This window comes from Gymnogyps californianus, chromosome 5, assembly GCF_018139145.2.
Source record: "Gymnogyps californianus isolate 813 chromosome 5, ASM1813914v2, whole genome shotgun sequence".
Lineage (NCBI taxonomy): Eukaryota > Metazoa > Chordata > Aves > Accipitriformes > Cathartidae > Gymnogyps > Gymnogyps californianus.
Window position 1 is genome coordinate 868,406 of NC_059475.1, and position 61,793 is coordinate 930,198.

At 47.7% G+C, this 61,793-nt stretch overlaps 3 protein-coding genes across 4 annotated transcripts; all 3 read right to left on the minus strand.

The window, feature by feature from the left end:
* Positions 1-7,892: 7,892 nt before the first annotated feature.
* On the minus strand, positions 7,893-25,373 carry IVD (isovaleryl-CoA dehydrogenase). Of its 2 annotated transcripts, XM_050896850.1 has the most exons (12): positions 25,170-25,373; positions 22,877-22,966; positions 20,845-20,896; positions 17,858-18,027; positions 15,774-15,867; positions 14,571-14,707; positions 13,447-13,543; positions 10,763-10,856; positions 9,474-9,555; positions 8,971-9,075; positions 8,222-8,294; positions 7,893-8,090 (listed from the first exon to the last, which is right to left on the minus strand). In XM_050896850.1, the coding sequence occupies exons 1-12, from the start codon at positions 25,320-25,322 to the stop codon at positions 7,957-7,959; spliced, it is 1,281 nt and encodes a 426-aa protein (XP_050752807.1). In that variant the 5' UTR covers positions 25,323-25,373; the 3' UTR covers positions 7,893-7,956. The 2 variants fall into 2 exon arrangements, with proteins under 2 accessions (XP_050752807.1, XP_050752808.1); XM_050896851.1 differs by lacking the exon at positions 22,877-22,966.
* Positions 25,374-25,486: 113 nt separating this feature from the next.
* Positions 25,487-31,156, minus strand: KNSTRN (kinetochore localized astrin (SPAG5) binding protein). Its single transcript, XM_050896858.1, has 8 exons — positions 31,093-31,156; positions 29,846-29,978; positions 29,639-29,695; positions 29,311-29,410; positions 27,498-27,612; positions 27,108-27,169; positions 26,885-26,959; positions 25,487-25,961 (listed from the first exon to the last, which is right to left on the minus strand). The coding sequence occupies exons 1-8, from the start codon at positions 31,154-31,156 to the stop codon at positions 25,830-25,832; spliced, it is 738 nt and encodes a 245-aa protein (XP_050752815.1). The 3' UTR covers positions 25,487-25,829.
* A 1,944-nt stretch (positions 31,157-33,100) lies between these two features.
* DISP2 (dispatched RND transporter family member 2) lies at positions 33,101-53,038 on the minus strand. The gene is given in 9 exon segments (XM_050896840.1): positions 33,101-34,017; positions 34,020-36,516; positions 37,144-37,241; positions 38,186-38,304; positions 38,767-38,882; positions 39,858-39,981; positions 42,116-42,145; positions 44,554-45,000; positions 52,959-53,038. Coding segments are annotated over 9 exon segments (4,428 nt in total).
* Positions 53,039-61,793: the final 8,755 nt, after the last annotated feature.

Consider the following 61,793-nt stretch of genomic DNA (forward strand, 5'->3'; position numbering starts at 1 on the left):
CGGCTCCTCTGCAAGGCTCAGCGGCTCCTGCGCTGCCCCGGCCCCGGGGGATTTCGGCTCTGCCTGGAGGGCCGGGGGTTGATAACCGCGGCCGTGGGGCTGTGCCCCCTCCTTAAGCCCCCTCTCAGCGCCAGCCCCGGGCGTTTTAGCAAGCTGCACTTGCAAGAGTCGGGGCTGTTTGATGAAGGAAAAGGCCGTTTCTCTCCTCTCCCGCCCAGGCAGCGTGGCACGGGGATGGCTGCGTGGGAGCGAGCTCCCATTTTCCCCTCTCCTGACGGGCGCCGGTGGCATCCTCCCCTCCGAGGCTCTCGGAGGCTGCTTGCCAGGTTGGCAGCTGGTTGGGGGACACGTGGGGTTTGGGTTTGACACCCCCCCCCCAATCTGCAAAGCTGCAGAACCCCCTCATCCCCTTTGCACGTATCGACCGTCATCTCCCCATCCCGAGAGACCTCCCTGGGTACGGCTAGGACCGTCCAAAGCTGACGGGGCAACCTCTGCACGTCCCCAAGCCTGGCGCAGGCTGATGGTGGCTGCTGTGGGCAGCTGCATAAAGCAGAGCAGCCTCGGGGCTGCTCCGCTTTCTGCCTGTTGCAAACAGCCAGCCCAAAGCTGTTTCGCAAGCCAGGGTTTGCCGGAGCCCGGCAAGCTGCCCTGCGCCCTGGCTGCACGGAGCCGGCAGGGCAGGATCCGACCCCACGGGCCGTATTTCTTGCGGGTTTGCAAGCTCAGCTGGCAGTTTCGCAAGCCCTCGCCGGTCCCACCGGGCAGCTCTCTGCGAAGCCACGTTGGAAACGGCGACTCTTGGGAAAATTAGCCCCGGGTGAGCGTGTTCAGTCGGCAGCGTGATGCCAGCACCTCGGCGAAGCAGGGCCCAGGGGAGCTGCATGAAGGCTGTTCCTGCAGCGCTGGCAAGAGCTGCCTCGTCACCCATGCAGCCATTAAGGACAGAAATACCACTGGGTCAGCCGGACAGACAGCCCACACTAGAAACAGCCTCCCGAGGCTCGGCAGCCTAAGCCCAGAGCCCAGCACGGCATAGAGAGGAGCAGCTGCCCGGTTAGGTTTGTCCCAGGTAGGTTTTTGGTTTTAAACCTCCCCAGCCAATGCTGCAAGCTTCAGCTGTGCCCAAGGAAGGGATGCAGCAAAAGAAATCATCCCCGCAGGTTTCCCGAGCGGGTGCTGTCGGCAGGGTCGGGGGCAGGCCAGCCCCTTGGCACAGCCACCTCTCCTTGCACCGGTGTGAGCACCCGGGTGCTAAATCACACCAGGGACCCCCACTGGGCTGAAAAAAATAACCATTTGCTTTTCTTCTCTAGGTTAAACTCACCAGCCAGCTGCTGCTTTTTCCTTTCCCGAGGGTCTCGAGCTTCTTAAGACCAACGATGGGCTTGTTCTTGCTCCAGAGAAGCTCTGTGCTCTGTGGCGAGGAGGACAGGGGCCGTGTGTTTCCTAATGCCCCAGCACAGCCGCTACAGGGGATGGTTGGCTCACGGGGAGAGCATCGATCCAGTACAATCCCCTTCGCCCTGCAGACACCCGGGGCACGCGAGCTATTTTCATCCCTTCAACAGCTGCAGGAAGACACCCTCGCTCCCTTCTCTGTCAAGGGAGGCAGCTGCAGCCAGCGCTGTGGAGGGCTGGAAAGTCTCCTGGCCAGGCTGTCCCAGCTCTGACACCAGACATCCCTGCGCATGAGGAGGCTGTGCTTGTGCAGAGCCCATCAGTCCACTGAAACACCCTCCAGAAACTCCATATTCCCTCTCCGCCCTGCTCTGTGTGAGATTTGCTCAGACAAAGGCGATGCTCCGACGGGGTACGTGCTGAGCGGGGTGTCTCAGTGCTCGTCCTACAGCCCAGAGAGATCCCAGCTCGCACCAAGGCACCTCAGCACTTCTGGGTGACAATGCTGAGTGATGCAAGTGCCACTCTCTGGTCCTCATGCTGCAGGGCACATCTGTCCAACCATCCCCGTCCCCACCAGAGAGGGCTGACAGGCCACGTGTGACCGGGAACAGCAGGATCCTCCTGCCCAGGAGGCAGCAGTGGCGAAGGGCAGGGTGTCCTGCAGCAGCACTGCCTCAAAGGCTTGGTTTGGGGGGGGCACACGTTGCACCCAGGCTGCTCACCATGGCAGCTCGGGGCTGGAGCCAGCAGGATGGCTTGGGGAGAGCTTGTGCTCCTCAGGGGTTCAGGATTGCCTTGTTTCTCCTGAATCCCTTTGAAATGACGAATCCTCAGCCAGACCCGCACCTCCGCAGCTACCCAGACCTCCATGTTCCACGGGGGAGCCGGCTCCTCTCCCCTCGCTGCCAGCGCTCCCTCCTCCAGCCCGGCGGATGGGATGCCTGCCATTTCCTTTGGCGAGTGTACCGATCAGAGGCTTTTTTTCCCCCCATTCAGGCTGACAACTGGGCCTCAGCATCAGCTGCTTGTTGCTCAGCATCAGCCTTTCAGCAAACAGCAGGTGCAAGCGGTGCGACCCTGGGCTCCGCTACAGTAATCCCCGCTCCCCCCTCGCACAATATTGTCCCCTCGGCTCAAGAATGTTTTTGTCTCCCCTTCGCAGTTGTGAATTCTTTTATATATTGAAAAGAAATCTCTTTCTAATCTTCCTGCCCGGCCGTGGCTCGGGAAGAGCGGGTGCCTCACTGCAAGGGGGAGCGTGGCCCGGCACAGCTGTGCAGGAGGATCTGCTCCCTCCTTGGCAGCTGCCTGCAACGGCCCCCGGCCGAGCTGCTGCCAGCACAGGCAGGGCGTAGGGGATCGTGTCCTCTCTGCCTGCATCCGTGGCAGCAAGAGCTCACGGCTGCACGGGCTCTCACCCCTGCCCTGGCAAAGAAACCAGCTCACCCACATGTGGGAAACATGGAGGTGACACAGCAGCAGGTCTCTGCTCCGTCACCGACGTTTAACCGCAGCGAGCTCTGCCAGGAGCCCCGGGGAAGGCCGAAAGGCAAGTGAGAGCCCAAACAAGCAGAGGTTTTGAATACTGCATCGCACAGGGCTGCACGAGGGAGGCAGGAGCAGAAGGGATGCTCGCAAGCAGGGATGGAGCAACGAGCTGCATGGGCATCATCGCAGGGCTTGGCCTCAGCACATCTCCTCTCGTACAGTGAAAACAAGACTCAGTGACACTTTCGTTATGTGTCACCTTGTACTGAAATTGCACAGCAAAGCCTGGCACAGGAGGGAAACATCATCCTCCCCACAGGTTACCAAAGCCTCCCTTCCCCTCATGGACCAGCCCCACGGGCAAGAAACCGCATCCTCTGCCACACGCATGCACAGACAGGAGCACACGAGCTCCCCGCTGCCGCTGAAGCGGGGGTGATGGTTCCTGCCTTCCCCTGGGGCAGGCAGTGGGGATGGAGCGGGGGGCACCGGGGCTCTGCAGGGAGCCGCTGAGAGCGAGCGGGTGGTCCAACAGCAACGCGGCAGACTGGAAATCCCATCTGGCAGCCCCAGCCGGCGCCTGCGGGACTCGGGAGGTGTTTTTTGGGGGGGGGGGAAACCAACCCACACAGGTCCCTACCGAGAAGTGGGGACAACCACTGCCCTGCCCGGGATGCTGCTCAAAAACGGGTCCCTGTCCCGCATCCTGAACGGCTTGGCGTGGTTTGACCTCGCCAGACTGGATGAGATTTGCTTTACCTGCAAGTGCAGCCCCACGCCATAGCCATAGCTCCCTTTGCAAAGGGTCTTCGATAGAAAGCACAGCTGGTCTCGCTGCAGCCAAACCCCTCCACAGCAGTTTTGACCTTGCAGACATATTTTAAAAACAAATGTCCTTGGCGTGTTTATAAAGCAAACACTACCCTGACGCTGTGGGCATCCCCGCAAACACGGGCCTCTGTTTATGCTCCAGTTTTGGACACGGCTTGGAGGAGCCGTGGTCCCAGCTGCCCGAGAAGCACAAGGCAGGACACCGGAGATGTTACAGCCTGTCTTCTCTGCTACATCTTCCACTTTCCTTTTGACATGAATTTCTGCATCAAATACGTTTCAGTACCTGTTCTGGCAGCGTCGTAGCTCAGTACAAGCCCAGCTTTTCCACGACAAGCTGGCTTTCCCAGCAAACAGCTCCAGAGAGGACTCACGCAGCAAAGGGGCATTGAATAAGGACACAGAACAAGTTTCCTCGTGCAAATGCTGTCAGTATTTATCACAGCTCGGTTGTACAGCTGAGGAGCTTGAAGAGAGCAGAGCTGCAGCACCCGTGGCAGGAACAGTGGGCAGGAGGGCGCGACCCAGACCTTCCTGCCCTTCCAGTGCTCAAAACAGGTCAAGAACCTGCTCTCTGTTGTGAAAGCCTTGGCCTTGCACACCTACCCTGCTGCGCTGCGGCCGACTGAGATCCCGAGATTAGCACATCCTCAGGTCCAAGCATAGCTGTTTCTCCACAGAATGCCTTCAGCTGCAAAATTCACCTGTAAGAGATCAAACCGAGCCAGAGCTTTGCTCCCTTCAGCACATTATGCTCAGACTGTTCTTCCATCAGGTGTTCAACCATAGGGAACAAGCTGCAGAGCAGCTCTGATCACACGCAGCGAGAAATAAATCACCTGAGCTGGATGCCCCAGGAGCCAGCAGCTTCAGTATGGGAACCCAGTGTGGTTTTTCTTCTTTCAAGAAATCAATAAGCTGCTAACCTGCGAAACCTCCCCAGCTGCTACAGGACGGATGCTTTACACATACAAACCAGCTGTGGGACTACCTCAAAACTCACGCAGCTGGCAGGTACTGCCGGGTGCAGGTTCTCAGCCCTGCCTTTCCCAGGACAGGCAGCATTTGTGGATTCCCAATAAGCTATGAGACTCTTCCTTATGAACCTGCCTCATTCAAAATCCCCACGTTTTATACACGCTGCTAAAATAAACTCTGCGTTTACCCTCATGAATAATTCCCTCCGCTCTCCATGCTTTCTCTGCTTAGTAGCCAGCCAGCTGCAAAGAGGGCAAGTATCTTGAAAACCAGGAAAGGTGCAGCACATCTCACCCTGCCCTGCCGTCAGCCAAAGCCTCATCAGGCTGGGACAATTCCCATTACAAATTCAGAGCAGACACCGTTAAGATCATGTCCAGAGGCACAGCGCCCTTGCATGTTTTCCCTATTAGCTCTGCTGCTCTCCAGAGGAGGCCTGAGGCACAGCCCAGATGTATCACTATATATTTTTTTTTTTAAAAATGAGAGTTAGGTGAAAAAAGCTGTGGTTGGTAAGAACGAGGGAGAGACAATAAGGGAAAACAACGCTGTACCCATCGCCGCTGCCAGCCCGGGTGCGCTGCAGCGGGTACCAGACCAGGTCTGCACCTGCCCTCTGCAGGGAAACGCTCCCCAGGAGCACAGGCCACCCTGCAAAAGCTGATTTCATTAGTATCGTATAAAGATTAAAACCCTTATCCCCTGAAGAGTCCTCCCCAGCCCTTCTTTTTATACCACAGCGAAACCTGCTCAGCGCAAGGAAAGCCGGCCCTTTCCCAAGGCAGCCCATGCAGTGCTGCAGTGGAAGTGAGCGAGAGGTGATTAACACAACCCTGGCTTAAGACTTATGAATCTCTCCCTCCACCCTGTCCCGTGATGCGTTAGACATTGATTCATTTTACCTTCAACCCCAAGGTGCTGATCAGCCTAGAAAGCGAAGGCATTATTTATTATGTGTATTAAAAATTAGACCTCTCTACTGTTAGAGGACAGGTTTAAAAATCTGCAGGTCCCTTCCACCTCAGAAAACCTATTTTTAACAATCTGAAGCTCACAACATCCTGACGTGGCTCTAACACTCGTTAGAGAAGCTCCTCCGGCCAGAGACAGATCATAAACACAGTGATTCAGTTCCTATGTTCTTTTGAGAGTCTTCAAGGAAAATTGCAGTGATTCATTCCTGTATTAAAGAGCTGAAGAACATACAGGTAAAACACGAGTTTCCGACACGTGTGGGAGACGCTGCGCCTGTGCTCCTTACCGCCCCTGCAAGCGCTCCCACCGCCGCTCCAGTTAGATCTGCCGTTTTACTGGGACACAGAAACCGCAGCTCCTGTAGGGAGCGGGTGAGCTCTGCAGCACACCCTGCGGCACCAGTTGCTGGATACCTGCCCTGGCCACAGCCTGCTGGAAAACACACGGGTAGCCCGCAGCGCTGGAAGGGACGAGGACTCAGGGGTTTAGGGCTGCCCTTCCTCGTCACAGCAGGAATCTGCTACCCAAATCGCTTGGGCAAACCTGAAAGCTCCTGCCCTCGGGCTTTCACGGGACACTGGATTGGGGTGCAGCGGTTTTGTGACTTGCACATACAGGAGAAGACGACATCTGTAATCATTCTGTGATAAAATATGTGTGGTCACATAAATAAGTTTTTACATTAATGTACGGTAACACACTTAGTGTTTCACATGTGACATGCACTTCACTTGTGCTGCAAGGCTCATGTCCAAAGCATTTTCAGGTGCAGCTCAACAAGACATTCTTCACAGGCCACCTCTGTCCACTCTCTGCTACCATCCAGAGATTAAGGTTGAAAATTAAACCCTGGGACACTTCCAGAGTGACAGCCATCCACCATAGCTGAATAAACACGAAGTTTAGGAAGAAGGCACTGCCACCATGACTTTAGAAGCTGTTTCTATCTCTGGATAAAGTGAAGTTTTATAACTTTTATAAACACTTGGTGACCTACCTGGCAATTCAGGAAGGTGAATTTTTCTTGAATCTCTGGCATTTTAAAATTCTATATTAGTCTACCGTCACCTAGTATAGATGGATGTCAACCACAACCAAAAATAAAAAAAAAGCTTAAACCTTTGTGTATTTTTAAGTACTGGAAGGTTGCCTACATGGCAACTGTTTAATTAATTGTTCTGTCATATTTACAACATCCAATTTTTCTTTGTGATTCACTCTAAGGCTGGCAGTATACTATGCCATTTTCTTTAATAAGGCTAGGTAAACTTCCATTTGCTGTATATAATATGCACTGAAAACACCCACAAATACTGCTGTGCTCGCTCTGACTTCTCCAGCCAACCGAAGGTGGAGTGTGAGTACATGCTTTTGTCAAAAGAACAACCTTCAGAAAAAAACCCAAATAACCCCAACCCAAAAAGTCAACCTCCTCCTGCCTGCTTCATTCATGGATGTCACAATACAGGTCTGACGTTTTAACTGTTCCCAGAATGATGGATGGTGACACCTCTGAATGAATAACACAGCGGGAGGCAGTCAGAGGAGCAAAGACTTGGGGCTGCACTGAAATATCTTGAGAAGCAGCAGGAAAGGAAGTATGCAAAGAAACAGATGTGGTATTTTAACGAGGTTTTAGGAATCATTGCCTAAAACGCTGCTTGTGCGTCAATGATGCTTGAGTGTTCATGACAGCCAGCCCCGTGATGTGGCTGGCGTCGAGCTCCCAAAATGGAAGTTATTAATCCCATTGGAAGGTCACAATGGGAAATTTCACCTTCTAGTGGTAATATGCTAAAATGCTAGCTATTTAATGGCACTCAGGTTTGTTTGGTTTTTTTTTTAAAGAACAAAATTATTCCCTCAGTGTCCATTTTCTTCTTTTTAGGTTGACTTTCTGTGCTCAGCAGTGGCTGCCTCTTGTTTCAGGCATACTGCTCACCAGCCTGCTTCGATGGCGATATGTCCTCTGGATGAACCTCAACCCTGTAACGCTGAGAATCAGGATCGCTTACGAACAGGATGAATCAGGATGATCACGAGAAGAGAAAAAAACCCAAACACTTTTCCTTCCATGCTACCATCTGATTCATTTTGTCAAAGCCCACTCCAGCAGCATCTGTTCACAGAGCAGGCAGAAGAGAGTCCACAAGTGATGATCCCAGAATCACAAGCAGGAAGGAAAAAAAAACAGAAAAAAAAAAAAAGGAGTCGTGTGCTCCAGCCTCTATGGAGAAAGGCCTCGTGGTGGTCAGGGTGCTGCTGCTCCACCGGTGGACGTTACTTAAAAGTCGCATTAAACGCCCTGCCAATGATCAGTCTGCGCACTTCACTGGTGCCTGCCCCTATCTCATAGAGCTTGGCATCACGCAGGAAACGTCCCATCGGATAGTCGTTGATGTAACCGTTCCCGCCTGCAATCAAAAAGAAGTCAAAAGTCAGTTCTTCTCTCTGGTTTCAGGCGCTGAGGGTGGGACGGGAGAGCGCACTGCTCTTAGCTCTCTCCAGCAATCACTCAGAGATACAAACACCGCCCGTGACTTACCCAGACACTGAATCCCATCCAGAGCCACCTGGGTAGCACACTCTGCTGAATACAGGATCACCCCAGCACAGTCCTAAAGGAGAGTCACAATGACGACAGTCAGGAAAGGTGTCACCTGCCCGTCTCCGGTCTCCGTGTTGCTCCGACCTTTCCATTACTCTACAGCCATCTGCTAACAAGCCTGAACTACTCGATCACAAAGGCACAGGATTCATTCCCCAGCGAGCAAGAAGCTGCAGTGGTCTGTCTGCCACTACAGAACACGTGTGTCAGGTCTGTAAAAGGCCACATGAAGACAGAAAAAGGGGAAGAAAAAAAAAAAAAAAAAGAGTGCAGCAGGGGAGCTGCTCTCACAAATGCACATCATACCCCCAGGAGACCAATGTGATTTGATTTGGGATGCAGGGCTCTGTGCTCCAACTGTTAAACACTCGGTCCCCTCCTTTGATAGAGGTGTGGTGACAGTGCCGGTTGTGGAGATGACAACACCTTGGAATCACTGCTACAGCCCCTTACAATAGCCAGGATATTGTGTTTGGGCTTCCAATAAACACCTACTGATGCTGCTAAATCTGTTGCCTTGTTGAACAAAGCTTTCTTTTTCTTTGGAGGGGAAAAACAAAAAAAGCATTTAGGGCTGTGAGCGAGTCATTTTAACCCCAGTACAGAACCTCCACCCTGCTCACGATCTGGGACCAAAGGGAAAGGAATTCCCCCAGGAGACACGGTCCAGGTGGAAGCGAGCTCACCTTCGCATTGAAGTGGCCCTGGTCACAGGCCTTTGCCACGTTGTAGACGTACTGCCGACACGCCATCAGCCGTGTGTACATATCAGCCATTTTGCCCTGCATGAGCTGCATGTCACAGAAGACAAGAGAGACCTTACCATGAGTGAGGGGAAGATTATTTTCTGCATGAGCACGGGGGATCACCCATTCCCCAAACTATCTCAGAGAAACTAGACAGATGAGAAGACGTGGATTCAGCAGACGTATATGTGGGAGCTGGAGGTTCTGTCAGTTCATGAACTCCCAGACGTCAGCCGCAGTCCCTCACCCACAAACAGTGGCCTCAGGTAAACAGGCTCAGAGATCCTTTCACCTTCCCACCACATCACTACATCATGCAGCCCCAGCACAAACTCCAGCCAACCCTCTCCATGCAAAGCCCTCCCACGACAGAGCTCTTTGCCTTCTCATTTTTAAAGAGAAAAGCAAGACGACAAAAATTTCTAATTCCTTTTCTGCCTCACCTGGAAGTGGCCAATTTTCTGTCCAAACGCTTCTCTTACATGTAGGTATGGAATTGCATGGTCAAGAACAGCTTGCATGAGCCTAAGAAAAGCACAGATATGCAGGAAAAGGAAAACAACAGAACTATTTAATTAATAATAATTAAGCCTTGGAAGCACAATCTAAGGCAAAAAGGTTCTCATACCTAAAATGATATGCTGCTGTCTTCCTACAGCTCCACTCAAACAGTGCCAAGAATAAAATCCAAAGGTCCCATTTTTCTCCCTAATGCTCTACATGTTGCTCATTTGGGACATCCTGTGGTAAGGTCTTACCTTCTTAATTCAGGGGACAGACAAAGAGTTGAAGAGCTTTCTTACAACTGTAGCCAGGACAGCTTGTGCTGCCTTGCATCTCCAGAGACCACCAACTCAAGGAGTACTAGCCAATACCATAAAAAAGTGTAGGCAAGAACAAGAAGGGTGAAAAATCCTCCTTCTGCTTTGTGGACGATGGTCTTTCCACGTGGGGATTAGTACAGAGAGACCACTTGGGAGGACAAAAGGACTGTAGGGTAAAAATAATTACTGGGGAGGTTAACGACTGAATAAAAGAACAAACCCTTTACCCAGTCCAGTGGTCCTTCTGTGTGACAGTCTGGATAGTGTTTTAGATTAAGGAATCAGTAACGCAAATGAGCTGGTTACTCCCAGAGTAATATACACTGTAGGGATACACAGGCAAGCAGTCGGGGACCAAGGCAGATTTACCATCTCTGGAAATGTTTATGTCAGGACTAATATTTTCAAAGCATGCTCTGGAGGGCCTGTGCTACACTGGAAGGCAGAGATTTGCAAACTTTCTTTCCGGCATTGCTTCTTCTATCCCTTGCCCCTCAGAGGGTGTTCCACATAGATGCTTTCAAACTGAAAAAAAACTGCATGGAGGAGTGGAGAGGTGAGGTGAGCGAAAGGAAAAGGCGGAGCACAGGCAGAGCAAGCCGTGGCTGCCTGGGAGCGCCGAGCCGAGTCCCCTCCAGCAGGAGTCCGTTAGAGCAGCGAGCAGCTACGACACAGCTAGAGTACCCAGCAGCTACAGGATCTCCCTGCTCCTGCCTCCTTCCCACAACTCTGACCCAGCCACCTCCTCCCAGCCTTTCCTCTTCTCTCTGAAGCTGCCCTGGTATCTCAGTTCTCCATCCATGATGCATCCTACTGAGAGCTGCAACCCCAGCTGGAAACCCACTGGGCTAGGTGATCGTGAAGGATCCTTCTGGCCTTACACTCCATAAAAGATGGCAAACCCTTACCCCAGTGGCCCACCAGACAGCACGAGTCTCTCCAGGTCCAATCCACTCATCAGAACGTAGACTCCTTTGCCTAGCGTCCCCAAGACATTTTCAGCTGCAATCGGCAAAGGAAAGTGATTTACTTGTGTGCAAAACTAAGATAAGCTGTTGTCTGAGGGCTTGTGTTCGCTGGGGAGAGGATTCAAACTTTCAGTCCTGTTCACCTTGCTTTTTGGCTTGAGACACAAACATTCAGGATGAGCCAGAGAGGCGCTGAGGTTTGATACATATCCTCCCTACCACTGAAATGTCTTTTCAATCCCACCAAAGCCAAAAAGGAAAAGGCAGTAAAGTGTTACAAAGTGCATCTACAATCGCTGCTATTCTCTTGCCTATTTTCTAAAGAGCAAGGTGCTCTCCAGAGATCTTCCAGCTCAGCATTTGTACCAACAAGAACAGGAGACTTAATAGCCTTGGAGGACAAATTGGGAGCCCCCTTCACCATCCCATTAGTTTGTATCTAACCCAAACTGACAGCATTACCATCTGATGTCTACTGAGTGCGTATTTGAAATGAATGCACATCCTGGTCTGATATGCTTGGGTCACCTCTCTCAGCATTCCCAATACAGGAACCAAAGCTTACACAGGCAAGCAGTCAAAGCTCACCACATATCACACGTCAGAGTGATATATATTAGTCTTCTGAGATTAGAGAATATGAACAGCCATTATCCCCCCTTCTGTGAGGGGGGCTGAACAGAACATTGCAGTTGTTATAAATAAATGTTTTCGAAAGACAAGTAGTATTTCTGTGACTATGGAACAGGAAAACAGCCACGTTAGATAATGGGCTGAGAAAAAAACCTCAAGAAACCATTTCACTTTGGGACAGCGTAAAGCACGCGCTGATGTTAACAAGTATAAAAAGAGAAGCAAGAACAAAAGGCTCATCTCAGCAAGGCTGTACTCTCACAATCAGGAGAGAACTTAAAGCCTAACAACTGTGCTTTGTAGGTGGACAGAGACTATCCACTGATCACACCATATAGGAGAACTGACATATACTTCAGGCTTTGATCACAAGAGATCCAAGAGGCATGATATGCAAAGTGAAAATGAGAGAGGACTTGGACACATGCAGATAGTCTCCTGAAATAAATAATCTGTTTTTCAGTGGCAGAAGCTCATGGACTGCATTGTCTCCTGCTTATTGAAAAGCATGTTGATGTAGCATACGGAGAAGCGCAGCCTCTGCAGGGCCGCCATCATGATATTGGAGCTAGAAAGAGGAAGAAGAATGAAGCTTGGCTTTCAGAGAAAAAGCTCGAAAGCCCCACAGACAAGAAAGAAAAATACTAATAGCAAACATTACTTTGAAGAACAGAACACAAACGCCAGCATCAGTAATAATGAAGTGACAAAGCTGTTCATGAGTAATGACATCTCACAGCTAAAAAAGGACTGAATAGCCTGAACACTTTCCTGTATGTCCAGGGAAAAGGGATGGATAGGTACGTGGTGAGCTGAAGGACATGCACGCTGACTGCACAAGGCGGGCAGACCTGCTGGCTGCGTATCACAGCAAAAAAAAAAGTTGGGGCTCTGAACCAATGTTTACCAATGCAACATGACCAAATGAATCCACGGACAACACTTACTATGAGAAAAACACCAGCCACTCAGCGGAGCATGGCTGGCAGTGAAACCCACATATTTTAAAGTGGGTAGAATTGCAGTGCTAGAGGACATCTTGATCTGAGAGAAAGATCCTGCAGACATATGAAATGGCATCAAACTGGTTCAGCTTCCAAGGCAGAAGATCAGAAGCAGCATTAATGGCCAGAGTGCAATTTGTGTTAACTTTCAACGCTGCAATGATGTGCTTCTCTGAGTTATGAGAAAATGGAAATCCCGTTACCATGAGAACATGCTGTTCTGTACGGATGATTACCTAGGAGATGATCTGAAGACTGGGGCACTGGCCTTTCTGATTTCAGAGTGGAGGGATCCAATAAAGTTAGAAATGTCAGATTTCAGCTGAAACTCTTCCACTTACTGCAAAGCAGCTTTTGGTGGTGTATGGGGAGCAGGAGAGTTACTTGCTCTGCAGATATGCAATTAGGATTTTCATGAGTTCAGATAAGGCATCTCCACCACTTGCTGTATAGAGGCTGTAATTTTTCTATCAACAAAAATAGCCACTGGAGTAACAAAACCAGCCACTACAGTGGCCCCTGCTGTACTAACTAATGGGGGAAAGGATGTCCATTTTCAGGCCCTGACCCCAAAAGAACTCAGAAATGTTACAGGCAAACCAAAAGTCTGTTGGATAGTCTCCAGTGATTTTGGAGAGAAAAAACACTTCAAGGCAAATAAGCTCTCCTATATACAAGATGGGGAGCTCTAAAAACAAGTTTCTTTGGAAGCCTCACCTAGGCTTTGCAGAAGCAGTGGTTAAGAGTTAGGTCCGTGAGGGTGAAAGAGGAGTGACCTAACAAGGGATGTGCTCATTCACTGCAATCCAGCAGATTGCACTTTTCCAGTTTCACCAGCTCTCTTGCGAGGCTGCCAAAGAGCAGATAACCATCTGCAAAGCCCTCTAGGTCACAGTCTGAACATGCATGTGATTAGCGATCCAATTTATCTGATCAAGAAGACAGGAAACCACCACGTGCATACTGCCTGACTTGAACCCAACTCACCAGGGATCTTGCAGTCTTCAAAGATCAATTCACAGGTATTAGACCCTCTCATTCCCAGCTTATCGAGCTTCTGGGCTGTGCTGAAACCGGGCATTCCCTGCAAAGTCAAGACAGCCAAAATACATTTCAAATCTCAACTCTGACAGACTCAACAGCAATCACTAGATGTCTGTGAAATTCCCCTGACCACATGAACATGCCTAGGGTACCAGAAGGGAGTGCAAAGTGAACTGCCCACTCTGGGAACAAGGACAGGCATAAGTGCAAGGCAGAGGAAGCAAATGAGCAGAGAAACATGCACATATGAACTGAGTGCATCCATTTTCTAATGCACATAAATGTTAATAATTATTTGGACAGCTGCCAGCACCGACTCTCCCAGAGTAAGGGTTGCAAGCTTTGCCAGTGACTGAACTATTCTAATCACTAAGTCAGGTTAGTCCATCAGAAGGTTTACTGATCTCTGAGATTTTTTATTTCCAGTACCATTTATTTTATCACAGCTTCCTGCTTTCCTTGGGTGACAGAGACGTGTACAGCATAGCCTCAAATAATTAAAAGGGAAGAAAAAACCCAATAGATCCCCGTTTTCCAAGGGCTCCCCATTGAACAGCCCATTTCTGCTCCCTTTGGCCTGCTCTGCTTTGCATGCATGTTTGGGTCTTTTCAGGATTCCAAAGGGGCAGTGCAAGAAAATGGGGGGAAGAAGTGAATAGAGCTATTTTAATGTCTTGGCTTAAAAAAAAAAGCCACACAAAATTAGATAGTGGGATAGTAGGACACATTTACAAGGCCTCCAATATCTCTGACAATTTTTGGCAACAAGCAAGCCCTTTTGTATTAGGAACTTGTCCGTTCTCTCTACATTTCTAGCCCTAAAGACTGGTTACGTGCTTGGATACCAAAATCCAGGAGTGCCCAGCTGACAGTGCAGTATGCCATGTCACTGGGGCAGAGGACTAATCTCATGGGTTTATAAAATTCAGGCAGAAAGTAGTTTGTCTTTGAGCAAGGGGCTGACAGCTACAGAAAAAACTAGTTGACTTCTAAATGAGCCAGCTAGGGTGAAAGAGTTAGCTTTAAAAACCACACTACAATAAGCTTGTGAGAATTATTAAACCTACCCTCTCCACAATGAACGCAGTTATACCTTGGGAGGCTGGAACAGCATTAACATCAGTTTTAGCATAAACGATGAGAACGTCTGCATCTGGCCCATTGGTGATCCAAAATTTGTTCCCGTTCAAAACAAAGTAGTCTCCTGGAAGCAAAGAGCTGCAATCTGTTAGCTCACAACAGACACAGAGCAACACCTATATCCTCACTCAATTTATTTCAAAACAGGCTTCCAAGGATGCTCTTTAAGACCCCCTGTGCTGGTTTTGGCTGGGATAGAGTTAATTTTCTTCACAGTAGCTAGTATGGGGCTATGTTTTGGATTTGTGCTGAAAACAGTGTTGATAATTCAGGGATGTTTTCGTTATTGCTGAGCAGGGCTTGCACAGAGTCAGGGCCTTTTCTGCTCCTCACCCCACCAGCGAGCAGGCTGGGGGTGCACAAGGAGTCGGGAGGGGACACAGCCAGGACAGCTGACCCCGACTGCCCAAAGGGATATTCCAGACCATAGGACACCATGCTCAGCATAGAAAGCTGGGGGAAGAAAAAGGAAGGGGGGGACGTTCAGAGTGATGGCGTTTGTCTGCCCAAGTGACAGTTACGGGTGACAGAGCCCTGCTGTCCCGGAGATGGCTGAACGCCTGCCTGCCGACGGAAGTGGTGAATGAATTCCTGGTTTTGCTTTGCTTGCACGCGTGGCTTTTGCTTTACCTATTAAGTTGTCTTTATCTCAACCCACAAGTTTTCTCACTTTTACCCTTCTGATTCTGTCCCCCATCCCAGCGGGGGGCAGTGAGCGGCTGGGTGGGGCTTAGTTGCCAGCCAGGGTTAAACCGCAACATCCCCACAAACTGCACGCACAAATCCTTCCCAAGTTCAAGAAAACGCACTTCCTTAATTTCTGGAGTCCAAAGACAATTTAACAAATGCCTGACAAACTAAGGCACCTACCACTGGTTCCATCATACCACCAACCTCCACCACCACAATCAGAAGCCCACTTTCAGACCTTCAACCATCCACCTTGTGCCTTCACTACCTGACTTTTTCACACATTGAACCTCCTGGGAGGCAGCACAAGCCTGCAAACATGGCGTGGTATACCCAAGACTAAGCACCGTATCTCAGTGGTGTTGGGGAGGTTAGTCCAAATTTACAGGAGACATTATTTACGTCGGCTATCTATCCAGGCAGCACATGACAGGCTTTACCTTTCTTATCTGCTTTCAGCTTCATGGACACAACATCAGATCCAGCATTGGGTTCACTCATTGCTAAGGCTCCAACGTGCTCCCCACTGATTAGCTGGAAGAAAAGACAAGTATCAGAAAGGGAGGAAGAATAGCAGCATTGTTTCTGTTCCCTCTTTAGCCTGCCTTCCATTTTTTTTTCTGCACTGAATCTCCACAGTAGCTGTTCTATGCAAGAACTGCAAACGAGAGCCGTTGTTCCTGGTCGAGTCCTAGCAGGGAGCTCCCTTGTGCTGCTGTGCTGAGGGAACAGAACCAAATCACAGCGGGATGAGAAGGATGACTCAACTCATGTCTGAGCTAGGCGAGTACAGCCCTGCTTATAAAACACCATCTCCAGGAAGGTGCCAAAAGAACCATGCAGGCAGCCATATGCCTTTCACAAATCCCTTGTTCTGCGCTTTATGACTGCCCTTTTACATAAACAAGAGTTGTTAAACACAAAAGGCCAATGAGGGGGATGAAAAGAGATTGCAAAGTTCTCAGCAATGTTCTCATAGCCCGGTTCCCCCACACTCACACTACAATAGCAGATGGACACCCTCCTTCTGTGCCTGCTCATACCAGGCTCTGGCATAGCTGTTGCTTCCTCTTCACTGTTCCTTTCATCCCGCCCTTTTCTCCTTGCCTTTTTTTTCCTCCCTGTGTACTTTTACCCGTCTTCTCCTCCTTTTGATCTCTTTGTTTTTTAAAAAACAGACTCAATGCTTAAGATACATGTTCAACCAGTGCAATCCATCAGCGCATTTCTACAGAAGTCTTTGTGATATGCTCAAAACTAGTTAAGTACCATTGTCATGAACCAAGACAAGTAAGAACTAAAGTGATCGCACATCTCATTGAAAGGCAGTGAATGAGGGCATTAAAATACACCTGAGCAGCAATGAGGACAATTCAGGGTTACATATTAGCAGGCTGCATAATGCTTTGAGGAAGCGACACTGTACTTTGCATGTGGTTTAAATCACGTTTCTTGTGCTGATAGTTTCGCTGATAACTTCAGTAGCTGGGATTCAATGTACTAGTTAAGTTTTTCCATGCATTTAAATACCGAAATCTGTTTAACATGCTTTTGAGTCACAAACATCAATGCCCCAAATGATGAAGAAGTTTCACGTGTAGTTAACTAGCATAGGCAAACCAAGCATTTGGGCAGTGAGAAAGGGAGACTATCAGATAGGAAAGCAGTGACCTTCATTCAGAAATCTCAAAACAATTTGGGAATTTGGAAGAATATCATCCAGTGTCACCTCAAAGCCTCATGCAGTAACACAGCTCCAGAGAGCTGGACTGTGCTGCCTACAGACACAGACCTCGGCACAGGCCAAGGTCAATATGGATTAATAGGACAAAAATTAACAAGCTAGCGAAGGACAAGTTTGGCAAGTACAATATTTCCTAAGGTTGGGTGACTGAAATCGGCTAGTGCTTAAAATGCTACACACCGTGAAAGACACTCATGCTTGCACGCAGCCAAAACCCAAATACTTTCCAGTTTCCCCCTGTATTGAGTTTGTGTGGCAAGGTTTTGTTAGCGGGTGGGGGAAGGACTCCCATTGGAGAGGCTCATGGAGGACTGTCTCCCGTGGGAGGGACCCCACGCTGGAGCAGGGAAGCGGGTGAGGAGTCTTCCCCCCGAGGAGAAAGGAGCAGCAGAAATAACGTGTGATGAACTGACCGCAACCCCCATTCCCGTCCACCTGCGCTGCTGGGAGGGGAGGAGGTAGAGAATTTGGGAGTAAAGTTAAGCCCGGGAAGAAGGGAGGGGTGGGGGGAAGGTGTTTTTAAGCTTTAGTTTTATTTCTTATTATCCTACTCTGATTTGACTAGTAATAAATTAAATTAACTTTTTCCCCAAGTTGAGTCTGTTTTGCCCGTAACGGTAACTGCTGAGTGATCTCCCTGTCCTTATCTCGACCCAGGAGCCTTTCGTTATATTTTCTCTCCCCTGTCCAGTTGAGGAGGGGAGTGATAGAGTGGCTTTGGTGGGCACCGGGCGTCCAGCCAGGGTCAACCCACCACACCCCCCTCTTCCAGCCACATACCTTGGGCAAGTACTTGTTTTTCTGGGCCTCGTTGCCATTACGCACTAGCTGGTTGATACAAAGGTTTGAGTGGGCACCGTAACTAAGCCCCACAGCTGCTGATGCACGAGAAATTTCCTCCATCACCAGCACGTGGTCCAGATACCCCAAAGCAGATCCACCATATTGCACTGAAAGGAGAAGAGAAACCTCACATTAACCACCATGGAGTATATCACACATCCACAAGATCCCAGGGTTGGGCTCAGTCTTGGATGAGATCCGAGACACTTACAAGAGGGCTTCTGTTTTTGACTGACACTGTCCCTGAGCTCAGCACCTCTGGCTTTCCCCATCCTCTCTGAATTTCAGTTTTCTTATCTTAAAGGCACGGTGATACTACTTCTTCAGCATTATCAATAATTTACTTGTACAGAATAGTTTTATACACATAACATGCATAAGGATACATCTAAAACATGCTACTGACACTTGCACAATAGCGAGTCCTTCTTGGCAACCATCCTTAAGTGCAACCTGAATATTACCACGAAGATTAAATCAAAGTGGCCACCCGTATTAGATGAGAGGACAAAGGAACACAGGCAAAGTTTGTACAGTCCATGCATGTCTGTCTTAACAAGGACCCCTAAACAAGTGAGGAATCCTCAAACTGCTCAAAAAGTGGGGCACTAGGGACTTTTCTAAGCCCACAAATGTGCAGGAGATCAGCATTTTGATGGGTGGCCAATTCAGAATGAGAATGATCCATAAATGTAAGTGCTATAGTTCACCAGTGGCAAGAATGTGGATTTCAAGAGAAGACGAAGTGAGACAGAGCAACACGATCATCGTAACCAGGAATCTAGCAAGGCACACTGAGCTGAGTCTAAAACCAGTGATAAAGGCGCACAGTGGAGCAGAGAGAGAGAGAAGGCAGGAAAAAAAGAGACGGTTGAGAAATGCCTAATGGCCTTGAGCAGCTGACAGCCTACATAAATATATACACATACATACCTACACACACATTTATATACACACAAATACAGTCACTTCCCAATGTAAAAGCTTTGTTCTGCAGGCAAGAAGCAAGTGATTGTACTGCTAAGAGAAGAACTGAAACAGGAGGACACAAACACTGCGAAGTAGTCAAGGAGATAATCTGGGAGCACTTACTCGTCATCAACATGTGTGCTGTAAGCAAGCAGCAACAACAGTAAGAGCAAATACGTTTGTATGCTCAGAGTGACCAAAGAGCTGAGTGCCTAACCTGGGCTCAGAGGGCTACTGCCCCCAACTCGTCAAATTAACACAATAGCCACTGGCATTATACGCAGCCTTTCCTCCCATGTCACTCATTCTGACTCCTGTCTTTATCTGCAGGGCTCTTTATCCTCTGAAATCACGTCTCTACTACAAACCAGAGTCTGGGGTTTTACTATCAATATCCTAAAAGATGGGTTGAACAATTTCTCATATATGCCAAAACAAGAGAGTTTTCTATTCATTCCTATAGAATGGATGGGTTTGGTGCTATTACCTCGAGAAAGGAAAGGTAACTGCCTGCTGTAAGCAGTACTGGCCCATGATTGCTTTGTACTGCAAGAGGTACGAGAAAATAATCCTGCCAGACAACTTCTCATATAAAACAAACCATAGTGTGATTTAGAATGCTGCTGCCCTTTCAAAATTACTCTTTATATATGACATACCTGTACTATCGTTCCACAGTAGCTACCTATTTGCATTTCTTAACTTAGCTCTTCATAAAATAAATGGACAGTTACATCAAACCAACATAGCTTTCTTAGTTCTAAAAAGAAAACAAAAAGCTCTGTTATTTAAAATGCTCCCTTAAAAGACTTGATACACTGGTGCCCAAAATATGCCATTTAATTGAGCATACACCCTCATAAGATTTCACATTATCTTCACATTCTAAATCCCAGTCTCCACCTCCTACATCCCAGTCTCCACCTCCTACAACAAAACCAATGCCAATAAAGAAACTGCACATAGCTATACAATCAAAAATAAGGCAAAAAACCCTGGGCATCGGAGGGTTTTAGAGATAAATCTTTGAGGAAATCAAAAAGGACAGGACTCATGAGGGGACGGCTTATTTATAGTGTGGGAAACTGCTGTAAGCCTCAGGCACAACATCAAAGAAGAAAGAAGGTAAGAGTGAGAAAAAACAGGAGCAGCAGTAAATTGGGAAGAGTAAAGAGAAAGAAAGCAGAAATACAGACTCTTTCAAGCAGACTCAGTGCCACTGAAAGAAATGCAGAGGCATTATTTCAACGCATTGCTATTCAGCTTGCTTCTGCAGAAGCCTTTGCAGACGCACATCTAGAAACACAGACTTCACGATGGGGAAATAAAGGCCCCATTGGCTGCTTTTCTCCACTAAGGGCTTCTCCTCATTACACTGCGTTAGTGCATTCAGCATGACCACAGCAGCCTCAGTAATCTATAACATTAATCAAAACACTTTTCAACTAACCTGGACAAGGCTGAATAAGATTTACCCTGATTTTTTCTGACTGGTTGGATGCGGTCAGCTCTCCGTTAGTTATCACAGCTTTTCACAGCATTGTTTTATACTCTCTAACTTTTCCTATTAGAGATGGATGTTTGTTCTAGGATACTTTTATCTATAGCTCTCGTTCTTCAAAACTTGCAGCAAACGTTTCGTATTGGAGAAGCAGAAACACATTTGAGTTGCATATGTTATACCTGGAGAAACCATTTCTGAACCATACTTTCAAGTTGTAAAAGGCATTTTGTAATCATTCAGAAGTCTAACAAGGAAAAAGGATTTTGATTCAGTGAAGAATAAAAAAGTTGCCAAAGAGAGTCTTTAAAAAACATGAAGATAGGAGCTTCTGGACAAAATGGATGTTACATCACAGATAAGGCTGTTATGAACTGGAAAGAGTGAGTTTAAGTAGTCTCTCTCTTGTTTGAAGAATCACCCACCAGAAGGTAAAAGGTGGGAACAGACTTACCAGGAGCTGTGATGCCCAGAACTCCCAGTTCCCCAAGTTTCTTCCAAAACTCCTACAAATACAGAACAAGCAATCAGTCCAGACTCACAGCCAGGGCATCAGCATAAGAAGTTTTCCCAGATAGCTCACCAGACACATCAATTTATCTTATTCTTGTGATATCTCAGAGATAAATACATCGATACCAATTCCTCCTGCAGCAGCGGCTCCATCCTTTGGACTAAGAACCCAGACAGACTTAAGGACGTTAGTTATGCTACACATGGGAGTAATCTGAATTCAGTGAAAATTCACAACATAAATTTAATTCTGGAAGGACAGGTCCTAAGATTTAATTCATTGCCCAGTTTAAGGAGAATTTTGATGAACTAAAACCTCCTGTTAATTTAAAAAACTGCACTTCCAGGCTTTCATATACTATCTCTTGCTAAAGATTGTTTAGGATGTTATGACTTAAATTTATGCTTGTCTTTTACCTCACACATCCTTGTCACTGTGCTTTGGCAGCACTGTGTAGGCCTATCAGCCTGTGGTTGCCGCAAATAGCGGTTAGCATAAGCGATCCATGACTGAAACCCTGGAAATATGTAGAAGAGTTGCTATTAACTGGCACTTTAAAACTGTTCTAGTAAAACAGAAGCTGATACGTAAAGCCAAGGAAGCCTCCATGGGAGAGATTAAAAAAAAGGGAATGTTACAGCTGGGGCAGACAGAGGTGCTGCCCACCTCACAGGCGGTACGAGAAAAGTTATAAAAGGTGACCACAACAGAAAACTTGTGAACACTTTGGACTTGTGAAGCTAAAGGAGCCGAATCCACAAGGGCCGCTCAGGCATATAACCTGTAGGTTTTCAAGACTGCCAGGACAGTAGACACACATGGGGACTAGATAGCATTAATGAGTTTTGCATAGTTGAACACGTATGCTACAAAGTTCATCTGCTAGAGGACAAGCCGTCCTCCTTGACCGCTGACTCCTCCATTTGCCTATTACCCAGATTTATCACTCTGGCAACATCAGCACTCAAGTGACAGCTACATGATCGAAGGCACAGAGCTGCCGGCTGCCTCGAGACATACATGAGCTGCCTCGAGACATACATGAGCTGCCTCGAGACATACATGAGCTGCCTCTGGCACACGGCATCACAGAGTAAGAGGGAAGCCATGACATAATACAGTAGCAAAGGATGTCACCAGTGAGGACCACACGTGTGCTGGAGGGGCCATCTCTCTGCTGCTGCTTCAGACTGCAGCCTCTCCTCCACTACATGATGGACGCACAGGTGAATGCTTGTCACACGGCCTCAGTGTCCAGCGATAAGAGAGTTATCAGTGAATAGTCTCCAGAGACTTCAAAAAGTATTATTCAATAGCTCTGGATGACATCTGGTGCGCCAGACTAAATTTATATAATTAACTTCAAAGCCGCGCATATATCCCTGAAAATGTCAACATCAGAGCTCTGGGAAATCCTAGCAGATGTTCTGAGCTTTTTAAGTCTTGTGGAGCTTATGAAAACCAATAGTTAGATCTCTCATTTTCATCAATCAAACCATCCCGTTGCACAGAATTTGCTGGTTTTATTAGGAAGGCAAGTTTCAGCTCGACAGTCAAACAACTCTACATTTCAGCATTTGCACACAATATTTTCACAACAAATTTGAGAGGAAACTCAGATGTGCAAGAAAGGGTCCTAGCTAACAGAATACAAAGCACATATTAGAGAAGGAGTCTGAACAGAGTCAAGCAGAAATACCACAATAAGAATCCAAACAAGACCATTATCAATCTTTTTTTTTTTTTTTTAATTGCATGCTGGCTGGGTTCTGCCCCAGGTTGCTGAAAGTTGTTAACAAAAGATAAAACAGGAAATCAAAAAAGTGTTTTCTCTATGGCTTTCAAGTTTGAAAAGTTAATGCATATGTTCCTGTGGTGTGGACTGGGATTCTTTGTCTGGACTAATGCACAGATCAAAGTACAGACAGGCTTTCACTACCATCTATTTTAAATGCACACATGAAATACTTGCCCGCATGCCTTTGAATTCATTTTCCTGGTCAATCTGTTGGGCCTTCGGAGCCAAATGCTCTTGACAGAACTTTGTCATGGTCTGTCTAAGCTGGGAAAAGAGATGAGGAGAAACACATATGTTACATCTCATCAATATGTTGTCGTCTTCTTCCCTAGGATACAGTCAACACTCCCCTGCCAGGCGACTCTAGGATCCTAAACCCAGAAGCACAAGACCATAAGGAAATTGATGTTGCAGGTTACTGAAAGACCATATGAAAGGCCCTTAGCCTTTTAAAGAGAAGCTACTGATGTACTTAAGTTCCTCTCAGCATTTAACCTTAACAGTCTTACCCCAACATGAGAGAACGCTACTTAACTACTGCCTGCACTAGGGCTTTAGGGGATGTTTTTGGTCAGGAAACTTTGAAAGCTGATGAACAGAGCTTATGATATATTATCCCCATCCAGTAGCTGCTTATGGTTTCATTTAATTATATGCAGATGCCTGTAATAAGCATGCACACTAATTAAAATGTGTTAGTGTATCAAACTGGAACTACATTAGCTATCCTACTATTTTCTACAGAGGGAAAATTTGATAAAGTCAGGTACGCTCGTTGATCCAAGTGTTAAAAATCTCAAAATATTTTTCTAAATTTTAAAATCTGCTTACATATGTGTATTCTGCAGAAGTCTATATGCATACTAAGAAAATATATACAATATCTTAAGTGTTTTTAACATAAAGATTTAAAAATTTTGTCTAGATATTACAGTAGAGGTTAATAAACCCATTTTTCCTTTTGGTCCTTTATTTACACAAATTAATGCTGGTGAAGGAACAGTCTCAGAAACTGAAAGCCTCTGCTGTTTAACCAGAACCTGTAGAAGGGGCAGAAGCAACAAACCAGAACATGCCCACTCTTCTCTGCCTTTCTCTCAACACCACAACCAAAGTATCCTCTGTTTTACAATTAAGATACATTAGTTTCCATGGCCACCCAGACCTTGGATTCCAGTACCACCGAACAAGCTTTCTCCCTGTTGATAGATTTAAAAAACTTAAAAAAAAAACCCCAAAACACATTAGATATGTTTCCATTGTTACAAAGTTGACAGCAGGAAACTTGAGCATAAAGCTTAAAAGAAAAAAAAAAGAGCTTAAAACAATAATAAAAAAAATCTTAATCAATTAAGAGACTGAGGGATAGACTCAGACACACATCCCTGATACTCTACACCAGTTTATAAGTTAGTGCTGTTAATTCACAGCTTCATTAGCATTACTGAAGATTTCTTTCTGATTTTTTTCAGCTTTCCCACCAGATAGATATGAACTACAAGAATATTTTCCTCCTTTTACACCTGCTGAATGTAGAAGCACAAAGAAACGTCAAGTTAATTCAAGCTGATAAGGCTATAAACCATGAACACAAACCTGGCAGAGAATAATTCTGTAGTAAGAAAGAAGGGAGAATGAGTAAGTTTATTTTGTACATCAATATGCTTGCACTGTCATAATTATATAGTAAGTGAGGCTATAGCTCCAGACCCGAGAAGCACCAAGGAAAATAGTTTCATTGGCAGAAGCCTGTCTGGACCAACCCTTTGAAGACACTACCTTCCCCTCCATGCCCTGGGGCAGCAGGGAATAAGCGCTATGACAGCTAACACTAGGCTGCTGCTGAACACAGGAGGAAACAGTAAAGCTAAGAACTACTATCCTAAATCTTTAGGTCCCCCCTTGGGCAAGAGAACAAGCTAGGAGAGCTGCAACACTTCTTTTGAGAGGATTTGACGAGACCCAATTAATTTGTTTCTCTGCTGATCATATTTCTGATCAAACAGGCCCAACGTGAATGCAGTAGGGGTTTTTTTGTTGGTGTTTTTTTTTTTTTTTTTTTTTTTTTTTTTTTTTTTTTTTTACACACACGCAGTGCTTCGTTGTGCGGTGTTTCATCGCGAAGAGGCGCCTTCCCCCGCTGAGGAAAGGCCAGCGCCGGCTGGGACTGCCTTTTGCCTGGGGCCCGGGCGATCGCTCCCCGCCGCTCCCGGGGAAGGCTCCCGCCGGACACGTGTCCGGGGCGCGCCCTCTCCGCCGGGGGCCGCGCCGCGCCCCCTCTGCGCACCCTCGGATAGGCCGGTTCCCCACAGCCGCGGCCAATCACCGCCCGCCCGCCCCGACACACCCCCTCGGCGGGGAGGCGCTCCGCCAAGGGCCGGGGCCGCCCTCTCCGCCGCCCCAACATGGCGGCCGCCACCGGCAGCGCCCGACCGCGGGCAGGCCGGAGAACCGGGCAGGCCCTTACCTGTCGCTGCTCCTCGCTCAGCCCGTTGACCGTGTCGTCCACCGCCAGCCCCGCGCAGCCCCGCCGCAACAGCCCCAGCGTTTGGCGTCTCCGCGCTCCGCGCAATCCCGCGCCACCCGCCGTCCGGCCGATCGCCACCGCCGCCGCCGCCATGGCTGCCCAGGGCCGGTACCGGCGCGCAGGCGCGGCCCGGCCCCGGGGGAGCGCCCCGCCCCACCGCCCGCCTCTCCGGTGGGGCCCGGGAAGAGGAAGGAGGCAGGGATGCGGGGAGCTGGGTCAGCAGCCCTGCTTCGGGGACGTAACAGCGCCTGTCCACATCCTTCCAGTGCATTTAATGGGTTAAAACCAGTAACGGTTACAAGGCGCCGACAGATTGAAGCAGACGAGCCGTGCACCAGCAAGGCGTGCGGTAAAGAAAGTCCAGGCAGATGTGGGAAGAGCTGGGAGAGCTTGACAACATGGGTAGCCAGCCGTTGCGGCTCTCCCCATCCATCCGTCCTGTTCCTACCCCCGGGAGGTGCTAACCCGCCAGAGAGAGCGGCAACCTGCTCCTCGGGTTAGGCCACCACACGAAAGAACTAGGTCTGCAAAGGACTGACCGCTGAACTAGGAGTAAAACATCAAAAAAAAAAAAAAGACAGTACAGTCCATCCTCGTGCCTCACATAGCCAGGAGCAGCTCCAACTCATCGAGTATTGCTGAACATTCCTTAATTTCTGCTTGAAAGGAGGAATGCTTCTCCAGGGACTGGTGTCTCTCTTCTTCTGCCAGTTTCCACTTAGCCATCGCTGTCTGCGTAGAGAAGTCAGCATACACAACGTTTTACTAACACCAAACTGAATAGCAAAGAACAAAGCAAACAACACTACTGAATAGCAAAGCCAAGTTCTAAAGCAGCTCCAACTAAAGCATTTGAACTCTTCAGCAGGGTCTTACCTGCTAAACTAAGATTAGTCTACCTTGACTGGGAGGTCTTTTACCTTGGTTCCTCAAGGAAAACGGCAATTTATCTGTGACCAAAATTTAGGAAGTCTTATATAACAGCGATTTCATCAATTAGCTCTTAAGCTTCTTACCAAGGATTGTAGAACTGTAATTTAATGACTCTTTTGGTCAGCGTATAGACAATGTTATTGAAGCTGCTTGTGCTTGCATACTTCTTAGTTCCCAGAGAGACTACCTCAGGTCACTGGTCTGCAACAGCTTCCAAGTTAGATCAAATCTTCTGAATTCCAGTGTAACAGCCAGACTGGTGGATTAGTGTTCTGCCAGTGGTGCTTACAACCACCTGCAACACAGTCTCTCTTGAGAGGAGCTGGTCTAAGCAGACAGAGCTCCATTTCCAGTACTGACATCCATCTTTACTTCGCAGCTGATTCAGTCTGACTTGAAAGCTATCAGTCATTAATATCACTTTCACCTTCTACCTTGTTTCAAGTTCAACCGTATACAATTCAACTTGAAATGACTGAGATGAGAATTAACATTGCCCCACCATAAAATTTGCTTTAAGCCCTCTATTTAGAAGGGGAGTAACACATGCAGTTTCCTTAATGCATGTATATTTATAACAAAAGATGAATGCTGCAGGCTTTCACTGTCTAGTTCATTTGGAGAACAGAGCAGCACTGGGAGGAGCAAAATAACCTTCAGAATCTCACTCAGCACCAAGTGCTCATTACCTGGTCGAGTCTGAAACAAAGTCACAGTCTTACCTGAAGCACCTCCTTTTCTTTTGCAGCTGTTTGATTAAATAGCCTCAGTTCTTCTATGAGCTTCTCAGTTAACAGCTGAAGAGCCAAAAGGAAAACAGTTTAATATAATGCAAGTAACTGCAAGTCTCAGCAGCTGTTTCCCCGACATCAGTCAAAAAGGGCAGTAGCACACAGACTTCTCAAAGCCCATTTAACTCCTATCGCTATTTCAAAATTTTCTTACCCTTGTCTGCTTCTGGCATTCTTGTGTCTTCTCTTCCTCCTCCAAAATGTTGCTGCCTGTAACTAATTTATGAGATGCATTAGTGAACCTCTAATATACAGATAACTTTGCTTGTAAGAACTAACAGCTTTTCAAAGTGACTTTCTACAGCAAGACAGACTAAATTATTTTCAAAGTTTATCCAGGACAGGGCCTACTACAGGAAGCAGGTTTTTCTCTTAAGCTAGGGGGAAAAAAAAAAAAAATCCCCTGGAGTAATAGCAGCGTTTCCTTAATGAGGAAGCAGAGTCCAAACGTCTTGTGAACAGTCACAACAGGAGGAAAAAAAAAAAAAAAGACGTGTTCTGAAGAATGAGTACCAGACTGGTATGTGAAGTGCACAGTCCTTACCAGGATCAATGTTTCTGCTTTCTAAGATCACCATGCAAGTCTCCTGAAATTTCTTGAGCTTCTCAACTTCTTGTACCAGGCCTTCATTCTCCTCCTTTAACTCCTTTATAGTACCCTGTCATTAACACAGGTAGTGAGTGAATCAAGTTTCCAAGGAGATTTTCTTCTCATTAGTCAGTAATACTGAGTGTGATGCTAATGGCTTAACAAATGCTCCGCTAGCACCAAGAATCAGATCTTGCCCTTCTGTCTCTACCACGACAGCAAATTAGCCTGTTGCAGACCCTTACTCCTGCTTCTTGACAGGATTAATACATTTATGACATCCACATGACATAGCAGTAACTAGAAAAATTTGATCCTAGAGATAAATTCCTTCCAGGCAATCCTAGCATATCTTTTCTTGTGCTCCCTCTCATATATATAATTCAAGCGTTTGACACATTGAAGAGCATATAAACATTGGGAAGAAAAGGGCATCTTAGAATCTTTAAGCCACAGCATTATTCCCTACACAGTTCAGATATTACCAGGCAATCGGATAAGCTGATCAACCTCACAAGTTGAACGCAATTCTCCAAGAGAATCAATAAGTATGTGGATTAGGGTGATCCAGCTGATAGTGTCAGAAGCTTTTTGAACATTTCATAGGAGGTCTCAAAGGCTCTTAAAGAAATCAAGCTGTCAGATAAGAGGAATGATCATCTCACAGATTAGTAACTGGCTGAGAACTAGGAAATACAGTGAGCTTTTACAACTGAAGGTTACCAGTAAGGCCTCTTGCACAGACAGAAAGCGTGTCCTAGAGTGATCTGTAAGAGGTGGTGAATAATGAGGTGCCAATTCTGAATCCAAACTCGATTCAAGAAAGTGAAATCTGGTTGAAACAGAATCCACTGAACAGTCCCAGCTTTCTCAGCCTTTCCTCCAGTCCCTTAATCATCTTAGTGGCCCTTTGCTGGACTCTCTCCAGTATGTCCATGTCTCTCTTGTACCAGGAGCCTAGAACCGGACACAATACTCCAAGTTTGGCCTCACCAGTGCTGAGCAGACGGGAAAAACTTGCAGAAGAGTACAAAGACACTAAAAGATTAGGCAACAATATGACACAATAGTGCATGAAGAAACATAAGCTTATATAAACTGAGCTCTGCGTTAAATACTCAGAAGAGAATGAGGTCACTGTCCCTCAAACTTAGTGCACAGTAGTGACCAAAATCCAAGTAGAACGTTCTTCGTTACTATAACGAGACCATACACATTCCTGAACCTACATCTTCAATCCTGTATGCACTTTCACACCACACCATGTGATAGGTTAACAGAGCTAGGAGAGATTGGGTAAAAGGAACAAGGAAATTGAATAGCTTATCTACCATATGTTAGGAGCTACAGAAGAAAGAGAATTAATAGACCTCATACCATCAGTGGCAAGTGATTATTTACAGTTTCTCTTGATGTAGCTAGGAAGCATCTGGCAATATCGAGGTTGTTTTAATAAAATTTCATGCGAGTGTATAGTTGTGAACTTGAAATACTCTCCCACAATGAGTTTAAAATGGAATTAGAGCTCTGATGACTATTTAACAGTGATCTGGATGCATTATCCATCCAAATACATCTGCAGCTCTGCTGATTTCCAGGTTCTAGCAGATATGACAGGAGTCAGAGGAGAAAACCCAGCCCACCCAATCTCTACTGACTTCTGATGGAGACAGGAAAATGAGCAAGACAATCCCCTGATCTGACCCTGTAGGGATCAGAATATAAGAATTACTCAATGATTTATTTATTTCCCCTCCCCTTTCCTTACCTGTGCTCCTGTTAGTCTGGAGTGTAGCTGTTGTTTGGCTGTTTCTAACAGCTGATTCTTGGTCTTCAGCTCTGCTTCTAGTTTGTATCTGTTGAGAGGTCTGTAGAGTCAAACATCAAAGATTTAGGGGCAAAAATATCAGTATTACACACCTTCTCTTTTACTTCCACAAACGTGCCCTTTTTTGAAGCACTTGCTCTTGTTTCTGACCAAGAGCTTTACTCAGCAAACTTGGCAAGAAAGCTGTACATGGGTGAGAGCTCATCATAATCCTCCAAGAGGGAACATTACTGCATGAGGGCAACTAATAGAAACTTCAGAAACATACCCTCTTGTAGCCGTCTTCTTTGAAAGCGGTTCCACTTTCTTGGCAGATTTAGGCAACCTGAAAAGATGGGTAAAATACAATTACCAGAAGACCGCTGCATTCTTGCAGATTACCAAGTCTGTTAGTTTGACAAAATCTGCAAAATGCTAAGCCATCTTTAGGACATTTGCCAAGTAATAAATCCATCAATATTTTATTTTCATTTACCCTTGGTTTGTAGCTTTGAAGACACCATCTGCTGGAATGTTTGAGCTAAAGTTAAAGTTGGGATCTTTGCTGAACTCTAGATCTGCTGTTTTGCTGATGCATTGTTTCTTTGAAGGAAAGGCCATTTGCATTTCTGCAAGAAAAAGACAACAATGAAAACACTACAATCTACAAACGATCACCATAATATGCAGAACTACCGGATCTCTTAAGTCTTCAATTCGAGGTAAATCACCATTATATCTGGCTAGAATGGAGACTTTAAGGCAGCGACAACTAAGGGCAGCCTTCAAATTTTACCCAGGATTAAGGGTCCAGAACAAGCCACAGATAGCTCAGATGGTAGACAGCATTAAAACAGTTACCAGGCTAGCACTAATGAGAGAAATTGATAATACAGGTATGATAACAAAGGAGGCCTCAACATCAAGCAGACAGCATGCCACAGGGTTCCAAGCAAAGTTGTTCAGTACTGGAAGCAAAACAAACACAGCCCACTTGAAACATGAAGCTCTCTTAACTGAGAGTTTCAATTCACTATGAGTACATACACTTCTAAAATAACACTAATGACAATTAGCTTTCTATGTAAAGTTCATTTGGCTTTAAACCACAGCTGCTTGAGTATATAAAGCTTTGTTCATATAGTGAGTTTAGGAAGCTTCCCCCCCCCGCAAGTTAAGTATTTTTCAAATGACATACCCATAAGAACATTTATATGAGAGCAACATGGGAGTTTGCACTGATACAGACTAGCTCCCATGTTTTTAACGTTAAGCCTTGGCGCCTCACATTTCTAAAGCGCTGTAAGTAGTGTCAAAAGACTTACAGAAGTAAGAGCCCCTGAAGGAAAATATCTTTAACCTCAGCGGGCCGCTGCGTTCGGTAAGCAGGAGATACAGCCTCCTCGGGCCCAGCACTGGAGCCCGCCTCAACGGGCTGAGCTGCGATGCAGCGAGCAACCGCCCGCCCTGCTCAGAGGCGCGCGTTTAGCAACAAAAGCGTTAACCGAAGCCTCAAATAGAGACAAAGCAGCTGAATAAAGCCTGTAATGAGGCTTCCCAACGGCCACCACAGACCGAGGCAGTCTTGGAGCTCCCTAACAGACGCCGCTCCCCCCCCCCCCCCGGCGCGCGTCGGCCTCACTCGGACACCGGCCCTCCGCACCCGCGACCTCGGTACCCCACGGCGGAGCGGAGCGGAGCGGAGCGGAGCTCTCCCTCCCTCACTCCGGAGAGGGTACGCACCTGCGGGCGGGCCGGCGCGGTGAAGCGCGCTGTAGACGGGGATGCGGGAGGGCTCGCCCTCCATGCCGGCCGCGCTCCCCTCAGCCGCCGTTTGAATCGAACCCGCCGCCAAACGGTTGGGTGGAGGGCCCCCCCCGCGCATGCGCAGCAGCGCCCCTCCGCCTACGCGCTGGCCCCGCCCCAGCGAGCAGGGCACGCAGGCGCAGTGCGCGCGTGGAGGGATGTGGTGGCGTCGCGCGCCGTCTCTCTCTCCCTCTCTCGCCTGTTCCCTCAGAGAAGGCGCCGTGGGGATGGCGGCTTCCCCAGGCGGGTGTGACACTGTTTCCCCTCGCAGCTGCCCTCAGGGGAGCCCGGCCGCCGGCGGAGAGGGCCTTCCCTGCTTCCCGCTGCTTTGCCCTGTGGTTTGGGCACTCGAGGCCCGGAGCCCTCAAGGCTTCTGCGGCCTTCGGTGGGGCGGGGGAGACTCTTACGGGCTGTGGAGTCTCCTCCCTGCTGTGCCCTCAGGGTGCCGGTGCTGCCACTCGGCGTTTGAGGCGGTTAAAATTGCCCTCCCATACTGTAAGGGGAAAGGAAGCATCGGTATAAAATGTTTCCCGATTTTATTAGGTGTTTTCGCAGTGTTTTCCAACACAGTTTTCAAAATGGGTGAGAAGTCCCCCCAAACAGTAACGGAAGCGGCTCCCGTGTGGAGAGCGTTTCAGTCAGCGTTGGCTCACTCCTGAGGGCAGCCCACCTGAACACCCCGTATGAGAATTGCACTATGAAAATGCAAAACTGAAAGAACATCGTCTATTTCAAGCATTGTTATTAGCTTTAAAAGAGCACATTCCTAATCAACGCCAGGCAGTTGTGGCCTGTCTCCCACAGAGCAAGGGAAACTACGTGTGGGTGTCAGAAGGAGTGAATCTTTAAGATGTATACTTTCCTTTCGCTGGTTATATTGGAAAATAGGTTAGGCATTTAAAAGATGAAGAAAATGAACCACAGTGTTCTTGATGAAAATGAAGCATCACTCAGATTTAGGAAAGTTTGTCATAAGCATTTATTTCACGTCAACTTGTATAGAGAATGTTTTCTCTTTTTCAACAGATAAAGGCAAGGAAGTGTTTGTTTTCCTGTTTGTTTCTGGTAGAGAAAAAAAAAAGTAAAATTCAAGATTCACCAGATAGATACGCAAATTTTAAAAAGTTACATGTTTGTGGGGAATGCCTTGAGTGGAAACACGCTATGAAGACGACACACAAAGCACCCGAGTCACTGAGGGGACGAGGACACTTTTCTCAAAGGGGAAATCTCACACTGAAAATCTTTGGCAGTACTAGAATTTCTTCTGATAAAACAAACTGAAGTTGTTACTGAAAATAGATTTGGGCTGGATTCTGCAGCTTCCTCCATGATCAGTAAGAGATGGTATCAACTCAGAAGTCTCGATGAGATTTTTTTATAATATCTGAACTACTTTGATGAGATCTGTGAACCTGGACTTCACATAAAGCAGTTTCTGATTCAGTAGAAAATGAAAGACTTTCTTTTTTTATTAACAATACACTCTTCACTTGATATCTAGATTTTCGATAGTTGTGGGTTTGGATTTTGGAATTTTTTTTTTTTTTTTTTTTACATGAGCTCTCTTTCTCTGTTGTTAAATATCTGGGGAGATTCACCTCATTCTTTCTCTCCTATGTGACCTTGACAAGAAAACAAAATCTAATCACCTTGTAGGAAATGACAAAACAGGTTTACTTGATAAGTTTTACCGTACAGCTGTGAATATGGCACCAGACACTGGAAGGTCGAAGGGCTTGTACTCCATCAAGATTGATCTCGCATCCTCTCACTAGTATCAGATTTGCTGGTTCTCTGAAAACACAGGTATTTGCACAGCTGAAATACTAAGAAATAGTCTCAGCTCTAGGAGAGGTGGGAGGAAAAAAACTGGTATTTACAGTTCCAAGGAGATTTCGACTTCCCCTTTCCCTAGCAGTACAGTTTTGTTTTCTGCAAGGTTTCAACTGTTGTAACTGGAACTTTGTGCGCTAGATCGTTTGATCCAAACATCAGGCATGTCTGGTTGGCTGTTCGGTAACACAACCGGACCTTCGCTCCCTAATCCAAATCGATTTTTCCATGAGGAGCTGTTCTGCTGCGATCCTGCTGGAGAGATATCAAAGACAGTTTCCCTCAGGTCCAGCCGCAGGGTATCTCTCTTCCCGTTCAAGTAACCTCTCTCTGTTTGACTGTACGAATCGGACAGCTCTAAGACATCAGGACAAGAACTGGCTGATTCAGCAAGCTTTAGGCCTTGCTCAAAATCACTAATCGACGTCTCACTGGAGATGTTGAGCATGTCAAAAGAGCTGCCAAGAGAACAAAGGCATCTGTGAATTTTGTAGATGTCAGCAGCAGGGAGATGGCTGTTGTCTGAGGTATAATCCGACTGCTGCTGGGCAGTGTCACTAGAGCACTGTGATTTATTGAGCTGCCCGTCTTCTTTCATGCCAGCTGGCTGGATATGGTCCAGCCCAGACCCATCCCAAGCTTTCAGACCGTACTTTCGACATCGACAATCTCGGCAGAGTCTCTCCCTGTGAATTTCTGCTTCTGAGTTGCTGTGCTTGTAAGGAGAGGAAGTTTGCAAGGCAGGACACTGGCACAGGCCAACCTGCTGGTCTCCAAGGGTCTCCTGCAGATTCTGTCTCTCTCTTTCAAGGGAGGGGTGCATTCCTATTCTGGGGCATCTGTTGTCTTCAACTTGTGTGTCTTCGGAGAGCACTGACGGCCGGTTGGACAGCTTGCTTGTGGAAGTGCTGTTGTCAAAACTGTCGCTGAGTTTTCTGGACAAGGGCTGGAGCTCGTATTGCTCGTTTGCAGTGTTGGACTCCTGGACCTTCCGCAACCGGTTTTGCTTCTCGCTCCCCCCACAGCAAAGCTTCCGTTCAGCCCGGAGTCATCAGAATAGTCTTTCATGGTGTGGGCACAAGGCCAAAGGATCTGCCCACAGTTCTTCTCTGGGCCGAAGAAGCAGCACAGTGACTGGAAGAAGAAGCTGGCAAACCCACAGCTGATACACTTGATCATCATGAGGAATATCCCCAACTTCCTATACGCCAGGACCGTCGCAGGCAACATAATGACCCCTGCAGAGAAGAGAGCAGAAGCTGCCATGGCCGTGGCACAGCTCATCTGCTTCAGGGAAAAGGCCACTCGGCTCAGGCGGTCAGAATGGGGGCACAGATGATAGGAGATGCAGTAGTTGACGGTAAAGTCAACAGAGAGACCTACTGCAGCTGAAATGAAGAGAGACTCCACTGCATTGAGCTGCCACTCCAAGAGGACCAAAAGGCCAACGGTTACCAGGACAGTGCCCGCGATGGCAGTAACAGAGAAAACGCTAAGGAGAACGTTCCAGGTAGTGAGCAGCAGCACCACGAAGGAAATGGCTATGGAGAGCCCCATGACCACCATCATTTCTGTGCTGAGACTGTGCTGGAGGTTGTATAGCTCTAGTTTACTGGTAAACCATCCATTCTGAAGCCCCACGGGGGCAGTTTTCATTTCCTCTGTTACCCAGAGGTTAATTTCCTCATAGAATTGTTTGGCTTTGCTGTAGTTGAAGCTATAATGATAAATAGTTTGAAACTGCAGCACTAAGGCAGCGAGATTTCCCTCCCCGTCAAACCTGAGGCCCAGGTCGTACGTTTCTGCCCCTTCCCTGCCCTGTTCCAGGAGCATCATTTTGATGCAGTGTAGGAAGACTTCGCTTCCATAAGGGAAAGAGAACTGGTTACAGCAAAGGTTGAAGCTGTGGTCTCGCTGGGAGCACTGGCGACTGTCCATCCACCTGAGGAACTCCTCCATGAAGCACACAGTAGATTTCTGCTCTGCGTCAGGGTAATAGAAGGTTTTGTTCTTCACTTTCTGGCAGAATTCGAGGAGCCACTTCTGGGCATCAGGGTTTTGGATTGTGAAAGTGACGTCTGTCACTAGGGTGCCGTTGCTTTTTGGATTGAAATGGTCCCCATTATCCACAGGCAGGATGCCCCAGACTATCGTGACAGGCATACGCTGCCCTTCTCCATGCTCCAGCCTCTCAAACATGAACTGATGGCAGTACTCAGAATCGTACCTCTCAAAGGGGTGGCTCAGTCTAAACACCTGGACAGATGACGTCTCGAGAGTCGGGAGTTTGAGTTTTGGGTTAGAACAGGAAATGTAGGCACCTCCTATTGCTAAGGCAGCAAACCAGCAGATCCAGATGTACCGAAACTTGATGACCCCACAAGGCAGAAGCTTTTCAAATAGCAGCTTGGAGGTTTCAGACAGCGTGTTCTGGAGACCCCTGAGAATGTAATGGAGGGAGAGAGCGACTCTCTTATGGCCGGTGTTCCAGTAGTCTTCTGGCTTGTAAATGCAGGTTGTTGCTATGTAGCGCTCATACAGCACAGCCGAAGAAGGAAGCCAAGTCATCATGAATACCAGATTCACCAGCACGGAGGTGCCCATGTAAATAGCAAAGCAGCGGATGGCTATTATATTGCTAATGTAGCTGGCATAGAAGGCAGCACCCATTGTGAAGCAAGATGCCAGCATGAGATACGCAAAATGGTGCATGGTTTGACTCACCCACTGAGAAAGTCCAGCAGAAGGGTTCTGGCTCTTGCTGAGGTTCCAGAGGTCAAAGAAGACGAAGGTGTGGTTGGCACAAATGCTGCTGAGAATGATGACTGCTGTCAGGTTTACAAAAGGGAAATAGGTGAATCTGAAGGCCACCTTGTACAAGAAGTAGGAGATCATTAAAGAACTGGCAACAGCGAGCAGGACCATCAAGGTAATAAAGACTGAGCGTAAATAAAAAGAAATGCTTAGAAAAATAGCTAATATTGCCAGGACTGGATACTTAGTATCCAGTAAAAGATAGTGCTGGAATAGTTTCTGTTTAAGGCCCAGGTCCATTCCAGTGATAGATGTATAGTTATCAAACAGATCCCAGGACTCAAGATTGTCTAAGTAGATCCCCATCATAGATGCACCTTTCCTTGTAGGCAAAAACAGCAGGCTGTATTTGAGAGATGGCACTTGGTACTCCATCGTCTGGGGGCTAAGAAAGTCTCTGTCGACCAAGAAGTGAAGAAGCTGGTAAATGGCATTGAAGCGGGTACATTTTTCTGGGACTTGGGCACACTGAGAGTGTTTCTGTCTCACAGTCTCAGGACCTATGCAAGATGGAGTGAGGATACCTTTGTGGTAGTCTGGAGCACAGGCACGAAGGAGAGCCAGGGTATGGGAGATGTCTCCTTGGGTTATCTCCAAACACGAGGACCTGTTGTACAGGACAGCAATGTAGTTCCCCAGAGACCAGCTTGGGCAGCATTCGTTGGCTTCAGTACGTTGGCAGAGGTCTCTAAAGTGAACATGCGAGCGTATCTGAAAAACATGCGAGGCAGCATCATGTCAGACCCTCTCTGCACGCTTCATCTTGCCGCCCCATAGTGTTCCTTGATCCTTGCAGTAATCCTCCCCTCCAGGTGTATAAGCCATGGCTCGCCATCCTCCCAGTGATAAATGCAATACTAAAGCTATTGAAACATGCTAGCCTTTTGCAAAAATTAAACCCTGTCCATTATTTATATTTTATAACCTCTGATTTGAAAATTTGGATCCTATGGCAAACACAGCTAATCCAATTAAAATGCTCACTTGCAAAACTTGCTGTCACAGTCTCCAAGATGATAGCTCCATTTCGGTAATTAGGTTCTGCTGCCCAAAATGCTCAGCAGCTTCTGATGGACACCTTTGGCTTCTGGACCAAGCTCTTGTTCAGTGTCCGTTTATCCTTGTTTAATGGCAGCTGCCACTTTGCAGCTGGACTTCAGTGACAGGTGGAATCATCCGTGTATTGCTAAGTAGGTAAAATGCTTTGGAGTCCTCTAGGCTGAAACCTGTTCTGTAGCTTACGTTTTTTTTGTCTGGGTTCCTTTCAGCTAGAGATTAAAGATTACGGCAGTCAGAAAAGAGACAGCATGTATATATGTTCTTCCTGACATTACTAACCTTGTCTTGTTCAATTTGACACATGGACTGAATAGCTTGCAAGTTCCATAAGCTCCCAGCAGTTGTGGACATAAATACCAGCTGGGAATAGCTCTTTTCTGAAATAAAGAAGAAGGAAAAAAAAAAAAAAAAGAAAATGATTAGGTAATGAAGATGAATCAGCCAAGCTGTTTGGAGTAGACTCTCTGTTCATAGGAAAAAAAAAAAATATTGTTGTCTATACGACTGCTATGGAGGAGTCCCTGAAGGGAAGCAGGTCACAAAGACAGTAGCTTGTAGTGAGTGGTAGCATCTGCCTGGTGTGATCTGACCTCTGCTCCTCGCCCATCTGTCAGCAGCAGGAGAGCAGCGTTGGGGCATTTTCAAAATACGCTCTTCATGCTGTCAGTGACTGCTGGCGTCTGGTTCTGCACCCCTGTTACAAGTGAGGAGCTTGAGTTCAGCCAAAAGCTCCCAAGGACCTGCGGGTTTGGTGTTTGGTTTCAGAGGTGGAGTAGAGGCAGGGAAGACAGTAAAAATATCTGCATGCTGTTCCTCTTTCTTCTACTTACTAGTGCCCATTTTGGCAACAAATCTTGGGTGTCCTGGAGTTTTCTGCTTTTCTCTCCAGTTTTTACTGCCATTTACATTTTTCAAGAAGAAAAGAAGGAACAGAGAGGGAGTGGGAACAGAGAGGGAGTGGGGCATACGTCATTTTTTCAGAGTATTCACTTTTGATACAGGTAAACGGTGAAAACACTAGTCCTTTTACTGGTGCTTTTAAGGCATATTTCTAAAGGGGAAAAAGAAGTATGGCAAAAAGTTGAGGAGAAACAACTCTTCTCCAGAATTTCAGAACAAGCTTTTTCCAACCACTCAGTTATGAAGCACTGGAAGATCTCTATCCAAAAGGTGGCTTAGGTTTCACAGGGTGGTATTGTACACACTGCTTTCTTAGAGCACTTTCAGAACATTTCCCTGTGTCCTAAACCACCTTGACAATTCTGTATGCTGTTGAGTTCTAGGTGTGCAATACTTACTACCCCATCAAGATTTCACTTACCTGGGGGACCACAAAAGAAACCATCTGCTCCGTAGATCTGTTCCACCATTCTCCGTGTCCTTGCTTCTTGTTCTCCCTGAGCAGCCTTCTGTCCTCTGCTAATGCCAATGTCATCATAGCTAGCAAGAGATCAGAGTAACTAGAGATCTGGCTGTGAGTTATGTTCACTGACAAGGCTCTGGTGCCACACATAACACTGCTGCAGCAGTAAGAGTCGCCCTAGTCTTGAAAGAGCATTGCTTGGATGGGAGCTTTTCGATATTGGGTTGACTGTGCCCCTTTATAGGGATCTTCGTGAGACTAAGTGAGAAACTGCATCCCCTTGGGCAGACTTGCTGAGTCGCCTCTGCAGGCTCTTAAAGGTAAACAGTGAAGTAAACGTATGAAGAGTTTAGAGCCTAATTCCTGGTTTCCAGAATAGGGAGCCCAAGTCCATTGCAGGCAAACAGACTTTAAACTCTCCAGTGCCTTGGTCGCTTTTAAGCGTGGCATGTATGTTGTAATTCACATAGATCTGAACATTGAATCTATAACTTTACAGCCAACATCCTCCTCAGCCCCCCCAAACCAAACTCAAATACCTTTTCTTCTCGGCATAGGGAGAAAGGGAAAAGGTCTTCTTGTAGCCTGTATGGCTCTCTACATTCCTCCACACAACGAGCTTTCTGCCAATGTCAGTATCTCGTGGCTCGAAACCCTGCAGCCAAGCAAAAGAGTTTTGTCATCAGCTTGCATTTTAGTTCAGCTTAGCTTTCCTTAATCCTCCTCCTAGACACAGAAACTATATGACATTAGTACTGCATCTTGGAGAAATACACAAATTGAATTTTCCCTGGAAATACTGCATCCCAGAGCTGACAGAAAAAAAAGTTTCTCCTTTCCTTTCCTTTTTGGGTAAGGATGGCTACAATTCTCTCTCCCTGATCTCATAATACTCTTGTCCTCCTCTTCAAGTAAAATAGCCGCTTACAGAAATGGGAGTAATTTTCCCCTTCCTGGACAAACTCTAGTCTATTCTTATTTTCTCAGGATTCTTCCATTAACGAGAGACAGGGATGACTTCAGAAAATGTGGGATCCTGCATGGAAAACAGGACCCTGTGCAGCAGTGCTCAGAACAGGGCAGTCTCTCCATTTCAAGAGCCTCGCACACAGGCTGTAGGAGCCAAAGCCAGATCCTCCATCCAATCTCCGCCCAGCCTAGCTAGTCCTTTTAGGCAACCCCAGCCTTCCAGCAGTGGAAGGGGAGCAAAAGGAGCAATCCCAGTTTGTGCTGGCAGTGTCTCCACACCAGGGTGAGGGCACTAGTGGGAGTCCACAGCATTGCTGAGAGATGGACTGGTGGCTGCCACTGGCATAGGCTGTGCTCTTTCTGTGGTGTCAAAGAAACAGCAAATACTGTGCATTACTCTGACACATTATGTTCATCTTGAAGGAATTTTGCTTTGGTTGCACGCTGTGAAGATGTGGGTTAAGGACAGCAGATCACTGATAAACATGGTAATTTTTTCTAGTGGCTTTAATGTCCTTGATTTATTGTCCTGCCTTGCTGCCTCCATCTGCAGAGAAGGAAGGAAGTAAAGGCTCATTTTATATGGCAGAAAGAATATATCACTGGTTGGCCCGTGGATTTTCCTTATGTTCATGTTGACTTATTGTCTGTAGGGACTTACCATTAAGGGTTCTGCAAAGTCAGGCAAATTTCCGACAAGCAGGCCAGCGACAGTGCAAACCACAGCCGTCACTGAACACAGCACCAGGACAGCTATGGGCCACTCTGCGATCATTTGAGAATAACTGGAATCAACAGGAGAGGAAAAAATGCAGCTGTTAAGGTGCTTCTGCTATTAGCACGAAACCTGCTGTTGAACCAACGTAGTGTTAGTAAAAGGAAGTAAAAGAATTACGGCTTTCTGGTTTGAGCATTTATTTATTGAAAAGCCTAGAGGCTCTAGTACAGCCATTAATGAACATATTATACCTCCAAATGGATGTTTGCAGGCAATTCTAATTAACTTGGGTAATTACATTTTGCCTCCCTACATTTTTCTGCTCTTTCAATCAGAAATAATAAAAACCAGACTCTTGCATCCTAGGGCAAAATGAAGCTTTAAATGTTTAACTTAAAAGGTTGCATTTAAAAAGAGCTTCTTCCTTTTTTTTCCCCCATTGTGCAATCTAAGCTAGTAGCTGCCTAACAGTTTGGCCTGCAGATTTTCAACCTGTGGACCCTGAGAAGTCTTTGGGCTATTCTGAAGGGTCCCCTAAAGATAAATAACTCAAGCAAGTTGTCATTGGTCTAAATTCACTCATTATATAGGGGCCTGCCTTACTGTTGGGAAATGTATGGACATCTGCACAGCAAAAAAGGATGGAAACCACCGATCTGATGTGTAACTGATGATAGGATTGCCAGCAGCATGCACGGAGTGGACAAGTGGCTTCTGCATCTGCAGGATGAGTGAATCTCACCCTGATACCAGCCTCAAAACCAAGTGCTGAACCTACAACACGAGCATCTGCAAATGCAGCAGAGCAGTTATCCTTCAGGGTTTGGAGAACACGTACAAGCCCACAGGCCAGGGCTATGTCTGGAATACGTATCAGTGTGGTATGGTGGTACACGCATTTTTAATGACATTTCTATACAAACCGAACCCTTCCAGAGAAGCAGCTTACTCTGGCCAAAAGTATTTTTGCCAGTTACTTTTGTTCTTAAGAGCTGGTCTAAAATTTTCCATCCAAGGTCTATTTTTCTTTTGGGACAAACTGTGTCTCCTATAGGATGATCTATCAAAGTTACTATCCCACAATTTTTTACCAGTGCAGGTTTTACTGCCTCAAGATTTTTGTCTTCCTCAAAAATATCTGTTAAGAGATAAGATATCGGAATGGGTTCCTGTTCTGGTTTGGCAGGTTCTAGGTATTTCTTCTGTATTCTGATGTATTTCTGAAATACAATAAATTCTTTGTTCAAACATAGTTGACAAATATTTGAGCTTCATGGAGACGTGGAATATTTATGGACTTCAGAGCGGCTGTGCCAGTGCATATCAGCCTTGAGGTGTAATGTTCCTGCTTGCCTGCTCTTTTGCTTCTCTTGCCTCCAACTTCACTGAGTCAAATAATGCAGCTATTTCTCATCATCAGAAATCATCACAAGCCCTTCAAACAGCTTTTCACAGGACTTTTGGTCAGGCCGGGTATTTTTTTTCAATTTAAGAATCAGCCTTATCAAGGTTGTTTTCACAGATGAAGGCTTCACTACGAAAATGAACAAAAATTGCCCTTAACGCATTAGAGTACCTAATTTCTGGAGGCTCTTTTGGGTGATTCCATGTCCAATTCCCGGGGGGAAAAAAAAAAGAAAAAAAAGAATCAGCTACAGTATCTGATGATGGAAGATACTTACCCAAACCTTCCAGAAAAAATAGTTTACAAAAATCAGCTTTAAAACAGAAGTTGAAAGCAATCAAATTATTTCAATTTTGATAAATGTATTAAAAATCCTCTGTTTTTTGAAAAGGTGGACTTAATTCATGGATGGGCTATCCTCCTGATTGCTCATCTGGTGGGCCAAGCTGGATTAATCCTATATATAGATATACATATACATACACACACATACATATAGAGTTATTTTATATATATATATATAAAGCTATTGTATGGACTATAGCCAGGCACCTGCCCCAAGAACAGCCACCAAGACAGTGTTGCTACTCATTAAGGCAGGTTAAATTGATCTCACGAGCAAACTGAGATTTTTCCAAGCGGATGGGAAGCCCCGAGTGGGGAGCGCTGACCTTGCCTCTGAAGCGGGGCCTGCCAGGGATGTCACCAGCAATAATACTCTGCGTTTCCTAATAGCAGAGTAGGAGAGCAATGATGATAGGGTAGAAGGACAGGAAGCTTTTGATATTAAACATACCTTTTTGGCATCCTGAAAGCTTTGTCATGTCTGCAGACAGAAAAAAAAAAGATGCGTTCATTTATTATTTTCCTGCGAAGCACACTGCTGCGCTGTTAGTGAGCAAGTTAACCCTTTCAGGGGCTGTAAAGCACCAAGCTGAACCATTGCTGCAAGAGTACTGGCACTACATGAATTAGTTAATAACAGAGTCTTTTCCTCTCCCGTTGGCATTTTAACAAAAACAGGATGGGAAGACATGTAGGCACTCCTCATTTTTGCCCCTCTAAGAAAACCCAGTAGAAAGTAATGGACATTAGCGATGTAATCCCATAGAAATCGCACTGCAACTCTTATCCATGAAAATCTAAGTGCTTTGCTACTGAATTTTTAAATTGTTTCTTGACAAAAGCATACTTTATTAAATTTCATCAGTTGGGCTAGCAATGCCTATAGATAGTTTTTATTTCCTGTTTAGCTCAGCAAGGATTTTCCAAAAAGGTGGCTCTCATTTGTTTCCTGGGCCCTTCCAAAGACAGTGTTTGTCCAGCCTAGAGGAGCAGAAGGCCAGTGGAGCTGCTCGAAACATTTTACCGGGGTTTCCTTCACAGAGGAGCATTTGTCATTCCTACTTGTAGGGCTCTGAGGAACAAAATAAAGAAGCCTTCCCCAGGGGATCCAAGGTTATGTTTGTTAATGAATCCCTGAGGGCAAGCTTTCCACTGACATCTTAACAGAAAAGCTGCAACTCAGTGGGTCACCATATCTGAAGGACCTTTCATTCTGCTCTCCGTTTCCACTGAAATGTCCCCTTGACATATGCCCCGGCCCGGCATGGCCTTGGGTTGCAATGCAGCTTCCAGCGAACTGCTCCCAGCTGTGGCTTCCTCCTCTCGCCGCAGCCATGCCAAGCTCAGCTCAGCGAGCGCTCCCTCCTCCCATTGCCCTCCTCCTACGCTCTTGGCTTAAACTGGGAGAAGGTCCTGCTGCACTCTGACATCTGCGTGGGGCAGATGGCCCTGCTCCATCCCGGGCAGTGAACTGGTGACCTTGTGGCAGCTCATACTTCCTGGCAGGTTGTTATGAATGGAAGCAATGAAAAAGCAACAGAGGAGAGTTCCCCATGGAAGAGTCACTCTCAGTGGCACGTGTAATAAATTATATCACGTTTTCCTCATCACACTAATGCTCCCTAGATTTGGGAGAGAGGGGAGCAAAGAAAAATCCTCACCAGATTATTAGAGAGAGGTCTCTTTCTCGCAGCACACTGCCCATCCTGTGCTAATTCTCTCACAATAGCTTCTCAAGCAGATTTGCTTGGATTAAAAACCCCATTCTAGCATTATTATGTTATCACTTTTCTGTCTGCTAGTGCTGCACATTCTGCCAGGGATTTGCAACCCAGCTGCGTTTCCCACTTAAATAACCTGTTACGGAGAACATAGTTGACAATTTTGTTGATAGTGTACGAGCTAAAAAGGATCCAGGCTCCACTCCTCTGCCTGCAATTGCTCTACACTGCAAACACAAGCAAATTAAATCCTCTGTTAATGGCTAGAAAATGAGACTATAAAGGGCTTTTGTGCCTCACCCTGCACCGCTGTGCAAAGGCAAGGAAGGAATCCTGTGCCATCTTTTATCGGACTTCGGTGGCTGCTGCTGTGGTAGCACAGGGATCATGGTCTTTAGTGGCAACAGCAGACTCCAAAAGGCACACGCAGCGAGGACGGATGCTGCTGGCTGGAAGGAGCAGAGGCTGTAGCTCAGGCTGTTGGGGAAGCCCATCCTGTATGCATCCTTACAGCGCTGCCCAAGAAACATCCACCACCCAAGCAAGTCACTGGGGCACTCTGCACACAAATGGAGTTTGCCCGATTCTGTCATAGGCAATACAGAATTTACACCCTCCTTGCTGCCCAACCTGGAAGACCAAATAATCTTCCCCACTTTTGTATTTCTCACTGCTCAGCTGTAGCCAGTGCTTACCCTCTGCTGCCTCTCCCTTCCAGCACAGGCAGCAGCTTCGGTGGGGGCAGAAAAAGAAATTAACTCTGCTCTTATCACTGAGAAACTCTGCCAAGATAAAGGATTAGCCAGCTGGATGTCTTGCAGTGCAAAAGGAGAAAATACAAAGATCACAGAACATGGGAGCAATCAGAGCTGCGTGATTTAGGAGCAACTGAAGTGACCCTGGCTTTATCCATTGAGTCACCTTGAGAAGCAAATCCTGCCTCTCCCTGGTGTGGGAACGGCAGCTTTCTGTACACCCTCCACAGAGGTGGAGAGAGCAGACTGGACCCCTCCGTGCATTTTGGGGCAGCTGCTGCCACACAGTGAAGAGCAAATCCATGTTTCGTGCATCCCCACTCAAGACCCTTCTCATCCCCTCCCGCTTCCCACCCCAAAGTTCAGGAGATGCTTTTTGAAAGCCCTCAAGCCGCTCTCCATGTGCCTCTTACCTGACTGTTACAATGTGATGCTGCACCGGCCGTCGCTGCCCGGGGGACCACTGTTTCCAGGGGGTTTCCGAGGCCTCGTGATGGGAAGCTGGCGCGGGATCACCGCTGGAAAGGTGGGAACACAACGTGGGCCTCTCACCATGCCCAGGGAGCGGGGGCAGGCCGTAGCTGCCTCGGGGCTCCTGCTGGTTGCAGGGGTAATACAGGTGACGCTGCTGCGAGTCCTGGGAGCTCGATGGCACCTGGCCGTTGGACTGGGTGGAGACTGGCCCAAGCGTGTGGCTGGAGGAGGGCAGGTGGTCTCCCCCCAGCCTGGGGGATGCAGGAATGGGGCAGTGATGGACCGGGCAGATTCTTTCCCAGGAAGTGCCACTGTAGCTGGGCTCGGTGTTCCCCATCTCTGGCATGGCGAGACAGGTCTGGCAAGGTCCTGCATTTTGTTTTTCTCTGTGAGAGAAAATAAGGGTATGGTAAAACCATTCTCTGTAAAAACAGCAGAGCAGTAGAAAGGCTACGCAGGGGAATCGCATCCTGCCAGCTGGAGACTCTCACACGCCTCCCACATAACACAAGATGTAAAACCTCACCCACTATTTGCTGTACCAAGAGCCAGTCTCAGGGCTGAGCTGGATTATGCTTTTTATAACGATATCCATGACTCACTCAGGGATTCCAACTGATGGAGAATCCATCACATCTTTGTGCGTGTTGCTCCAAAATTTTGAAAAATTGGGTAACATCCCCTCAAACAATTCTCCAAGGTATTTCACTGTGGAGGGGGCAGAACACACTGGCTGGTGATAACGGCAGGGTCCTAACTCAGGACCACAGAGTGGTTACAGAGATCTGGGGAAACAGAAACCAAAGGAGACTGCATGGAAGAAGACACTCAATTATCTGCACTTCTTGAGAAGAAGAATTTGTTTGATTGCTCTGCAGAAGGACTGGCTCTGCTCCACGTTGGGACAGTAGGAGAGTGAATCATCCCTGGCACTAAAAAAACTAAACAGTGAACCTGATGGCTGTGACAATGTAAAAGGGGCTTCAGCCTCCAGCCTGGCACATGCCCTAACAGCTCCCATCCATGTCCTGCAGACTCTCAACTGGGCTCTTCAGGAACATTTTAGACATACATCTCCCAAGGATGACAGCAACAGATATTATTGGTCTTGGTATGTAGGAAGGGGATGGACTAGAATCTCTCAAAATCTTTTGATGCTTGACTTGCCTCTGACTGCTCAATTCACTGAGACAAAACATTTGCAGACTTCAGTTCGCAAGTAATGAGGTCCCTGCAGGGTATGCTTTCTTCTCTCCAAGGAATTTAAAAAATCATTTCATTCCTACAGTTCTTGATTTACGGAACCTGAGAGATTTTGCTAGCTTGGAGAAAGTTTGAATAATACATTGAGGGACTGGTTAGTCTGCATGACACCAAAAAACCCTTCACACCCAATAGGCTGAGGTCACACCAAAAATGCCTTGGGAATTGCTGTCTCAAGAGATGCAGCTGGTCAAGGTGTCGGAGTTTCAGCAGCACTGTGCAATCTGGAGCTCAAAAAGAAAGCACAATATGGAACCACCAGTAGTCTCTGGTCCTCGTTCAGAGCACGTACCATGGCGTCTACAGCTGACTTATGTGTCTTGCCCTAGTGTCTGGCATCGAGGATTAAGTATGATGAATGATTCGGGCCAGCTAGAGTCACAAAGTGTCTCAAGTCATCAAAGAATTATGAGTGCTGGAGCAACACTAGAGTGAGATGAACTTTAGCCTGAGGCACCCGATGCAATGTGGGAAAAACTGAAGGCAAAATGTTTGAGAAGGGAGTATTTTTGAAAATTTGCAGAGTCCCTCTTATTTCTTGTTCAGACCACCATGGAAAAAGACAGAATTTTAGCAATTACAAGTCTCTGGAATTGCACCCAAAGTTAAATGGCATGATAATATCAATGACAAAAGGGATTTGAAGAATACTGTTAGCTCAGTATTGCTTGAAAATTGGTATTTTTTCCAGAAAGAAGGACATATTGGCCTTGGCAGCTTGTGCTATGTACTTTCCAACATCAATTGAGTTTATCAACACTGAGAAACTATATTTCATGATTGTACAAAATGGGCTTATTTCATTAAAATCATTACAACAGAGTAACGTTTGTGGTAGCAGTTATACCAGTGCTGGTGTGGAGGTTCATGGCACAGACATCGCACTCAGCTTTACTTGTGCAGTGTACCAGTTCAGGGACTAGTAACAAAGAAATCTCGACTGATTAGACACCATCCAATGCTAATTTTAGTTTTTAAGCCAGAAGACAGCTGCAGCATAGTTACAGACACGTATGGCATGTTCATGGGTCCTCATTAAGTGACTCTGACTTCAGAAGCAATAACCGATGTTCAAATGCAGATTTTCTGAAGCTCAGGCCATGCAGGAGGAGGGAACTACATGGGGGATTTCACTTTGGGTTGTTAAATCCCTTTGCTGAATATTGTTTGGTAGTGGCCAAGGAGAGAAGAAATGGCAAAATGGTATTAAAATAGTCTGTAAATACCAGTGTCTGTATAAGTGAGCTTCTTTGCATCCTTGGAAGAGGCTGTACACCCAAAGAGAGCAACGTCAGACAGAATCTGTGAGACCATTAACGTTTCCTGTGACAATAGATATACAAAGTGGCTGGAAAGAAGTCAAAGGTTGCAGTGAAGCAGGTGCCAGAAAACCAGCAGACAGATGTGTGCACATCTCATTGAGATAAGCTTGACAGGTTGTCCCCAGCAGCTCCAGTGCTTGGCTGCCTCTGCTCTGCAACCCAAAGTACTAGTAAGACTTGAGCTAGTTCAACGTAGCAAAAGGGAGTGCTGTTGGCCAACACAGGGGCTCCTGAACAGATTGTGACAATGATATCCCATTCACCCACAGAATTTGTCAAAAGAAATAATATCAACCACGTTGCATGAAGTCCTTGCTGTCCTGTCACAGAGGGATTAGTGGCAGGATTACCCAGACTTTGAAGCGTGTGATTTGTGTTACAGCTCTCTATAAAGGTAGTTTACAACAGAAGACTACAAATTTGTCATTGGTGTATATGAATGCAATACAAGAGATTATAAATCAAATGCCAGCAAAGCTGTTCATGAGATGTAATCTAAAGTCTTGTCTGGAGTTGTTACATCCGCATCAGAGTCATGCCTGCACTGGGAGGGATTCAGGTTCAGCTGTACTGCTGCAGCATAGGGCAGGCACACTGCAGACGGATGAAAGAAAGATTACGGTCTGTGGTAGTCAACATATAAAATGACATCTTTAATTAGTCATTGCCCATCTATACTAATTATAGAACCAACCTGACTGGGAGATGCTAACCACCACATCCCCTACGGCTCTGGCGAGCTGCAGGGGCAGACTTTTTTGGGAGAGCTGACCTGGAGAGTCCCTCAATCCTCTCTCTCAGGCTTAAAGTGTAATTCCTCTCACTCTTCCCCAGTGTCCAGTGCCTGAAGTGCAGGTGCATCTTATTTGGGGTTTGTAGTTTTGTACTAGTAGTCCTCGGTCAGGGAATTTTCATCAGAGAGCTGGGATAGTAGTAGCGTTACGCTTTGGCAAGGTCTAGACCTTTTCTCACTCCCTTTTTGATGCCTCTAAGTTACTACTTTCCGTCTACCTTGATCCTGTTGTTTTTCCTAATTTTTGTACACTTTAAATAGGTGATGGTTTCCTACAATGCACAATAACTCACAGAGACACTGCTGCACTGACAACTTGTGCTTTTGGTATTCCCACACCTCTACAATATTTGTGTTCTTTTTTTTCAAAGCAAAACAAAATTCTTTTTCGTTTAAACTGCTGGATCTGCATCGGAGATTGGGACCAGAGTCTTTTCGGAACTAAATTAGTCTGATGGCTGCACTGCCACGTCTGCCTCATCTGATGGTGAATACATAACACTGGACAGAACAAAAAGTCTTTCACAAAATACACTTTGAAGATGGTCAGGGAGATGCAGGAAGCATGCAATGAAAAATTCCTCCTCCAAAAAGCCCTCAGCTACAAAACCTCCTGGTGGGGAAAGCAGATGACAAACTCTTGGATATCGCAGATTGCCTCCAGTTTTTATGCACATCCATTAATATATTTGATTCTACTATTTCACATGAAAGCCTGTTCTTGTTTACCATCTTTGCTGCGAAATACTGTCAAGTGCCATTCTTCCCCTGCTTGTTGTCTCTTAACTCAATCCCCTGCCTCCTTAGTGACTTCATATTTTAGAATAACTTTGTCTAGTTCAAATCATTCACTTGTGACTCTTCTTCATTATCTCCTTTTCAGACTAAATGATTACAGTTCTGTCAATCACCCTCCGGATATGAGTTGCCTTATGCTCGTCTCTCTCCAACTCCATGATGATGTGACCTTGGTTATCCAAAATCTCCAGGGAAACCTGGAGCTCACAAATGACGATCGGTTTGGATAATCACTGCTGGCAGTTCTGCAGAATTCAAGTCTTCACTTCCTACACTCCCAATTAGCCATAGTGCTGGTGGGCTTAACATTTGATATGCTGAGGTCTGCACCAGAGACGTAGGCTGGTCCTTTTTTGCCTGCAACCATGTCGCTATTACTTTTCTGGGCCTGCAGGACCCTGAACTATGCTAGAAAAATGGTTGTGGGGGCAGTTCTGATATCTGTTTACTGTCAGGCAGGAGAAGAGGTGGGCAGAGCACCGCACTGGACTCTGCTTGCCACGCTGACATTAACAAAGACTAACAAGAGGGGAAGAGAAACATTTTTTTTAATGTTCATTCCCAGTCTGGGCCGTGTCAGATATTTGACATCTTTGGGATTGAGTGGGCAGAAATGGTCTCTCAGCCACAGAAAAGCCTACAGAGGCAGCCTGACAGCCTCCATTTTCTTCTTCAAGCTCGGCTGGATGCAACCAAAGAGATGCTGGGGAAAGAGAGGACGAGGAGGTGTAGGGCAAGGGACAGACTGGAGTTAACTGCTCCTGTTACCCACAGCAATGAGTTGCGTTTCTCACACTATTTCCTTCCCCATCTCTTCCCTTGAGATGTCTAGACAGTACAATAATCCAATTTATGAAACTGCCTGAGTCACTTTGAGTGCAGCAGTGCTTTTCTGAGATGAGTACCAGGGCATAGGCAGCCTACTTCATGTGGGGGAACCAGCAAAAGGTCAGAAGCTTCTTCCCACAAGAAACCAGGCAAGATAAGGCCAAGATTTCTAAGGAGACAGCTTTCTGCCATTCCCGCTATGAAGCTCAGACACTGCCCCGCAGAAGGTGTCAGCAGGACATGGCTTTAGCATGCCCACCTCCCCACCAGCCTGAGCATCAAAGCCCCAGCAAGAGGGTTTGCTGGAAGGATGCCGTCTTGGCTGCCTGCCCCCAACTCCTTCCCCCTTGGGACAGCTTCACTCTGCCAGCACACGGAGCTGAGCTCAGGCGGAGGAAGCTTTGCGGGGCAGGGAAATGACACGATACGGTCACCTTCCCTTTCCTCAGCCACTCCGTTTCTTTGGCACGTCTCTGGTCTTGCTTCCCTCAGAGCCACGCAGCAGGAGAGCACATGCGTCTCCAAGAGAGAAATGGGCCAAAAATATTCAGCGTTTTGAAGGAATGGCTTCTTTATTGGTCTGCTAATTCCACCCTCATCCCCAAGACCATTTCTATAAGCGCTTCTTTTTTTTTAATAGAAAGATTATCTCACCCTTTGCATACTAAGGAGAGGATCAGGAAAGCAGCACTTTGCATATGAAAGATGGGAAACACCTACCAAGTGAATGGAGCTGTCTGTTGCCTGAGTCAAACTACAACTTCTCCTGTTGACAGAAGAATCTCAAGGGGGAATAAAAACAAGCGACAGAAAGGGCAACAGTCTGTATCTGGACTACAACCAGAGCCCTTTTTCCCTGGAACCTTTGCTCAATTAGACATTAAGCACTGAAAAATTTCGTTCATTAAAAAAAAGCTGCTAGTTTTATTTTCTTGCACTTTTTTCTTACTCTAGCAAGGTTTTGCGTGCATATCAGCTGTACAAGTTTTCCCAAATGAAAAAAAAAATAAATTCTTTCTGAGTTAAAACCATGTGCTATAGGTCAGCTTCCATCTAGACTAATGGCTTTTTCTTTGAGAGCTGTAAATGACTTTTTAAGAATGGGGTTTTATAATGGGATTTAAATAGAGGTTTTCTCTTTGAACATAGCCCCAGCAAAACAGCAGTGGAGCTCTCGAGAAAAAAGAGCTTCTTTGCTTGTGTTTTCTAAGGAGATAAGAGTGCCCTTTTCCAGAGATTAGGGAAGGGTTCATTGCGTTTCACTCTCACCTCGTTGTCTAGCTCCCCTGTCTAGCTGACAGGGAGAGACAGGCACCTCCTGAGCAATTAATTGCCTCCTTAGGCTGGGTCAAATTCTCGTGCACTGAAAAATTGCTGTGTAGTTGCTATTTGTTTTGCTTTTTCGGTCTAGCAGCAGGATAGTGCGTATCCTCGAGAAGACCTACAATCTTTTTGTTAACGAGACTCCTGAGTATGTTAAATCATCATGAAAAATGAATGAGACTGCAAAACTCTGCTTCCCACGTAGTCTGCCAAGAAAAGTTTAGTTTTATAATCCTTTCCATTGACTCGTCTGAACAGCCTTACCTTTACCCCAGGCAGCTACTGCTGCTGCGTGTACAGGTACGTGGGATGGGATACAACCAGACACAAAGGGCTCAAGATCCCCACCCAGTCTTCAGTGCCAGAATAGGTCTGGATGCAGTTTGCTCTGTCTACACGGGCAGTGTAAAATGTGCTGGTAAAATCATGTTTGCTAAGCCTTGTTTTGAAGAAAAAAGAAACAAAATGAAATGAAAAGGGAAAGGGAAAGGAAAAGAAAACAACACCTTGCTATCCCAGTCTGAAAGAGGCCAGAAGGAAGGTAGTGTTTTCCAACACCTCTATTTTTTCTGATGATGAGTTGAGCATTGATGATAAAGAGCATTGGCTAGGAGCAGAGGATGGGGACTACAGAGGTAACCCTTTAGCAGCTACATGAAGAGCCTTGCATAAAGAAGCATTTATGTGTACACATGCTCAGGAGTGAGAGAGCTATCTTCTTGTACTTTATTGCCATAAATTTTAGTTCCTGAGTGAGCAGCACGAGTGAAATTCATCATACACCTGTTTCAGATGGCTTAACTCATCTCTATAACCGAACTCTTACGGCTGCAGCATTCATTTCAAAAGACCTGTTTGAATGAGCAAGGATTCCTCAGGCAAGCAAAGCTAACGGGGCTTCAGTGATAGCTCTGACCCCATCGAATGCCCAAGATTTAAAACAGTGCTGGATTGTGTAACAGTCACTCAGCGAGCACCGAGACCCAAAAGCACAGCAGCCTCTGGCTGAGATCTTCAGAGCTGTCTGAAGAGAAGTGACTGCCCCGTTGGCTCCCCCGGGCAGGTGTGGGTGTCGCAGTGTGAATATCCCGTACCAGACAGAAGTGAAACTCTTTGGCTTTCAGAAGGAGTTTGTGTGCTGTTGACCTCGGGGCGTGCTCTGGTCAAACAGAATCTGAAGAGCTCAGAAGATCTGTTGCCTCCGATCTAACAAATGGCAAGGTCCTTGCAAATTTGGGGATGGCTCCTTGCCCATGATTATGGGCTTGTTGACATTTCCAGAAAATGACAATGATTGTGGCTGCCAACCTGGTTTAAGACACCAGGTAGGGGAGCATATGGCGCAGGGGGGAGAAGACAAGGGCTGCAGGGTTTTATAGAAAAAATCTTTGGAGTGAAAATCGTGCTTGCCCATAGCCTAGCGCAATGAGGACTCTGAAACATGCTGAGCTTCACCAACAATAGCTCATCCGCTGCTGCAGAAGGGAGAGCTCACCCTGTTGCAGGATAAAAACCTGCCAGGGAGGCCAAGCCAGGCAGTCGCCCCCAGACGCGGTGGGGCTCTCCACGGCGTGCCTGGCCCCGGTACCAGGGTACCAGCCGGGCAGCATGCATCTCCCAACCCCAAAACCGAGGGGTGGGCAGTTCGGCAGGCAGCGAGGGGCTTTACCTGCTCTCTCAGTGGGAGGACGGGACACACCTCAGTGGGGCCGGGGGGCTGTCCCCAGCTCCGCACCCCCGGCCGCGGGAAAACCCCGGTAGCACCGGCCACCTCCGCACCCACAGAGCCGGGGATGGCGGCAGGGTGGGAGCTCCCACCCGCCGGGGCACCCGCTCCGCAGCGCCGGCTCGGCCCCGCCGTACCGGGCACAGCCCGGCCCCGCCGTCTGCCCCGCCACACCGGGCACAGCGGCGCTACCGGCTGCCCCGCCCGGGAGGGGAGGGAAGCCCCGGCGCCCCCACCGCCGGCCCCGGTGTCCCGTCCCCCGCAGCGCCGCCCCGGGACCCGCGCTCCTACCTGGGCGAGGCGGGGCCGCGGCCGCGGCGCGTCCCCTCGGGCCGCTGCTCCCGGCGCGGCGAGCCCGGCGCGGCCTCCATGGCCGGCGGCAGCGGCGGCGGCGGCGGGGCGCTGTCCGCAGCCCGCGGTGCTGAACGCTCCCGGCGCGGCGGCTGCGGCGGCGGCGGCGGCGGCAGCGCCCCGGCGTGGCTCCGCGCAGCGCTTGCGCGGCCGCGGAGGCGGGCCCGGGGCGGGCGGCCAATAGCCGCGGGGCGGGCGCGGGAGCGCTGCCGCCTGCCCCGGGGAGCGCGGTGGGGGCGGGCAGGGGGGGCAGGTGAGCACCGAGCCCGGACCGCCCGGAGCCTCCCTCCGCCCCCCGGGACCAGCCCCCGGGGCTCTTCGGGACGGGGTTGAGCGTGCAGGGTCCCGGGCAGGAGCTCCGCGGCACATGGCGGTGCAAGGAAGCGGGGGCTTCTCCAAGCCTGGAGATGAACCAAACCGCCTCGCCCAGCCTCCGGGTCCCCTTCCCGTCCTCACCCCGAGCAGCGCACAGTTCCTGATGAAAGACGTCTTGTGGGGGTGCGGCGAGGGGGGCTGCGGGTTCAAACAGTGCACAGGTCCCTTTGGGTGGCAGGTCCCTCATCTCGGCAGAGCTGGGCTCCTGCTTTGGCCCAAGGTGGGAAAGCTCCCAGAAGCACTCCCGGACCCACGTGGCAGGTGCAGGGCAGCATTTTGAAGTGTGTGGGTTCACCCTCTGGATTTTAGCAGCCTTAAATAAGTAAAGAATTGGTTGAAATAGAAGGTAGTTGTTGAAACAAATGAGTTGAAAGGATGGAGAATGCAAGGAGGTCAGACACGTTCCCCTCCTTGCAGGATCCTGCTCTCATTGTCTGCTGATGGCATGACATGGCACTGAGTTGCGTGGTAGCCACGCATGTCCCCTTGTGCTGTGGGGAGAGCTTCCCACGGAGCTTGTGGAAGACAGGGTGGCTGCTCCTTCCGCAGCCTCTCCCATGCCAATGACCATGACATTACTTGTGCTAGGAAGGGCCTGGGCCTTTCTCATGACCCTGTGTATGGCCATGGGAGTGGCAGTGACCTTCTCCCTTCTCATCATCCTGTGCGTGGCCATGGTGATGGCTATGACTTTCTCCTTTCTCATGGCCATGCCTGCGGCCCTCACGGTGGCAGTGACCTTCTTTCTCATGAGGGTGGCATCCTTTTTGCTTCACGTGCTACAGAAAAGCCGAAGCAAAAAGGGAGAGTATTAGACCGGAGAGTATCCTATAACTCCCACTAATCCTCTAGCTGCTTAGAATAAGCCCTTCCTGCCTTAATGACTTAAATGCCCAAGACAGTTTAAAGAACAAAAAGCTTTTCCTAATGCCAGGATGGGTGACTCTCTCCGACCGTAGGCTGACGCCTCTCCCAACCCATCACGAGGGAGTTTCTGAGGACAGGCTGCAGGCAGCGCCGGTGTCCCAGCGTGATGATCCCTGCTGGATTGGGTCGCAGGGTGCTGCCCGCACCCAGGGGATCCCAGTGTGATGAACCCTGCTGGGTTGGGTTGCAGGGTGCTGCCCGCACCCAGGGGACCAGCCCGCTTTTCTGAGCCTTAGCCACAGAAATGTTGCTTGCCTGGTAGGATCAGATACGCTGTGAGGAGCAGCTACAGAGTAGCTTGTATTATGTGGCCCAGCAGGAAAGACTGAAACCTGGTATCTGCTGAAAAGATTGGCTGGCATTAATGTGATGACAAGGACATGGGTGCTATTTCCTTTTCTTTCGTCCCGATGCTAAATAATACTACTTGCAACAGTAATGATAATAATAAAGCCACGGGAGCTAAAGGATGGCGGGAATAGGCTGAATTGCAAACATCCCACCGCTTCTGACAGACAGTCGCATCTTACAGCTTTTAGTTTGGCTCAGCCCAATGTGTGAACTCCTTGTCTGTGAAGTGGGGGTGATCACACTTCCTCACTCCCACAGCTTGGCAGGTTTCCTCTGTGGCCTGCAAGGTATTCGACACATGGATTAATTTTTTTTAATTGCCCTTACCCAGAGACTACAGCAGGGCTTGTGCTCCCAGCTAGCTGCGAAGCACTGCGCGAGGCAGTCAGTGGGGCTGCCCACGTCCCTCTCGGGGCTGTTGTTACACGGCCGGGGCTGGAGCGGTCGGTTGGTATGTCACGTTGGCTTTTTTTCACTCTTCATCGGCGCGGGAGCTGGCTCTTTGCCATGGCAACCCACATCCGAGACCTGCCAGCATCAGATGGGTCCAGCTGGTCCCCCGTGTCCCTCTGACGTGAAGGAAGGTGGAGGAGGGGGAGCGAGAGGGACAGAGAGAGAAATGACCAAAAAAAAGTAGAAGCAAAGAGAAAAATAGCAAAAAAGGGAGGTGTAGGGTCAGGAATATTAAAAATGCCGACAGACAGTAATGGATACATGTGGAAAAGAGAAAAAACCTGGTGAGCAGAGAAAGGGGGAGAGGGAAAATACATGAACAGGTGAATGGGACAAAGATGCACTGGGGGTGATGTAAGAGGTGGCTGAGGGGTGAGGCAGGTTTATGAAGCTGCTATGCTGCAAAAAACCCTCTGTCATCCAAGACAGCAATTTTCTGCTGCTGAGCCTGAGAAACTTAGGGGATCCATCAACTACTCCTCATTTCATGAAAAGTATCCAAGAGCAGAAAGCCTGCTGGCTCGGGGCTTGAGCTCCCCAAGCAGGGCTTGAAATCTCTGCTAGTAAAAGGCTTAGGTATTCACACATGGAAAAAGGTCAGAAAGCGCTGCTCTCAGGAGAGCCAGGGCAAACATCTCCTCTGCACCTCATACCTCTTGTCTCCACAGGAGGCAGGGTGAGGTAGGAAGGCTGCCAAGGGGACTGCATAACAGAGCCCCAGGAGCAGAGTTGGGTATTTTTGACACTAATTGGTATTTGTGGCAACAGATTTCTTACCTCTCCTGCTTGACCTGTGAAAGAGATAAGAGAAAAAAACTTCGCATTTGAGCTTTGATACATTTTTTACTTGAAGCATCTCTTTTCTTCGTTTTGCATAGCTTATTGCTTCTCCTAGCCCTTCTGCTCACCATCCACTTGCATTTCTTTCACAAACAAAACGCAAAACATTGTCTCTGCAGCTCTCCTCTGTCTCGAGAGAAGTCTGAGTCAGAAGGAACACTACATTTCACTTGCTGTGTGTGTGCAAAGACCCCCAGTTTGGAGCTTCCTCCCTCTCCCACCAAAGTCAATACCAAGGCTCCCTTTATCTTTAGGAGTACAAGCTAAGCTTTAGGAGTACAAGCCGGGCACATCCACAGAGAAGTCTAAGAAGGCAGAATAAGGCTTTAACTTGATGGGCTGGCAGCCATGACCGAGAGCATTTCCCGATGGATTTGCTTTGCGCTACAGTCACAGTTCAGCGTGGCTCATTTCACGGTGCCCTATCTTAGCATGGTTACTTTCAGCACAACTCGTTTTCCTTCACCATAAATCAACATTTCCCCGAGCAGAATTTAGCTCGATTCACGATGTCCTGAATCCCGTTAGCAGAGCTCAGCATTTCACACACCAGTTGCGGCTGGCTCAGCGAAGCCCACGCAGCGCCCGGGCAGGGCAGGGTGCTGGAGCATGGTGATCCCGAGCTCGCGCTGTTCTGCAGTATCTTGGCTGGTTGCTAACATTTGCCATTGGCTATTTTGGCTCGGATCACTTTGGTTCATCTCCACTGACGCTGTCACAAGACAATCCCCCCCGTGCTCTGCCCTTTCTGCTTTTGCTCCTGTTCCTCTTTGGATCGTCAGGAACAGGCAGCGACACGTCCACACAGATCACAGGATATCAGCTCCCGATCGCCCACTTTTGCTTACTTACGCAGTGCTAGCATCGCCCTCTGAGATAATTGTATCTCTAGGACTGACGTTGTGGGTCCCTGAACCTCCAGAATCCCTCTTGCTACACTGCAAATATATTCATTTAATATAAGGCCTTGACCTCTTTTTAGCAAGGTGGACCTACAAACTGCTGATGAGTCTTTGGCATTGGTTTTGGCATCTGTTTCTCCCTCTTGCTGCCCCAGGAGATGTTTCGGGATTTGGCCCCTTTGGAAGTACAGGCCAGGCTATTTTGGAGTTCTGAACTACATAGCTACTTGTTAAAGGGACTACACTGGCTGGCATCCCTGGGATGCCACAGTAAGCAAAGATGATACCTGCCCCTGGAACTACATGTGCTCTTCTTCCCATGGCTGTCTGACATTTGGCTCCCTCAGAGTAGGACAGAAAGAAAAATACAGTGTCAGCAGCTGCCTGCAAAAGAAAGCCAGGTCTTGGGCAAAACCTGAGAGCATCTCAGTAACACCCAAAGGACCCCTTACCTGAATTTGTAATGGGTTGTTCAATACAGGAGGTGACCAATGAAGAAAAATAAGAATAGGACAAAGGGAATAAAAAATGAAGCTGCTTTTATTGCAGTTGAAGACGCCTCTTTCTCAGTCCCCACGTGTGCATGTGACTAACACCAAATGCTCTACGCCAAGGCCGGTCGTGTATGCAAAGAGGCTCCCGTTCACAAAAACATCACCGAGCTGTGCACGAGCACATGGCTGGACTTTAAAACCAGAGAGAGCTGTGACGGTCATCTCGCTCCTCTACAACACAGACCATCATATTTCCATCAGTCACTATGTCGGTAAACCTGGGAGCTGCTGCACTGGAGACACACACATGGGTGCTGCCCAGCTCCGAGCGGAGCAGCTCCCATCACCCATCAGTCGCATGAGCTGCAAGGCAGGCAGAAGCTCTGCTGCTCAACAAGTGGTGCTCTCCTTGCACCCAATCCACTTAGAACCCTTTGGCTTTAAAATAGCCATTTTGGTGGTTTGGCGGATACCCCCAGCACCTGGGGCAGGAAAATGAGAAGGAAATACAACCTACACACTGGTGCTTCTTCCAGTTAGGGCAAATCCTCAGGGTTTTGCTTCCCTGACTGAAGCAATTCACAACAAGCAGCACAAGTGTGTACAGAGCACGTGGTTATCCCCCAGCTGAGGCATTTCCACCAGCCAGTGGAGCCATGTTGTGCAGTAATGCTCCAAAACAAGCCCCTGCCTTTCTGGCCAGACACCCGCGTTCTGCTGCTTCCCCGCTCTGCTGTGTGTGTCTGGCTTTGCGAGCAGCCAGTGCCGGCACAGAGAAAGAAACAGCAAGTCCTGCAGTCCTTCTGGCAACTGATACAAACAGACTGCCGCAAATACGGCTACGTTCATGCCATGCCATCCACATCCAAGGAGGGGGCTGGCACGGAGCAGAAGCTCCTCCTAGACCTTTGCCTGGACCGGCTGCTTGGTCCCTTGCACCCACCTGCAGTCAGTGCTGGGAGGGAGCGGCTGTGGTGGCCAAACTCCTGGAAGCCGGGAGTCCCTTTCTTCAAAATCTGCTTGGCTCTTGCCCCCTGCACTGCAGCAGCGGAGGAGCTGCCTGTGCCCATCAGCACACACCATCGGCCAGAAGCTGTTGGTGTCCCCAGTGTCTGTTGCCATCTAGAATATTGCCACTCTGTGGCCTCTCTGTGCTTGGCCAGTTTGAGACTGGTAGAGCAGATCTCAGTGCCATTCTAGGGGAGGCATGTGCTGATGCCAAGATTTCATTCCCTTACGGAAAAAATCCAAGAGTGAACAGGAAGGATGAGCAAATGGGGCTCCCAAACTATTTTAGGGACATAAATGATACCCACAAGTCAATTCCTTCAAACTGAGACCATACTTCTTGCCCACGAAACATTAATCTGGAGGAATGTTTTCTTCCACAGTGCCTGGCAAACCACGATGGGTGAGTCAGCAGGATGGAGGCAGAGTGGTCCGGATCAGTCTCTTTGGATAGGGATGCATCCCTGCCTCTCTTGCTGCAGGCAGTGCTACCCTGGGTGTCAGGAAAATCACACTTAAAGCTGACTGCTTGCAATGGTGACACCACCACGATGTTTTGGACAGTGCAAAATCACTCATGTTATGAGTTTCATGGACAGCCGAGCCCTTGGAGGCACCATGGTCAAGCCAAGGCTGGAGATCACTGCGCAGCCCTGCTCTATGGCAGCACACGCTGCTTCGGTTTGCAGCCGTTTTCCAAGCAATGTGCAATGTCTCGCAGATTTGCAGCCAGCTATGTTCGAACCCTGGCCTGTCGCTGCTCACTGGAGCAATAAAATAGCAAGGGTATTTTTGCTCCTCAAAGCCAGCGACAGCGTGCCAGACACCTCCCGTGCTGGAAGATTTCCATGGGTACAGCAGCAGCAGCCCTGGCCTCTTCTGCTTCATAAACCTCCTGTTGTCTCAGCCCGTGAAATTGCTTCCTTAGCCAGAGTACAGGTCCATGGTGGGGCTGGTGCTGTGTTAGCAAATCGAGAACCGCTCACCTTCACTGTACAGAGCTTATTTTACAGGTGAATGTAGCTACCCACCTTCTGCAACTTCAGGAGGGTTTAATTTAGAGATAGAAATGTGCTTTAGTCATGGTTTGAATGCCAAGACCTGAGTCAGACCTGTTTATCCGAACAGCCGCTTACATCTAAGCTGACAGTTCTGCCAAAAACGTTGGCGCTGGGTGCCTAAAGAGAAAGGCCTAGATGCGTGTTTGGTCTCCCTTATAGAGCTGGTCTGATTTGCTGCTGATCTGCTGCGCCGGCAGCACGGCACGAGCAATGCCGTTGCGCACAGAAGGACGTATGTCTCTGCAGACATTTGCACTCAACAGAGCCCATCTTTTTCCTCCTTGCAGCTCCATTTACGTGAGTCAGATGAACTGGTCCATGGTTGCCTTTTTCTGGCTTGTAGGTGCACTGACGCTGTGAATTCTTAGAAATATAACTACTGAAAAAACAAGATTTAGTGCCTATTTATTCAAAGCCATTTGTGACCACTCTGTCCTGGGATGGGCTTGGAGGAGCTGTCACCTTCCAAAATTTGTGTAGTTGTCTGTGCTGATAGGAAGCATCCTCCACAATGTATGCAGTATAAGACACAAGATTTCAAAGCGACTGAGGAATCAGGCTCACGGGCAATTTTAATGGCCAGTTATTATTTCTGGCACATCACATGTGCCCAGGGTGTGTGCTGGAGCATGGCCCACATGCAGCACAGGAAGGAGAGGTCCATGCAGGGCCCTTCTCTGCTTCTCAGGGTGACTGCGAGGTTCCTGCAGTGCTGGAAACCTTTGAGTGGCTGTTGACACAATACCATGGGCTGAGAAGGTACCAGGCATATGGCATTTATGTTTCTGGGCACCAGTACATTGCAAACTGAAGCAAATAAGAGATGTGATGAGTTCGCTGTGTGTTTGAAGGGGCGGGAGGCCCATGAAGACCCAATTCAGCATTGTCTTGGCAGGGAAAATCTCACTGTAGATATATTGTAGCATTTTCTGCAGTGCCTTGTGCTGGGAGCACAGCCACATTTGCTCTGAAGCAGGCCATATGTTCGCACCATTTCCCAGCGTGACTGACAGTGAGCCAGTTCCCTCAGAGCGTCCTGAGATATCCTGGACTAATTCATCCTTTGCATGTAAATATTCTTCTTATGAGGATTTGGGACATAAATTCTCAGCCTGGGGAAGGCCAGAGAAGATGCTGGGACATATCAACATACCTTGACTAACCGTGTCTGTTACAATACCTTCTTTAGCTTCAAAAAGGTTTGAAAATCATGGGTGACTTTTAGTGGAACTGAGGATCTTGCAAACAGCCTGCACAGTGTGGTCCTGTCAGGACTTGGCCAAATACTCGTATGAGATCAAACACTGCAAAACCAGCCATCCCCTTTCCCAGGCTCCTGCAGTTCACGAGACCCACATCTCAAGACTGATTCTGCAACATACGCTGCACCCAAGTGTCTCACAGCACACTAAAGCCTAGCATTGAAATACCCGTGTCTCTGGAGTATAGGAAAGGAGATCTGGCCATGATAATGCGCTGAATGGGGCACACACCCTCTTTTTAAACCCTAAGAATAAATAAAGGTGTGGGACCACTTATCTGGAAGGGGTTGAGTCTTCAGGAAAGCCCTGGCATGGTGTTAGTCGCACTCTATACATCCTGTGCCCATCCCAGAAACGGGAGTTTTTCCCGTGTGCTGTCAGTCATGATTCGCAGCACATACGAGGTCTGCTACAGGCGGAGAGGATGCTGTGTGCAACGTGTGACCCATATTGCTAACACAGCCTTTGATTCTCTCAGCTCCAGGCAAGAGCAGCAAGATAGACATAGCCTCTGTAGAGGCCACGAAGGAGAATATGAAGAGCCTATGGAGTTTTTGAAGTAAACCCCAGCAGATCTAAGAGACCTGAACTCTCAAAGTGAATAAATGTTCACAACCCTCTTGGTATGAAGATGTGGGAGGAAGCAGGACATCGCCGAGACTCATCATGCCATCCTGACAGAGAAGGGAGCAAGCCACAAATTTTCTGCTGCATCTATTGCACCTCTGCACACCCCGCATTTCTCAGATTGTATCTGCTCCTGGCTCAATGCAGGTAGATTGTTGCTGAAAAGGGAGTATTGCAGGTCAGGGAGTCTCAGGCATCAAGTTTTCATTCGAGAAGGACAGGTCATTAATAAATGTGACAAGGAGTACACCGGGACGCACCATTTGCTGGCAATACCCTGGGCCTCTAAGCTGTACAGTGGCACAGCTTTGCACAAAAGGGGGATTTTGATTGACGCTGAGGAACACGCAGGTGAGAGATGAGCACCTTTCTGCTGTCTGTGGGCCTGGGCGCTTTGTTTTGGAAACAAAAAGGGCCACAGCTCCGAGATTTCAGAATACTGATTTTTTTGAAACAGGAGATTTGCTGGCACAGG

Coding starts and splice junctions, on each gene's coding strand:
- IVD (XM_050896850.1), bottom strand. CDS start 25,322: ATGGCGGCGGCGGCGGTGGCGATCGGCCGGACGGCGGGTGGCGCGGGA. Junction 20,897..22,876: donor ATGAATTCAAAGGCATGCGG/GCAAGTATTTCA, acceptor CTGTATTTGTAG/GAGTTTTGGAAGAAACTTGG. Junction 18,028..20,844: donor TCTGGGCATCACAGCTCCTG/GTAAGTCTGTTC, acceptor TTCTCCTTTCAG/TGCAATATGGTGGATCTGCT.
- KNSTRN (XM_050896858.1), bottom strand. CDS start 31,156: ATGGAGGGCGAGCCCTCCCGCATCCCCGTCTACAGCGCGCTTCACCGC. Junction 27,613..29,310: donor CCAGACTAACAGGAGCACAG/GTAAGGAAAGGG, acceptor TGTTAATGACAG/GGTACTATAAAGGAGTTAAA. Junction 26,960..27,107: donor AATGCCAGAAGCAGACAAGG/GTAAGAAAATTT, acceptor TTGGCTCTTCAG/CTGTTAACTGAGAAGCTCAT.